The 72089-nt window shown below is 38.3% G+C and overlaps 2 protein-coding genes, 2 long non-coding RNA genes and 1 pseudogene across 4 annotated transcripts; 3 read left to right on the forward strand and 2 right to left on the reverse strand.

Moving 5' to 3' along the window:
- Positions 1-5955: 5955 nt before the first annotated feature.
- On the reverse strand, positions 5956-11870 carry LOC147475633 (protein CHAPERONE-LIKE PROTEIN OF POR1, chloroplastic-like; annotated as a pseudogene).
- Positions 11871-16437: 4567 nt separating this feature from the next.
- LOC147475634 (uncharacterized) lies at positions 16438-18044 on the reverse strand. The gene is made up of 2 exons (XR_015208096.1): positions 17966-18044; positions 16438-17044 (listed from the first exon to the last, which is right to left on the reverse strand). It is a non-coding gene; the product is annotated as an uncharacterized LOC147475634 (long non-coding RNA).
- A 661-nt stretch (positions 18045-18705) lies between these two features.
- Positions 18706-22370, forward strand: LOC147475635 (protein ACCELERATED CELL DEATH 6-like). Its single transcript, XM_086585475.1, has 3 exons — positions 18706-19023; positions 20909-21313; positions 21693-22370. The coding sequence occupies exons 1-3, from the start codon at positions 18706-18708 to the stop codon at positions 22368-22370; spliced, it is 1401 nt and encodes a 466-aa protein (XP_086441601.1).
- Positions 22371-29484: 7114 nt separating this feature from the next.
- On the forward strand, positions 29485-32163 carry LOC147475636 (uncharacterized). The gene is made up of 3 exons (XR_015208221.1): positions 29485-29499; positions 29592-29655; positions 31850-32163. It is a non-coding gene; the product is annotated as an uncharacterized LOC147475636 (long non-coding RNA).
- A 5437-nt stretch (positions 32164-37600) lies between these two features.
- LOC147475637 (uncharacterized) lies at positions 37601-38137 on the forward strand. Its single transcript, XM_086585476.1, has one exon. It carries the CDS (start codon positions 37601-37603, stop codon positions 38135-38137), a length of 537 nt encoding a protein of 178 aa, XP_086441602.1.
- Positions 38138-72089: the final 33952 nt, after the last annotated feature.

Below are 72089 nucleotides of genomic sequence, written 5' to 3' on the forward strand. Positions count from 1 at the left end.
CTTGTGCTACTAAACTTCTTTGTAACTATCTCCTTTGCTGCCATGTTATGTTTTAAGTTAAATTTTAATCTCAATTAAATTAGAAATTGGACCGTTTGAAGCTATATGATTCTAATTGGGCTCAATTGTTTATCTGAAGATCTTGTGGTTTTATAGCTCATATTATCTCTTAAGTTTTCTATTCGATGTTTTGATCTTTCAAGTCTTTGGGATTATTGAGTTGGCTTGCACATGATAATCTTGTAGGTATATATCTAGATTTAGTGGTCATAGTTTTTCCAGTTTTGGCTCGTGATAGTTCTAGAGTCTAGATTCAAGGACAGTGTGGTGTGCACATGAACTAATTCGGATCAAGTATTGAATGGTACTAGGCATTAGCAAGCAATTAATGTCTAATCTATCTTTTGCTAAAGGAGGAGAGGAGAATGACACTTAGAAGTATGTTACGATGGTACACAAGAATCAGACATGGTAATGTTTCAATTGTGACTTCTCATTATTGTTTAGATTTTCTCAAGTTAGCTTTAAACTTTTGTTTTTACTGTCTTCTCTTAGGGATTATGTTTTAGGTTTTCTATTCTCATAGAAGCTCAGACCAAGGGATGTTATTAAAAGACTGAATATAAGCTTGTTTTGTGTGGCCCCTTGCTTTCCTGCCAAAGCAATTGCATCTTGAAGCCAGCCTAATGAAATAAGTCAACATTGTTGAGGCCATTTTTCAAGCTTTAAATAAGGTATCTGTCTAATTATCTATAATATGTTCTATATCCTTCCCTAATGGCCGGTCATTGCATGTTATACATCTCGCTTGTATCTTTGTATATAGTATGGACTAGCTCTAAATAAGTGTTGTCCCTAATTAGATGAACTTTAGTTTTTTTTAATCATGCTAGATGTGTGTTGTATAAGATGGGGTGTCCAATCGTAAGCCTTTATTGTTCTGGTGTTAACAACATTCAGTGTAAGTGAATTGGCAAAGTAGGGACTGCTCTTGCACTAGGTGATGGACTGATTTTTTATTCATGTTGGTGGGCATTCTGAGCATTTTCTAGTGGCATTTCTAGCAGTTGTGATTTTTCATTCTGAAAATAGCTCTGACCAACTAAAGATTATCCATCTTTTCTTTTCTTTAATAAGTTATCTTGGATTTTAGTTTAAGCAATAAAATTTTCTGATAAATGGTTCCAATCTTTGCACAGCTGGAACTACAGGGTTGAGCTTAAAGACAATTCGAGTTTATATCGATATATGCAGTCTCCATCACAATCTGTATTGTGGTAAGCTTTCTGGTAGTCTTATGATGGTTAATCAATTGCATCATTTGAGTTCTGTATAATCTAGAAAAAGATAAGCATACTAGATAGGAGCCTTTTTGGACTTTGATCTACTGACATGAAGTTGTTTGGTTATTCTTCTCTTCTCACCTTGATTTTCTTCTTGACATACAACTTGGTTTCATGTTGCTCGCTCTTTTGTGGAAGTTTAATTTTCCTCCGCAAAGAAAGAATTGTTATTGATGTTGTTTGGGACCCAACTCTTTCTAACAAATGAAAAGAAGAGATAGATTATGCATGGCTGGAAAGATAAAGACAATGTGACAAATGTATTGTAAGTGTAAGGCATAGTAACTTTGTGTTTATTTGTAGTTTTGTAAACGCATAGAAAACAGGTGTTAGATGTTGAATTGTCTATATTGTTGAAGTGGAAATGTAATACATTTGAATGGAATTTCTTGTTACTTATTTGCAATGTAATTCATCGAAGGATATGAATGGTGTGAAATGATTTTTTTTTTTTTAATTTTTTGAAAATTAGACATCACTTTTAGAGTGATTTGGAATGACATTTAACATCACAATTTCGTATCACTTACAAAAGTGATGTTGAACCAATTAATATTCATCACCTAAAAACTGACGTCTATTCAAATAGCATCACTTTTAGGCATCACTTTATTAAGTGATGTGATTTCTTCGCCCCTATGTCATCATTTCAAAAGTGACTTCGAACGACTTACAACAATACTTAACCAAATTATTTTTAAGAGTGATGTCAAAACTTTCGACTTTCAATTCTACGACACCGCTATTGTCATCACTTGCAAAAGTGGTATCGTAGTATTTTGACATATCTTTTCGAGTGATGTCAAATCTCATTTTTGTTGTAGATACTACTACAACAAAGATTTCTGAAATCTAAAAGTAAGTGCTTTTTTTGTTTATCTCTTTTTTCAACACTTGGGTATAAAACATCAAAAAGTTACATTGTTTCAACATTTATGTCAATCGCTTGTTTAGATGTGGCTTGGCCTTGACTTGACTTTGTTGTGTTTGTTTATCTTGTTGACTCCTTTTTATTTTTATTTTTTGCTTGAATGATTTAGGTACACCAGTAGCATCCTGAATGTCAATTTAGTTTGTTAATACGACATAATTTTTTATATTGGTATATATCATAAAGTTTTTATACCAGTCATAGTGGTTGAAATTTGGTGCAGGTCCACTTGAAACCAAGTTAGCAATGGTTGCATATCTTGGTGAGCTGGTTCTTAGCAATGATGTAAAGGTTGTTGTTGCTAGAATGGTAGGTTCTTCATTGGTGAACATCATGAGAAGTGGCAACATGCAGTCAAGAGAAGCTGCACTGAAGGCTTTGAATCAGATATCGTCTTTTGATGCCAGTGCAAAGGTGTTAATAGAAGCAGGGATTCTGCCCCCACTTGTCAAGGACTTTTTCATTGTTGGTGCAAATCAGCTTCCCACGCAGCTGAAAGAGGTCTCTGCAACAATCCTTGCTAATCTTCTCTTGTAGAAGTCGTTATATGATTATATTTTTAGTTTACTTATTAAACAAACTAACACATTCTTCTGTATATTATTTTTTAGGTTATAAGTGAGATAACATGGTAGCTCAATTAAGTTTGTATGAGATGGATCAGTTGATTAGCAATTTGTTGGATGGGTTATGTAAATTGCATTGTTGTTGGATTATGATACTTGATTTTGAATCAAGTGCTTGAGTTATTTAATTTTTTGTATCCGTGAATAAATCATGTAATATGAACAAGTTCTTGGAATGATTTATGTTGGTAATAAAAGTATTATTCTTGTTTTCGTAATAGACTTCAGTTGCCAGGTGTCTGAATGTATTGGTTTAGAGGAATTTCAAATTTACAGGAATTTATTTTCAGATTTATAGGGGGGGGGGGAAGAAGTTATGACTGCTTCCAAAGAATTGTCATGCTACATACCAATTCTTGACAGTTTTTAGTGTTAATTTTTTGACGCTTTTGTTTCTCAAGGTGACGCTTAAATAAAAACAATCATAAACGAAGGTTTAGTTCTTGACGCTTTTTCTAATAAACTATGATGGTTAAGTAAAACATGTCATGTAAAAGGATCCAGTTATGACGTTTATAAATGAATTTTTGTCATATTAAATTCGAGCTTTGATGTCAGCTTCTCTAGAACCGTCATCAAATTTATGACGCTTTTTGTTAACTTTTATGACGGGCTCTATAATGACGGTTGTTTTTAAAATGAAAAAATGTCATTAAACCTATTTCATGACTAAAAAGCCGTCATCACAAGTCTTTTTTTTAGTAGTGGCTTCACGTGCTGGAAGTTTGGGTCGCTGGTTCCGCCATTTGCAGCAAGCAAGAGAAACGAGAGAAGCACTGAACAAGAGTATTACGGGGGAAGAAGTAGAGGAGGATGAAATGCTAATTGCAGTGAGAATTGCTGGTGTGTGCCTCCTTCAAGAGATGAGGTTGTTCCCATGCTCCACCAGCTAAACAGCTTTTGAAAGGAATGCATGTAGTGACTAGTGACTGCAGTTCCTCTCCTGAAAAGTATGGATTTTCGGTTTCCTTTTTCTTAGTTGGACATTTCATGGTTTTGGTGATTATGCATAATCTGTGTGCCATGTCGTCATGCCCGTTTGCTAATTCGTTAAATGGATTTTAACGTTTTAAAATTTGATATGGGATCTTGTAATATTATGGTCTAGAAAAATAAGAATTGATGGAAGTTGGTTTATAAGAAAGACCTCTGATACTCAATTACTTGAGCGTCCAATTAATTAGGGGCGACTATGGGAAGGCCTCTCCATTAATATGAAATACTATGCACAGGAGTAACTTATTTGAGATTAAGGGTGGAATTTGAGCCTAGCCACTCGACCTCAACTTGGTTTGAGCTCGTTCATATATATGAGCTCGAGCTCAAATTAAAGCTCGTGTAACAAATGAGCTTGACGAAACTCGGTTCGTTTAGCTCAAATAACATATTTGTAGTGTAAAATCACTAAGCTATTTGGGCTCAGCTCTCGGCTCTTTTAAGCTTACCTCGAGCTCGCTCGTTTAACTATATGAGTCGAGCTCGAGCTCAATTTAAGACTTGTATAATAAACGAGCTGAGCTTGAGCATAGTAAAGCTCTCGTTTAGCTTGAATTCCACCCTTATTTGAGATTGTAAAAGTATCTATCACTTCTTCGCTTGCTTCCAAGCAATGATATAGGCATGGCGAATGAGATGAAGAAGAAGATCCAGCTCTCTGCATACTGCCAGCTAGTGCACGATATATCTATCTTTGCAGTTTTCTTTTTTTCACTAAATTGCATAAAGTTTGAAAACATCTATAATACAAAACCGCAGGCCTATTCGTAGACCGCTTATATAGTGGGGTTAACTAGTATTACACCCCACTAGATGAGTTAATTAGGATTTCCTCTAGAGCTAATTAGGGGGTCCCCTCCAAATGGTAAAATCCTAATTGGTTCATCTAGTGGGGGTGTGTAATACTAATTAGGGGACAAAACTAAATTGATAAAGACAAAATTTCGAAATAATAAATAATAAACCCAAAAGACCTTCCTCATTTCAAAAGCACTCTCAAGGACAATAGTTAACTCTTGTAAGAAAAAGACAATAATACTCCAGTATGCACAAGTGTTGATGCATACCACTTCAAGTATGCACAAACGTCTGTGCATACCAAACATCATAAGAAAATGATATGCACAAGTGCTGGTGCATATCACCTTTGGTATACACAAACATGTGTACATACAAAACATAGAAGGGTAAAATTAGAAAGAGTGAAAGATAAAAAAGTAAAGTCTGTCTTTATTAATAATTAAAACGTGAAATATGGTTTTTCTAGTAGTTATAAGTCAAAAATTGTTCTTATCAATAGTTTCAAAATCCGGTTGTCCTAGACTATGAATAAAATTGAAAATTGGGTCTTTTGGCTTATTTCTTATACTAATTAACTCTACTAGCAAGATGTACGTGCTTTGCACGTTGTTAACAAACAAATTTATTACATAGTATACAAAGGTTAGTAAACCATTACATATATAACACATCCTAAAGCACCCGTCCATTATGGAATTTATTGATGGTTGGATTTTTTTGAAGAAAGTGAATTGTATCATAAACTTTGACATGCCTTCTGAAATTGATAGGTAAGTTTTTTAGGCCTCATAAGGAAAAGGTAGAGGGAGAAGGGAGACTCCACTTATTGGTTTAGAGAGTAGAGTGACAAAAAGTGCCCAAAGATCATGCATGGTTTTGTTCATGTAGCAGAAATCTATCTTTGTTGGTTCAGTACTCATATATCCTTATATTAGTCTAAAGGGGAGATGTGTGTTATAAGCTCGATCGAGATAAGGGAGGGTTAAAGTGTTAAACTAAGAGTTGTAACCTAACTTACCATCCTGGATTTTATTTCTAGCGAGAACGTTTGCATCCGGGAATGAAAGGTTGAGTACTATCACACATATTGAACGCATTGACTGGCGGAGCATGTGCTCCGAGAAAGTCATAAAAATGATAAAGAAATAAACAAAACGTGAATGCTCGTTGCAATAATAAGAGAGATGCTAGAACATCCATAAACATTCGCTTCTGACCCACTTACGTCACAGAAAATATGATGCCAAGGGTACTGCAATCACTTCAGATAAGTAGAAGAAACCCAAAGAAGCAGATAAGTTAAGAGTGAAGTTGTGACTTCCAAACTCCTTGGACCGTACCTTAGGTGGAATAAATCCTAAGGGAGTAAAGCCTAGCGTTATCCAATAAAACAAAAACAAAGATACATAGAGCAGTATTATACGATCTTAGTATTAAAAGAACTATCAGTATGCATACCCATATAGTAGAGCTCGGAGTTTGCTCTTCAGACAATCATATATGAATATATGGTGTCAAAAAAGATATTAACACCTACAGAGTCGGTCTATCCTTTGTCAGAAAGAGTACGCTAAGCAGCAAGTATTATAAAGACGGCAGCCGTCTTTATGACAAAGTTGGTGGAAGGAGTTTGAAATATACTTGTGACAGCCAGCACAACCTGTGATTGAGTTGCATCCCTCATTTTTTCCTTGATGCTAACTTTTGGTCTTCTCCTTTCATGAAACTTTTGCATAATTATCTTGTCATGTGCTGATTCTATAGCATCGACACTGGACTTGTGTCCTGCATATTTGTTAATCAAAAAGTTTTTTGCTGCTTATATCTATACAAAGAAGAAGAGTCAGATGCAACAATCTAATACAAATTGGATATTTTATTGCATTGATGCACAATCTAAGTGTGAGTCTAATTGCAAGGACACAATAATTGTCAATTTGTCACCATAGTTTAATTTAGGTAAGTATTCCACTCCTTCATTTTCTTAATGTTAGCGTGTGCTTGATTGAACCGGCCGATAATTTAATATTAAAGTAAAGATGTTAATTTGTTGGGTTGCAATGCGCTTGCATTTATCGCCTGACATCTTTGGTGAATTTTCTGATGAATTATCAGTGTCCAAGAACAGATTGCATGCATATGCTTCCGACTATACAAAAAATTGAGATGTACTTGATAAGCACCCAAAACTGTAATATTAAACCCCAAGAGACATAGCATTTTGGTCGATTATGTGTTTAATAATCATATAATAATTATATTTTCGTACTTTTGTAGGATTCCGGCAATTAAAATAAATATAGTGATAAAACATGCATCGAAGTACGGGAATACGGGAAAAATTGAAGTTTCCCACTCGACCCCCGTGAAGCCCAACAAAGCCTGACTAAAGCCGAAGTTTCCAAAATAACAAAACCAGTGCAGAACGGGTCCACATATAAAGAAGCAGCAAACTTCCGAAGCTCAAATCGGATAAATCTAGATGCCGACATTGGCTAGTGAAGCTGCCAAGTACAGGAATACGGGAATATTTGGAGTTTCCCACTCAATCCCCGTGAAGCCCAACAAAGCCTGACTAGAGCCGAAGTTTCCAAAAGAACAAAACCGGTCTTGAGCGAGGGTCCACATATAAAGAAGCGACAAACTTCCGAGCTCAAATCGATAAATCTAGATGCCGACGTTGGCTAGTGAAGCTGCCATAGCTTAACACGGGCGCGGCGAACTCAATTAAGGACAAAAAGTCGTAAAAATGCCAAAATCGGCCCGCCACTGGACACACTAGGTGGATCCACTCTGCGGGCCCAGAAGGCATGATGAGTCAGCATAGGCAGGTGGCAAAGGATGGTTTCAATTTGATACCACCTGGCAAGAGAGAAGACACGTACCAATTCAAACCAGGTGGTTTGAATTGAAATGAGCTAACAAACAAAACCTTAAAAGCAAAAAGACAAAAATTAAAACAGTTAAAACAAAATTTTGTTTCGAACCATTCAATTAGCATAAAGCCAAAATCTAAAACATTCACGGATAGCCTTCCGTAGACGCCTATATATATATGAGGTGGTAAGCCTTCATTATGACCGCTTCAAAGATATTAATGCTTTAGCTTCGCTTTAGTTAGATTTTTCCTTCAAGACTTTTACATTCGCCATTTCCATTCCAAAGAAGGTTTAAATATCGTAAGTTATTTTACCCTTAATAACGGTCATTTCTTTTCTAGTTTAATTTCTGTCCCGCATTTATTTACTTAATGTATCTGAAGAAGTTTTATTATTCTTCTATGACCAAGAGCTAATCCCCCCCTCAGGGGGAGGGTTATGCTGCCGTGTGAAAATCTGGATTGACTCGTTAATATTCTAGAATCACTACTTAGGAATTAGGCATAGAATTGACATCCGGTCACAAAATGACTGAGACTATACAAAGTTGGATTGCTGATGCTCCAGACGGTCTACGTGGCGACCGAAAATGTTCTCTACTCTTCAGTGTGTCGATGACTCTCCAATTCATCCGGTGATGGGAAATCGAGCCAGGAGCTGAAATAATATACCAGAGATGAGGTATTATTGAAACTCCTTATGCTAGTGAAATGCGACCTAGAGATGTGGGCATGCACTAGGGATCAATATTTGACGGCGTCGTCTCGAAAACGAGGCTAATTAGAGATGTAGTGATGTGGTAATATAAACTGTTGAAAAACGATTTCGCATGAGTATGACTAACTCTCTCCCTGTTTCTCTATTTTGTTTACCTACATATAATCGCTTTAGTAATTTACATTATTTGCATTACCAATTAATTTAATTAAACCCAACTAAAAGAAACCTAAAAATCCTACTCACCAAAAGTTGTAATTCGGTTGTGAACCTATCCGAGCCCCAAGGTTTTGGACCATCCCTTACTCGACCTATCCTACCTAACCCACGTGAGTAAGGTAACTTGACTAAAACGCATTTAACTATACGAGGACGTTGGAATTTGACTTTTGACTTGGGTCTTTGGACTTTGGACTTTGGTTGTGGACCTCGGACTTAAGAAAATACGTGGATCAAAACCAATAAACATGTAAAGAGTGTTTTATCAAATTAGCCCACCGTGCCGGGAAGGACTCTGGACTTAACATAATAACTGGAATACATCCATAAAACCCCTCCCATACCTCCTCATCTTTTTAATTTTCATTTCATTTTACAATACTAACGAAGTTACTTTGAACAGTTTACCTTTAACTTTTTCTACTAACAAATATCCGCGGAACCAAGTTTGTTTATTTTCATTAGCACGATCTAAGTACTTCGTAGGAGAATTTGAAAATCTTGAAGCACAAAAGAGTCTCCGGAATGAGATTGAATTAGTAGCACTGTGAGACTAACCCGGAGTATCAACACTCCGGTTTTCAGTCTACGAGCCACTTTCCTTTTTCATTACTATTTTGAGCTCTTTGGTCCTATTTTTTTCTAGTAAGCATAAGCTCGGGAGTAGTCGATCGCTATCTTCAGAGGAATCGGGGACGCTAGGGTTTCAAACTCTTTAAACTCCTCAAACTTTGTCGAGGGATATTATTCGCTATAACCTGTTTTACCTCGTAGATATTTGTATGTTGGCATGAGAACTCCGTGCATGTAAAGGTGGTTCGTCATTACATATTCACGTAACACAATTAATATGATTCAATATATTTTGATATACGCGTGAAGCGTCAATCCACCTGCTTAGAATATTTTTGTATGTGTATGTTACATCAATTCCGCATACATGGTATTCAATTGCATGAGTTAGTTCTCGACATTCCCCTAGCTCACGATAACTTACATATAGTTGCACGATAGGTAATATAGATTTGCATGAGTAGACTTCCGTAAAACTAGTATATGTTAGTTAGTTTCATTTTGGCATCTATTGTTTTTAATTGCATATTTTGTAATCACGTCTCCATAATACACTAATTACGTAAATTAAAATAAAAAAATAAAAAAAATAAAAAATAAAAAAATCATAGTAATTAAATTTGTTTTATCTAAATCATCTTAATAACACCCCGCATAATACACCATCATAAATCATCATCCTATTCCATCAGTGCCTAGGAAACTTGAAAAAAATTGAGGTTGCCTAATTAAGGAACGCCGGGCACGAACAACCTCCCTCAATTCTCGAGGGTGACCTGGCTGCTGGAATATTCACCGCTATCCTAGCTTCCCTTTCGAAGTTAGCGGAAATTTCAGGAAGGCGGCTTCAACTCCCTCCTTCCTAAATTCTAAAACCTCCGGTCATTATTCATTCCTTATGAGCCTTAAATTAAAATTTATATTTGTATGAGACTACGGTCCGTAAACATAAGGAATTAGAACTTACATATCATCATCGAAAATACAAGAAACAATTTGCTTATGTTATCTCCTAGACATAGTCCCTCCTCCGTGAAATCAACCTCGTCAAACATCTCCGTTTACCATTATCTCCTTTAATTATGGTTGAGGAAAATCTCACGATCGAGAAACCCTTTCGATTTCTATACTGCCTTACGGGGAAGGACTCGCTTCCTGCATTAAACTCGGATGATCAGAGGTGATTTTTCAGATTCCGGCCAAACATTTTCGGTTTGTTACCTATTTACCATCGGTTAGACCATGAAAAACCATACAATCATCTTCGGCCGGATGCAACAAGTAGTCACCACTTTCCGCCATCCGACCGTTACCAACGAACAAGTCTTGCTTAGGTTGTTTCCCTTCACCTTAGTCGATAAAGCTTCCGGTTTGGCTCGTCCCGGACAAGCACCAAATCCATTGACATGGGCCAAACTTGTTCAAGCATTCATGATAAAGTTTTATACTCAGAAGAAAACTACATAAATGCTTCAAAAGATTCAATTCTTTCGCCAAAGACCTGGGAATCCTTTTCGAAGCATGGAGCAAGATTTATCGATTTATTTCTCGAATGTCCCCATCATCAACCCGACACTCACAGATTAGTCCGTTTCACTCTTTAATGGTCTCCGACCATCAAAAGAAACATTAGATATCATGAACGGAGGTTGTTTCATGGACAAGGGCGCTTTTCGGCTCAGAACTTTTCTTGAGAAACAGCCTCACGGGCACCCATTGGGAAACACCGGGATTCTTTTAGATCTTCTAAAGACACTCCTACCAAAGTTACAAATTTATGTTCGAGGTCAAACCCGATCCAGAATTAAAAACTCTAATCGAAGTCATCACTAAAAAAAGGTCGATGCTCTTTCGGGTAATAAGTAAAATGAACAAAACCCAAACGGTCATGGTACGCCAACGCTTTCCCATGCCCTCTTTGGAAAGCACGCCGATTCTTATTATCCTTTGGTATACGAAAGGTCCTCCCAACCTTCTGAAGAGGTTTGTGCTTTCAACATCCCTAATGCACCTTAAAACATCCTAATTTAGCTTTGGCACCCTCATTCAACAACAAGCTCCTTCACGTGGCAACAACGTTCTGTCACGACCACCACCTGAACTACAATTCCTATCGTCAAGGAAATCCTCCATTACCCCAGCAAAGGGCAAAGTAATTTTCCCAACAACGCGAAATATGGGGTACCAAAACAACCCTTGACTTTGTTCCCGCTTAATCAAGGATATGGCTACCAAAATCAACCCGTGAATAATAACGTGGAACTAGTTCCTCGCTAATCCTTGGTACAATCCAATGACCGATAAAATGGTCAAACTTTCCCGACATACATGAATCAATATAATCAAATCCCAGTGTGTGGTTGTTCCATATTGATCCCACCTTCCCAACTTGTTTGGGGTGGTTTTATCAATTCAAGCTTTATTTTTATATAACCCTACTGTTAGAATTTATTGCGGAGTAAGGTGAAAATATGGCCGTTTAGGCATATCTATGAGTGAGAATCATTGTAGGATGAAATCTAGATTAAATAGGTACATTCAATCATAAAATCAACCTAAAAGATACTGGGTTTGAATTAGAATCAATAAAATGAGTTGTTTCCGTTTTCGGGTTTGGAAATTTTAGGATCTCCGGAAACTGCCGTAATTAGTTTTGGCAACTTTTCGACCCATTTTAGCAACTTAAAACCTATATAAACTTGATACAATCTATCCTCACAACTCACACTACACCTAAACTCCATCACGCACCTTTCACACCCGCGATTCCTATCGCCGTCTCCATTTTTTGCAAATCTATAACTTTCGGCTGCGCCAGATTCTGAGGAGCTGGCCTTCTACACTTCTAACTAAAGAAAATTTTTTTCGAGCGCCACGCTTCAAGTCAAGCCACTCGCGCTAAAACACTGGAATTCAAAATACAAAAGCGGACTCGCCCTAGTTGAAGGCGCTTCGCCTGACTCGCGTGGACCGTAAATTTTCCAGTTTTTAGCGTAGCGTAGTACCGGTTGTTTTGGTAAATTGTTCCAGGCGTAGTTTTGAGATGACATCTCCTATAATAATACCGAACAGTCTTCGAAGATTTGTTCCAAAGCACTACCGGTGCTTGGTTTCATGAGGTGATCACATACGTTGGCCGGGAACCTCTTATGGTAAGACCGGTGAACTTTATTCTCCAAAGACTTGCATCTTATTTTTATAATAACCTGCATTTTCTTTGAGAGACGGATGGAGAACAAGTGTTCTCCATCAACATCGACGATGAACCAATGGAAATTACCGTGTTCTTGCTAGCATTTGTTCTTGGACTTGCTATGCCCGCCGAGATACAAGACCCATGGTGCTATTGGTCGATAATATGCATGTCTACACTTATGAGTTTTGCCGACGAGGCTTACGGGCGAGGCATTTTTCAGATTGAGGACCAAGGGGACTATAACGTTGCCCCTTGGTAGCCCTGGTCCATGAACATAGGAACTATTATGTTTTGGATTATGCTAAACATTTTAGGGAATGGCGTTTTTCTTACGTGAATGGCGCCATTTTTTGGCGTTTTTCTTTTGCTTTAGCCACGGGGGCCGGTTACATGACCTTCCTTAACTTTGATGTCTAGTTTAGCACGAGTCCATACCATGAGGCATAAGTACCTTCTTATGCCTATTCTAATTCCGCGTATTATGCAATGTTTCTTTTCCCGCTTTTTGTACACGCTTTCACGGATTGGATTACGGTAGACGCGGTCGCGACCCACCAATAGTATTATTTGATCTTTCCGGGTAACGATTTGGTAAGGGTGGCGGATACAACCTCACCAGTTGCACCCTACACCCCAGATCAAGTGGCACTTAATAGGTTAGCAAACATAGATGATAAATGGCGTGAAGCCCCGGCAAATTATCATAGCATGGGCAGATTGAAGGAGCCTCACTTCTTTATAGAAGTAGAGGATGGATAATATGACGAATAACAAATGGGAGTGGAGGTAAGTTTTAGTTTCGTAGTAGTTCCGCTTATGTCCTAAGTAATTTAATTGTTAACCCCATAATGGGTAGAACTCTTATAGAGTTGCGCCGCTTTTATTTCCTATATTAGATGCGCTTTAACCTTGTTTTGCGGATGTTTCGAATTTCACGACTTCAATGGTATTTTTCCTACCCTCTTTATTTAAATGCTTTGAGGGACAAAGCATGCTTCTTGTTTGGGGGCATAGAAACACGTGTAATTAAGACATCTGCTAGGATATAAATATGTATAATATGCATTTGTTTTCTAGTTAAAATTTCAAAAATTTAAAAATATAAATAAATAAGTTATGCTATACACTTAGGAATATTGGTATTGTTTCTTTCTCCATGCTCTTAACAATCTAGAAGTCTCAAGTCAAGCCAATTCGCGTCGGAATAATTGTTAGAAACTTAGGTTAATATATAGGTAATAATCTTTACATCTATCTATAAATATATTACATGAGTATCTATGATTGTTAGCGATAAGTTTCGAAATCTAGGTCGAGTACTTATTCTACAAATCTGAAAATATAGCCTAAAAAGCCTTATATGGGAAAAACATTTGAGAAATGACACAAGGGAGAAGTAAAATCCGGATAGAGAAATCACACGTCCACTTGCTTGATCACTAAACCATATCCTAAGCGAGAATTTAGGCCCTCTTTGGATCGATATAGCTAGAAATTCAAACCTATGAATTATTTTCCGCTAGTCGCCCCACTGAGCCTTTCATTAGCCCTTCCATAAACCACAAGTCCTTTACCCTGTTACAAAAACAAAACAAAATAAAAAAAAAAATAAAATAAAATAAATCAACCTACCCAATTTAGAATAAGTCTGAGAATAGAATGATGAAGAAAGAAGAAGAGAAAAACCGTGTAAACAAAAATTAGTTAGTGCTTTAAAATAAAAGAAAATAAGTTTCCATCCAAAGAAAAGAAAAATAAAAATAGAAATAAAATAAAAACTCCAAAAATAGAATAAAAGGGAGTCAAAAGCCAAAGAAAAGAAAAAGAAAAATATGGCTAAGGATGGAAACAAGGTGTAGAAGCAAAAGTAAATAACAAGGTTTTCTCTAGTTACATAATATGAAGACTCTATTATCTCAGACTTGTCCTTTAGAATATCCATTTCCTTCCTTCTTAAACCATCTCCTAATCCCCACAACACCTAATAAAGACCTTTTAGCTCAATTAGGAATAGGTTAGTGTGATAGTAAGTGGCGGATGTGTTTGATCGACTCGCTTCCTTCTGTGTGTCATTGAGATTGTAAGGTAAAAGTGCCCACCTGTTTTGTAATCGGAGTAAATGAAACTTGAGTGGAAAAATCAGAGTGTTGTTTCTTGACTATTATTGTGAGAACCTACTTAGGGACGCTTATTCGAAGTTCTCGAAACAAACCCGCTAAACATTTTATAGTACTACTCATCAGGTATATGTTTATTGTAGATGATAGATTATTATGCATATATTAACTTAGGTTTCTATTAACTTAGGTTTTGACTTGGTTATTCTTATTCAATTGCTAGAGAGATGTATAGATAGTTGAGCATGAATAAGGAAACAATAGTTTTATTTTTCTTAGTCGCCAGAAGTATAGATGAAGTTTGTGAGTACCTTCATCTGGAAAACTCTCACGAGGCTATAACTTTCGTCCACTAGGGAATTCCTAGTGGTTTAAGGCCTTGTGTTGCATATGGTCAATGCAATCGCGACTCAGTAAACGAGAGTAGTTAGAACTCCATTTTGGTCACTTATTCTAATTTCTCATCTTTGCTTGAGGACAAGCAAAATGTCTTTTTAAGGGGTGGTTTGATAAGAGCCCAAAACTGTAGTTTTAACCCCCTTAATAATCATACTTGTTAGACCAATTATGTGAATAATAAGTAAGAGTTAATACCGATTCGTGTTTTTATGCATTTCAGGCTTCAAAGTCCATTATGTGCGAGAAATGTGCCACTTTAGCGAGATAAAGGAGCAAAAGTCGCCAGAACTTCGAATGCCATATCTTTGGACTCGGACCTCTCGGATTGAGGCCTACCTTATGTCAAAACGACCGGCTCGGAAAGAGCTTTGTAATGGTCCAAGCCTTGACCCAATCAAAGGAGCAGAAGTGGAAGAAAAGTCTGTTGAAGGAACTGCAGTGAAGAGGCCTTTTGGATTGAAGAATTGGGTTTTGGGCGATTGCGGCGCCCAAAACATGGCTCCAAGCCCATGCACGATTTTTGGATCTGGATGTATAAAACAAAAGCTTGACTTGGTGTTAATGGAGGAGGCGGTTAGGTTAGGTAGATAGTTAGACCTAAATTAGTTAGCCTCCATTAATTAGTTTTAGAACTTAGTTTAATTAGTTTCAATTCATTGTAGTAGATTAAACCTTTGAATCTTGTTCTTCATTTGATTAGATCAATAAAGTAGTATTTTTATCAATTTCGATTTTGTCATTTCCATTTCTAGATCTAATTTCAATTCTTGTTCTTAATTCATTTTAGTCATTAATTTGGATTTCATTATTGTTTAATTAAGTAAATTTCAATGCTTTATATTATGTTTAGATTTAATTTAAATGGAAATGATTATGAATGATTCAAGGCTAAACCTCCATTTAGGGGTTGAGAAACCTTGATGAAAGCTTGATTCCAATTATCGGAGATTGTCGTAATTTCCTTTCCACTCTAGAAACGTTTAGTTCACCATGAGAATGGGTTTAATCGTTCACATGCTAATTATTAATTGGTAGAAATGCCATGTGTAATTAGGGATTAGGAAGAATGATTGTTCGCGTAGCAGATTCAATTCGATTATTCTGACGACTCGTCACTAGTGGATTAAGTTGAGTTAAGGTGGAATCAATCCCCCTCTAACTCCTTAACATCGAATCAACGTAGCATTTCCTTAGTTGTCCGATAGTCGATTAGGTGCATTTTCGCGGGTAGTTGCATCGAAGTCTAATTCCCCTTCAGAAAAGCTCTCTTTGACTTAAGACCGATTTCTTAGGCGTGAAAACAATCCACTGCTAGGGAACTAGGAGTGGAACGAACTTAACTTTACTCCACAGTGCAATTTCGCATTGAGGTAGAGGCTTTGATAAATATCTACTAAAAGTTTAGTTTTAGTTTACTTACGTTTGAATTCATCGTTCATTTCGTAGGTAGACTATACATTTTACTTTTATCAAATGCCGCAGAATGAAATACAATTGCAAGTTGTTTATCCAGAGGCTTTAAACGCAAATATCAAAATGTCAATTACTCCTATGTTAACACCTCTGCAGTTCGCTTTCATTGGTTTCATATAAACACAATTGTCACTATCTTGAAAGTTTTACAACAGATATCCTTGATATCACCATCAACATAAATACATAATCTCTAACTGTTTCAAAAATCAGCGTTATAGTGTTACACCAGCACTTATCACCAATTTGGATATATATAAGTTAAAAGATTTCAAAGACATACATACACCCAAAGTTGGACACAGACAGAGATCTATAAATTGATTGAACTGAACTGACTGCTACAAATAATGTCACTCAAAAAAACTTATGGACTCATATTTTTTAAGTTATTTTACAGACGTCAAATATCAAGGTTGATGAAACGAGTTTCCGTCATGCTCACGGTGGTCATCAACTGGCAGAGTTATCACAAGAATATCTAAGCTAGTACCTGTTGCCTCGGGCATGATTTCCCTTACAGCAGATATCCTTGAATCTGTTGCCTGGATATCACTCCACTCACCATCCCCTATGGATTGGGGATGAACCTGATCAACATCCAACTGAACTACACCATCCCTAGAAACTGATATTGATCTCGAATCGCTGAGACATGCTTTATCCACATTCTCATCTGACAAGTCCACGTGCTTTGTCAATGGAAGCAAGTCAATAGTATCTGAACAGGACTCCATCCTCTCTTCAAGAACCTGCTTTGTATCACTTTGTTGTCTGTCAAAATGATGACAACTGTTAAGTTTTCATAATTTGGAAGAAACGAAAATGGGTTTAAACCTTAATAAGAACTCTTAAACAACAATGAACCACTCCGACAAAGATTCATCTGATTGCACACGTTACACTACCTTTTTCTTAAGGATATGGATTAAATTTTGGAAACATGAATGTGTGCTGCTTTACACTACTGATTCTTGTAGGGGATTTACAAGAAATGCTTGCTGCTTGAAAAATGACAAGAGATTTGAAGTCATTATGTATAGTGTGACCTTTGACACTAACAGAAACCAGCCTGTCAAGCCTTTGGATGTGTTAATTAAAATTGGGTGGACTTAGAATAGCTATCATTTATAAACAAAACTTGCACTTTCAGCCATGCTTTTACGTTGAGATTCATAAAACCATTCTTCCTATGAAATGCAGAATCGTGCTTAAGGTACAGTTATTCTGACATGGCCTAATGCTGAAAATCAAGGCAACCATAGATCAACATGACAACAACATATTATATTGAAAATGAAACGTACTTATTCATCAAATTGAACAAAATATTGACTAATAAAACAAATAAGATAAGTGAACTAATAAAAGATGGTATGGTGCAATATGGAAAATCAGAAACGTAATGCAAAACTAGGTTTGGAAGCAAGCGATTGATCATAGCTAGGAAACCATCAAAAACAGAAAACATAACAAATTTTATGCAAATTGTCTGACAACAAGAGATCAGAATATAGAGCCTTTCAACTTGTGCTTGCAATGCATTAACATATGCCAGAAGCTCTTCCCTGTTTGTGAAATTGAAAAAGAGAAAAACTCTGGGGTGGTGGTGGTGTGTGTGCGGGGGGGTGAGTTCCAGTAAAGTTGCGGTAGGAGGATGGAAGTTGTGTGTGCGGTAGGAGGAAGGAAAAGTACCATTTTGGGTTATTCCAATTTTCGATTTCCAGTAGTAGTGGAGGAGAGAGAGAGCGCGCGAGAAGGTAATAAGGGTTTTGATCGCAGAAACAGAAACGAAAAGAAAAATGGTCTCTTGACTTTGCTTACGTGGACATGACACGTTACCAGCCACCTCAGTGTGTTGGTTCACTGTGTCGATATCTTGTGTCAGTGTAGTATTAGGGGATGCCCAATACTTTTCACTCGTGCTAACTCAGCCTGCGTACCACACTACATGTAGCTGCAAGAGCTAGTCATTTCGAGATAGTAAATTATCTAATTGATTGTGCTAAAACTTATTTCAGTTCACATTTAAGGGCATCACCAATGGGTCCTTCATATAGCCCTCTATCTTCAAATTTGAGGGAGCAAAGGAAAAACTCTCTTCCAATGCAACCCCTATACGGGACTCTAATATTACCATCCTTTATAACTGTCTCTAATTTTATCGGTGATTTTCCACTTTCCACGTGCTTACTTGTTGTGATTTGTTTTTCTGTTCAATTACAAAAAACAAAAAAGAAACAATGTTCAAGCTGAGAATCGAACATGCGACCTACCACTTGAGAGGCCACATAGAATATTACCGTACCCACAACATATGAGCTATGATAGATTTCCAAACATTTAATCTTGATTTTGAAGGTGTGCACTATAGAACCCAATTTTGAAGATCCTCTATACCAATTTGCTCCTTCATACACACCTTGAAAAAGCTGATGTGGCCCTCTATTTTAAGGGCCTGCATTGGTGATGCCCTAAGAGACCTAGAAATAGGGCAAGGTGAAGCAACTGAAAGCAGTCTTATAAGGAAGGGCAATGGAAAGAACGACACCGTGATGCATGAAGCAGTGAGAAACTGTAACCTTGAGATGGTAAAATTGCTCATCAAAGAAGACCCTGAACTGCTATGTTTGAATAGCTATGCTGGTGAGTCTCCATTGTATCTTGCGGTGGAAAAGGGGGAGCTAGATATCATTAAGCAAATCTTGAAAGCTGAACATGTTTCTTACAACAGTTCGAGATCTCTACAACCGGTACGTAGATCATCTCTGTAACCGTGTTATCTCGCCGTTGATCCGAATCCGAGATGTGTGTGTGTGCCTCGATATCTGTGTGTGTGCTCCGAAATGTGTGTGTGCGCGCTGAGATACGAGATGTATGTGTGTGTGGTACAGAGATTGAATCTCTATACCAGTTATAGAGGAACCGGACTCTTCTTACAAAGGACCCAATGGTCGAACAGCTTTACACGCGGCCATTATTAATAAAAAGCCAGGTAATATTATTTTATTCTTTCATAGAAAATTAGAAATAATTAACAGTAAATGGATCGGCTCATCCACAAACTAGAATGATTGCATACAACCTTGACGAAAAAAGAAAAGATTTAAAAAGGATTATTCACGTACACGTCCAGTGCCCATTTCAAAACTGTGTCATCTCTTTGTACGGGAGCTAGATTAAAAGCACAATCAGAACATTTGAGTGTTTTACTTGTTTTGTAGCCCACTGCTTGAACCAAATCTATGGTATAAACCATAGTACAAAATATCTCGATATATCACGATATTTGAAGATATTTATCCATATTTCAAAAAAAAATATTTAAATATCAGGATATGTTTAGAGATATATATTTTAATCGCAAATATCGGTTATATTTCGATAATATTTGCGATATTTGTGATATTTATGGGTATTTTGTGATATTTGGCGATATTTTGTATATATAACAATTGTATTTAATATTTACCATTATATTTCAAATAAATATAAATAATATATCGTGATATATCAATAAATATCCACAATATCTACGATATTTATCGATATTTTGGATATATCCACGATATTTGCATGTGAAACAATGTCAAATATCCCCAAAGAGAGGGATATATCCACGATACATATCCAGAAATTGAATATCGATAAATATCCATATCCTGATATTTTGTACTATGGTATAAACTATAGATTATTATCTATCCAGTGTAGTTATTTGTCATGACCAGAGCTGTGAGTGTATGATATCGGTCTGATTATATTCTTTATCCAGTGTAGTTAGGTAATAGTCAAGGAAACAAATTTCGGATTTGATGAATTTGAAAAGCGAAACTTTCATGAAATGTTCTTGAAATTTTTGGAAAATATTGAAAAATCAAACAAAACCATTAATGAAATGTTCACTCATACAGAAACTTTGGATTCACTGAAAGTATGGATTGCCACGGAGAACAAAACTTTCCCGAAAATTTCATGAAACTTTCGGTAATTTAGTTTTTTTAGGTAATACATAGGTTGACATCTAGAGATTAACTTTGTAGATCATAAGTCATACTATTATTTTGTGTACTATTGATGTTAGATTCAACTTCCCGCTTTGGTAAGGGTTGTCAGGTTGCATACCATGTTCTCTGTAACTGATCCTCCCTATAACAAGCACTTATATATCAGGGAGAACTGTGAGTTTCATCATACTTTGGTTTAATGAAACAGGGAAGGGTATGCCTCAACCCTACAACTTAATCCAAAATAGATCGAAAGAAAAAAACGAGAAGAAGAAGAAGCTTTAGAATCGATTTGATGTTAATAATTATAACAGATGTAGGTGACTACTAGCAAAGTCGGTAAAATCTTTGGGTGATGATACCAGAGGTCTGCTCAAACCCCACCAGCATCAAAGAGTTACTGATCTAATTTAAAATAGGCTTGCCAATTAAAAAAAAAATTATAACATATTAACTTGCTTTTTATAACGACATTATTAATCCTGCTCGGTACTTCGAACAGTTATAGCCAAGTTGTTGCTAAAAACAAAGCCAGAACTCGTGAAACAGGCAGACAACAATAGAAGAACTCCTCTTCATTTCGCATCAACACTTGGGTTCCACGAGTTGGTGGCGATGCTATTGGAGTTAGATTATTCGCCAGCCTATTCTTTTTGACATAGATGGATCTGCTCCAATTCACATGTCAGTTCATTTTGGCCGGATCAGAGTAATAAAAGAATTGTTACGGTATTGCCCAGATCTAAAAGACTTGGTCGATAGAAAAGGCCAAAATATACTTCATATGGCCGTTGAATGTCAGCAAGTAGGCGTGATTAGATACATATTACAAGAAAAGAAGCTTGAGAGCCTTATAAATGGCATTGATAAAGATGGCAATACTCCTCTGCATTGTGCTTCTATCAAAAGTTATCCTTACATGGTAAATCTTCTGGTTAGAGATAAGAGAGTAGATGTCTCGGCTTTAAACAGAAAACGGTGGACAGCATTAGCTATCGCAAGAATGCAAAGTTATGAAAGTAAGGAAGATCATCAGGTATGTAGTACCGTTTCATTAATCTAGCTATTTATTTATCTAAATTGTTCATTTGTGTTCATTCTTCTTTCTTTCCCATTACTATGAGAAAGACTATTAACAACTAGGAATCCAATGTACTGATGATGTAGGAGGGGCTGGTTGCCTCGGTTCGATAGAGATAACAAATAGGTGTCCATGTAGTAGACAATGTACTTACGGTTCGAGACTAGATCCAAGGGAGTACGTGTTCAAACATCACTTTTCTAGTTTTCTTGCTTCAAATAAGCTGGAAATTCCATCTATCTATATGTATAAGTATATAAGCAATAATATATATTATTTAATAGGTCATTTTCCTGTCTTTAATTAGTTGAATATTCTAGTTGTACATGTGTAGCAATTAGTCTTTGCAACCTTGCTGCATTTTGCAAGTTCACCGTGTTGCAGTTGGAGAAGAGTCCGGATGGAAATGTTACACTGCGGGATATATCAAAGAATAATGTCAATTGACTGGTACAAGAACAAAGCCAATACTCTCCTGGTGGTCGCAACCCTAGTAACCACAGTCACATTTGCCGCAGGATTCACAATGCCAGGGGGATGCCAAAGTGATGATTCGCTCCAAGGAATGCAGCCAACTCTAGTGAAACATAAAAAGTTCGAAGAATTTGTCTGGTGGGATGCAATGGCCATGTTTCTCTCCATGGTGGCCATGATTTCCCTTGTCTGTGTACATTTTGTTCGCCGTTTGCCACCTACATTCCTTTTGTTACATTGCTCACAAGTTTTTACCGTCTTGGCACTTGAATGCATGGCACAAGCATTTGTTTCAGGACTAAACTTGACGCTGGTAGAAAATAGAAATCTGAGCGAAAACATCTCTAGATTTGGATGCACAGCTTACTTAATTGGTTTAGTGACTGCCTGTCAATACCTTATACCAGTTATGTATATTTTTCCAGGATACATCTGCTTCTGGTCATGGATCAACCAAATCTCTGGGGAGGTTTTTAGATTATTCGATAAAAATAAGCTAGGACACAGGCGAGATGACATGTCTTTCTTATTTTCTTAGTTATTGAGCTTCAAAATGTGTATCATTTAAAAATTCCCACTTTGAAGTGTATATATAACTATCTAATGCCCTTGCCAAAATGTTTTAGAATTTCTTGATTTTTTTAATATTATTTTTCATTGATTTTTTTTGTTGGGCGTTATCCCTCACATGAGGAAGATTGGCAAAACAAGAAGCTAGGTTGTATTGGGAGAGTGGATGACATTGTGAAGTATGGTCGGCTTGGTCCTGCCAACTTTTCCACTCATGGACGGCCCATCAGAACTGTCTCACTTCTAAATTTCCTACTTCGATACTGTTTCAAAGTTGGTCTGGTCTGACCAACTTTAAGAAGTGTGGACGACCTAGTTGAACCGACCGAGATTCGTTTTCGTTGAAATATTTTGAAATTTCATAATACTATAAAACCAAAGTTAGGCTTTGAATAACACAAATCTTTGAGAGAAACCAATTTTGAGAGCAACCAAAATTGAGAGGAAACCTTTGCAAAGAGAAAAAGTTTGTAAGGAGAGAAAAGAGATCTAGTAAGTTTGGAGAGACTTGAGAGGAGTGATTGTAATCTTCCTTCTCATACTTATAAAAGGATTTGCTCTTGTGGAAGTAGGCATCATTGGCCGAACTACGTTCCATCTTTGTGTTGTGGTATGTTTTACTTTCTCTAATATTTCTATTGCTTGTTTGTGAGTTATATATATAGTTTAGGTTTGTGGTTGTTGGTTGTAGTGAAAGATTAGATTTTTGGATTGGAGTAGTAGATTGTCCAAAGTGCAAGCTATCTTAGTGGAGATCAATTGGTATCGTTTTCCCCAATAAGTGGTATCAAAGCCAGGTTAGATTAATCACAGAAGATAGTTATCTAAATCTTGCCTAGAAGGTGTTTGATAAAATTCCTGAGAGGAGGTTTAAGTTGAAATAGCTTGTTGAGATGGACCATTCTATAAATACTCGCATGACTAGTCTAAATAAAGGTAACTACACTATTTGGAAAGCCAAGATGGAAGACTTGCCCTATTACAAGGACTTGGCACAACCCACTGAGAATGGAGGAATAAAACCAGAAACAACTGTCGTGGCTGAGTGGAGCAAGCTTGATAGGAAAGCAATTGGGTATATTCGACAGTGGATTGACGACAGTGTCTTCCACCATGTATCCTAAGAGACTACCGCTTTTGGCTTGTGGAAGAAACTCGAAGACCACTATGAGAGGAAGTCGGACAGAAACAAAGTGCTACTCATTAAGAAGTTTGCTAACACGATGCACAAAGAAGGTTATTCAATATATGAGCATCTTAATGACGTACATAATACCATCAATCAACTGCATTTGATGAAGATTCATATGGGTGACGAAGTTGAGGCTTTGTTACTATTAAACTCTCTACCCGACAGTTGGGAGACTTTGGTAGTTTCTTTTGGCGGAGCTGCCACGGATGGAATTGTTACGATGGAAATGGCTACCGGGGCATTGTTAAATGAGGAGACAAGAAGGGGTTCACAAAGCTGCTCCTCTCACTCAGAGATCTTTGTCATAGAGAAGCGGGGGAGAGGTAAGAGCAGAAAACCATCTCATTCTAGAGGTGATGATAGAAGCAAATCTAGGGGTGATACTAATACTCCTAAGGCAAAGAGACAATGTTACTATTGTGCCACCAAGGGTCACTTCAGGTATGAGTGTAGAACACTGAAAAGGGATGAGAAGAATAACCGTATACATGAAGACATGGTAAAGAGGAGCGGAAGCTATGGTCGAGATACTACCGCACTAGTAGGCGATGGTCTAGTGGGAATTGTGTCAAATGTGGTGAGTCTTCTTTGTGTTAGTACCTCATGCTAGGATATAGAGTGGGTGATAGATCTGAGAGCGCCCTATCACGTCCGCGACCGCGACAAGAGCTTCTTCACTACCTACGGTTGTGGTGAATTTGGTGAGGTAAAGGGGTAACAAGCATGCTCTAAGATTATAGGCGTTGGGGATGTTCATGTAGAAAACCAATGTCGGCTACACCTTGACACTCAAGGATGTAAGACATGTCCCCGACATTTGGAAAGCCTAATTTCGCTAGGAAGTTAGATGATGCTGGCTTTCTAAACTCGTTTGGTAACGGGGTATGAAAACTGAGCAGAGGTTCCATTATAGTAGCCAAAGGGAAGAAAACTTGCATGTTTTACAAGACACAGGCTAGTTTGTGTAAAATAGAGTTAAATGCGACACAAGAAGAAGCTTCCTCTGAACTATGACATAAGAGACTATGTCATATGGGAGAAAAAGGCATGGGAGTTCTTGCCAAGCAAAAGGCCTTGCCAAACATCAAAGGTACGCATTTAAATAGATGTACTCATTGTTTGGTTGGAAAACAACACAGGGTATCTTTCCAAAGATTCCCCTCTCACCGCAATGAGAATGTCCTTGAGCTAGTACACACAGATTTATGTGGTCTTATGAAAGTGAAGTCCCACGGGGGAGCTTTGTACTTCTTGACTTTCATTGATGATGCATCAAGAAAGATATAGGCATATAGTCTAAATACCAAGGATAAAGTACTTGGCGTGTTCAAGACTTTCCATAACATGGTGGAAAGAGAGACGGGGAAGCCTTTGAAGTGTATTTAGATTCGGATAATAGGGGAGAATACATTGGGTCATTTGAAGAGTAATCGCAAGAGTCATGGGATTCTGGCCAAGAGCGATCGCTTCCAAGACACCAAATGAGAATGGTATAGCGGAGAGGATGAACCGCACCATTGTAGAGGATGCGATGCATGTTGTCTCGCTCTCTAAGTTACCAAGAAGTTCTTGGGTAGAAGCAATGCGACATGGTCAGACATGTGATCAACCTATCACGCCCGAAACCTCTCGAATAGTGATTATCCGAGAGAGTATGGTAAAAGCAGATGTTGATTATGGATACTTGAGGGTATTTGGATGCGGGGGCATTTGTTCATATTCAAGGATGAGAGATCCAAGCTTGATGACAAAGCTAAGCAGTGTATTTTTCTGGGTTATGGGGATGAGAAGTTTGGCTACAAACTTTATGATCCGATCAACAAGAAAGTAATCCGAAGTCGAGATATTGTGTTATTGGAAGACCAAACAATAGCAGACTTTGAGAATGGTGAGAAGCTAGAAGTTTTCATTGATGATCTTGTTGAGTTAGAACCAGAAGTTTCTACTGTGGAATGTGCAGAAGGCATTGAGAATGCAGAGAACCATGGGTTTGAAGCTCATGATGATGATCCTATTGCTCATGATAGGATAGAACCTATTGATATAGAAGATGCAGATGAAGTGCATGAACCACCACCTGAGCAAGAAGAAGTGCATCCTCCTGAGCCACAAGAAGATGGGGTAAGGAGATTTGAGAGAGAGAAAGACAAGCTTGACCCGGGTATCCATCACATACACGATGTTTTACTATCGATGGTGGAGAACTTATGTAATATCAAGAGGCTCTTGAAGGTATAGACAAGGAGAAGTGGTTGAAGGCCATGCAAGATGAGATGAGTTCTTTGCATAAGAATCACACTTATGACTTTGTTAAGAAACCGAAAGGAAGAAAAGTTCTCAAGAATAAGTGGATTTTCAAAGTCAAGCATGAGGAGAATAATCCACATCCAAGGCACAAAGTTCGCCTTGTTGTGAAGGGATTCGGTCAAAGGAAAGGTATTGACTTTGATGAAATTTTCTCTCAGAAGTTAAGATGACTTCTATCAGGGTGGTATTGGGTTTGGATGCAAGAATGAATCTAGAGGTTGAGCAACTAGATGTCAAGACAACTTTTCTTCATGGCGATCTTGAGGAAGATGTCTACATGGACCAGCCAGAGGGGTTTGAGGTCAAAGGCAAGGAGCACCGGTATGCAAGCTGAAAAGAGTTTGTATGGGTTAAAGCAGAAAGCACCGAGATAGTGGTATATGAAGTTTGAGGCCTTTATAGTGAAGCATGGATATAAGAAGTTTGCTTCTGATCATTGTGTGTTTGTTCAGAAATTTTAGTCGGAGATTTCATAGTGCTCTTGTTATATGTGGATGATATGTTGATAGTTGGCCAAAACATCAACAAGATATCCAAGCTGAAGAAAGACTTGAGTAAGTCCTTTGGGATGAAGGATTTGGGTTAAACAAAGCAGATGCTTGGTATGCGGATCACTTGTGACAGAAAGAGTAGGAAGTTGTGGGTTTTCCAAGCAAGCTACATTGAGAAGGTGTTGAAGAGATTCAACATAGATCAAGCTAGGCCAGTCAGTTGTCCGCTTGGTGGCCAGTTCTGCATGACCAAAGATAAGTGTCCAAAAGGTGAGCATGAGCAAAATAAAATGCAAAAGATTCGTTATGCATCCACAGTGGATAGTTTGATGTATGTAATGGTGTGTACAAGACCAGATATTGCTTTCGCCGTTGGTGTTGTAAGCCGATTTCTCTCAAATCTGGGTAAAGAGCATTGGGAAGGTGTTAAGTGGATATTGAGATATCTCAAGGGCACTTCTAAAGCGTGTTTGTGTTATGGTGGGAGTAAGTCCTTACTTGAATGTTACACAGATGCATACATGGCAGGTGATGTTGACTCGATGAAGTCCACTTCCAGTTATCTGTTTACTTTTGCAGGGGGAGCAGTTTCTGGCAATCCAAGTTGCAAAAATGTGTTGCCCTCTCTACTATAGAAGCCGAGTATATTGTAGCCACTGAGTGTTGTAAAGAGATGCTATGGACGAAGAGGTTATTCGATGAACTAAGGCTAAAGCAAAAACAGTTTGTAGTTCTATGTGATAGTCAGAGCGCCATCCATTTGAGCAAGAATCTGAGCTTTCATTCTAGATCCAAACACATACATGTGCGTTATCATTGGATTAGAGAATTTCTTGTAGAGAAGCAATTGTGCATTGAGAAGATCCATACTGACAAGAACGGGTCGGATATGATGACCAAAGTCTTGCCGAAAGGTAAGTTTGATGTTTGTTGTGCTACCACCAGAATGGTAACACACTCCTCCTGTTGGTTTGGGAATGCGTGGAGGTATCCCCCCTCATGGCTCAGGCGGGAGAGATTGTTGGGTGTTATCCTTCACATGAGGAAGATTGGCAAAACAAGTAGCTAGGTTGTATTGGGAGAGTGGATGACATTGCGAAGTATGGTCGGCTTGGTCCCGCAAACTTTCCAGCGATGTATCGGCCCGTCGAACCGTCTCACTTCTAAAGTTCCTGCGCCGATCCTGTTTGAAGTCGGTCCGGTCTCGATCGACTTTAAGAAGTGTGGACGACCCGGTTGAACCGATCGAGATTTGTTTTTATCGAAATATTCTGAAATTTCAGAGTACTATAAAACCAAAGTTAGGTTTTGAATAACACAATTCTTTGAGAGAAACCAATTTTGAGAGCAACCAAAATTGAGAGGAAAGCTTTGCAAAGAGAAAAAGTTTGTAAGGAGGGAAGAGAGATCTAGTAAGTTTGGAGACACTTGAGAGGAGTGGTTGTAATCTTCATTCCCATACTTATAAAATGATTTGCTCTTGTGGAAGTAGGCATCATTGGCCAAACCACGTTCCATCTTTGTGTTGTGGTATGTTTTACTTTATCTAATATTTATATTGCTTATTTGTGGTAGTTATATCTATAGTTTAGGTTTGTGGTTGTTGGTTGTAGTGAAAGATTAGATTTTTGGATTGGAGTTGTAGATTGTCCAAAGTGCAAGCTATCTCAGTGGGGATCGATTGGTACGTTTTTCCCAATATTTTTTTGTTTTTTTTGTTTTTTGTTTTTTTGTTTTTTTGTATTTTATTTTGTATTTTATTTTTTTAATTGAGATTCACTGATTTTTTCTCCTAGCCACAATTTTAACAAACATCATCTCTCTGTTCGTCTCTTATCACTACTAGTAGCATATCCTATAATGATCGTGGCCTCTTAAATTCATCCGGGTCTTTTTCTTACGCATAATGCCCCTAGATGAATAATTAAATTAAAACACTCCAATACTATTTAGACGGACAACTTGGTCTTTTTCTCTTTTAGTGAATTTATCGTACCCATTTTCTCCTTAAATTGAAATATTGGTTAACACCTTTGAATGGGAGTAATCAGTCATTTCACGTGGTGGTAAATTAAAAAACCAAATCCACGCAATCAAATCAAATTGAATTGTACGCCCACCATAAATACAATTAATTGGCAATTTAATTAGGTAATTAAATAAGGAAATTAATTAGACGTTTAGAAAATGAAATGACTAGAGAGAGAGAGTACAAACGAAGTAAACCCATCTATTATTTTCTTCTCGCTAACCCAAAATACTTCCATTATATTATCGAAAAAAAAAATACTTCCATCATCGTCAGCAAATTCTTCTTCACCATCTGGCGGCTTGGAAGGCCTGCCATTAGCATCCCCATCTAATTCTTCTAATTGATTGGAATGTGAAGCATCAGGGCCGGGTGTAGTGAGCTGCTGAGATTCCCCTCTTCTTCAAGCTCCACCTCTTTGATCTCCTTCGCCGCCATAATAGAGGATATACTGGATCAAAGAGTGAAGGAATTCTACTAATTCAAGTAAGCGACCTAAGGTAACTCAGTATCTTTGTACACTTATCGCTGTAAATTTAAGTTGGAAACTTGTAGCATTGATATAGAACATTGTAGATTACGGTATTATATAAGTACTGTAAATTTAATTATTATTGAAGATTTATGTTTTTTTTTCAAGAAGCATAAAATGTCAAGTAAGCGAGGTACAACAAAAATTTGACTACTGAACACAAGAGTTTTGAACTGAATATTGCAATCTTTGTGAGGTACAACAAATTTTAAGTCACGGTACTTAGTTAAATTTCAAATTTCTATTCCCATCCATACCATTTTAATCCAAATATAACTATTATCAAGTATTGAAAACCATGACACAACTTAAAAAGTTCTCTTAGTTTTTTGTATTCATCCATTTGATTGATTCATACTATTTGTCTATTATGTATTTGTTGTTCTTGATTAAGGCCGAATGATTTTTTATTTTTCCGATGGCTATTGAAAAGTTACATATATGATATTGCTAATTGATATTAATGTCCAGGTGTTGGTGTTGAGTCAAGTGAACAAGATGACACTATTAATGAATGTTCACCAGTAGCAATTGTGTTGAGTTCGAGTTATGACTCCTTTCCTCTTTTTTAAATCATGGATTTTTTAGGTGAATCACGCATCTTCAGATTCCTCATGTTGATTCTCTATCTGATTCAGTGCACTATTGTTGCCGCTTTGCAGGTTGCCTTCCATTTGGAGAATAGATTTTACAAAATTTTAGGTACTCTTTTTTAAGCTTCACTATTATTTTCTTTTCCTATTATACAACGTTCTACTTTATGTAGCGTCATATCCCATATTGATCTATGTTTGCTATGTGTGATAGAAACTATTCTCTTAGAAACCTGTATAACCTAATATTTTATTTTTGATATACCTTTAATACAGTGAAAAAATATACTCTCAGACTTATCTAGATTTACATTACATTTTATTACGTTATTATTTTATTTATTTTTTGACCGTTGAATAGTAAAGTCTGCCTTGCCAAATTCACTGCCAATGTTTTGAAAACATCATTTTTTCATCCATCAAAATTTTGAGCGTAAAGATATCCTGTTCTATAGGCCAGACCAATCTAGAAAAGCCAACACAAGGGTGCACCTTAACCAATCTAATGATTTAAGTTTTAGAACAATAATAGTGACATGTCTAGACTGTCTTGGTCGTGGGGAATATGTTATTTTGTATTTAACTTCAAGGGGTAAACTCTATATTGAATCCTTTGGAAGTTTACTCCTAATCATATGAATGTTTTTAAGAAAAAATATCAGTGTGGCAGGTACATGCAGTAGGTGCTACATTTCATCATACACATGCCAATTTTCTCTTTCAAGTACCTATTAATCTACTTTTTGTTGCAAATTTTGTTTCCTCCTTTTAGCACTAGGAAGCTAGTACCATAATACCACACGTCTTGCTAACCCCAATGATACGAGATTCGAACTTGAGTCCTTCTTGAATATTTAGCACATAGTTGAATTTTTCTAATTTTTAAGCTTTGTATTCTTTCTGTTATTGTTTAAATTACTAATATTACAACACCCAACACACACACACACACACTCACACACAAAACTCCATTAAATATGATAAACATAAAGACTTTGACTTTGTTGGGTAAAAGCACATATAATTATGTAGGATTAATAGGGGAATTCAATTTAGTATTCCATGTCCAAGAGCCTTCATCAATTTTGTAACGTGCCTCCTCATTCAAGAATGAGTTTAGCAGTCATTCATGTTGTTTCACTGTTCACACATGACATGTTGGTTGTCTTTTGATGTATCCGGTATTCAAAAAGGATTTGTTCGTAATATGGTTAACAATTAAGTTTTTCGTTGTACTATGTCTTTAGTCGTAAGGGTGTTCATGGCAATTAGTGATAAGATGGTTGAGAGTGAATTTAGTTTTTTGTACTACATTAGATTCTCTCTGGCTAAAAAAATAAAAAAAGGAAAGAAAACACCCTTTATTAACTCAAGTTCCATTATGTAGACATTCGTTTTAGTTGCTTTGTGTGTTGTCCTTCAACTTGAAGTTGGTGTTCGAATGATGATATCATCATTTCTTGGCTTAAATTTTTTTTTTGTTTTCTTCTTCATTTAGTTCTTTGTTTTCATTTTGTTGTATTTCATGACATGGAATGCGGGTTTTGCAGCTTTTATGTTGTGCATTACGATAATCTAATACTAAGACCAGATAGTACCATATTTCTCCTCTATGTTTTTTTTTTTTTTTTTTTAAATCCGTTGCATTTGTTAGACTATAGTGTTTTTGTGGTGTCAGGGCTTTTAAATGCTGAGCAAGTAGAATGGTTGCAATATCATGATATATATTCAAACTTGGGGGTTGATAGTGAAAGTGAGTGATGTGATTAACCAAGATCTGGGTACATGGCAGATTATATACCTTGAAACTACAAGCATTTAAGAGATAGTATAGCTAAGAAGATTGGTTGGATTTGAGGTATCAATGGTTCAGTTTATGCGCAAGTCATTTGTTCTTTGTGATTGCGAGTGACGGAGTTTTTTTAATTCCTCTCCAACGAAGTTATGGTACTCCCCTTGCTTGCTTGTTGTTATGAGTGAAAAGACGTTATTTAAATTATTGTTGCTTTCATAGCTATTACAGTTAACCTATATATAATCTACATATCTCCTTGAGTTTTTTGTTTCATTTCTATCTAAGCTATAAGATATGAAGACGCTAGGGAAGCATGTGTATGTAATAGCTAATGCTGACATACATGTTTTCAGTTTGAGCGTGAGAACCGAAGCAAGGATACAACAACTATTGTTGTACACATCAAATATTAGCATAGAGCACGAACTCAACACACTCCATTGATGTAGACAATTGATTTTATTCATTGGGTTGACTGTTGTTTGCAACTTTCCCTGATTTTCTATAGCCAGGTGTTGGTGTTATTGATGAAACAGGTGGAGCCAATGCCAAACCGGCTTTATTGGAGGTGAGGTGAGGACTTGTAGGGACATTCGTCTGAAAATGAGTTTACGATTCATTGGAGGTAGGTCCTTTGGCTTTTAGATTGAGTTTCAATTGTGATTTTGTGTGATTAATCTAAATATCATAATCACCTAGCTAGATGAGACACAACTGGAGTTCAACTTTAGAGATCTTGATAAAGTCTTTATATGTAGCTAATACTCTTTTATGCCCATATTCAATTATACTGCTTTTTATCATTTTAATGTAGATATATGTCACGTAGATTGTTGCTACCGAATCTTTGCATTTAAATAATTACATACTACTCACTTCCATTAGACAATGCTCTAATCTTAACCGTTTCAATTAGTTTACTGACCAATCAACGCTTCAACATCGAAGGATCGACCTTCTCTACTCTCTCTAAATTGTAACATTTCAATGTCTTTTGAATTGCTCATTTCTTATGTTTTAGTGTACGCATTACAAAAACATTCCTGGATTGATCTCTTTAAATTTGGAATGCAGCACAGTGTTCAAATTTAATGGAACGTGTTGATCAATTTGTTTTGTGAATAATGGAATGACCTTCACTTTTTAATTTTTTTTTTCCATACTCAAGTTTGTACTTAAACACTCTTTCATTGTTTTTCTTCAAAGTGTATTTGTGTTTTTTCTAATCAATACTATTTGTTGGTGGAGTTTGTTCATTTGGGTCTGTCATAGCGCCATTTTCTTAAATATGAATTGGTTTAAGGTATTAAATGTGATGTCCCGTTCGTTTTTTTTTTTGAATTTTTCTTCAAGTACAAAGAGTTTTCCTATATAAACCCTGTTATTAGGTTTCCTTGTCCAAGGTTAATTCCATTTGATGATTTTATGGCTGAAATGTGTAACTAAACCTTTCGTTATTTTGATGAGTTTATGCCGTGCCTACTGTACTTAGTATGGTAAGATGATGTCGGAACTGAAACTTCAAACCATTTTTCTTTCAAACTACTTTTTAGATGAGTTGTTTGATCAATCAAATTTTGCATGTAGTTTTTTATTGAGTGTTGGTTATGACTTTTATGATATTATTGTTTGCTTGAATTAAGGTTGTTTCCAATGAAATTGACTTGGCATTGAACTAAGACCATGTAGCTGGCGAACTAAAAATTTGTTTATTATTTTAAGTTTGTGCTGGTTTTTTACTACTATATCCTATTTGTTACTATTGAAACTCATTATGTATTGAGTGATATTTTGTTAATCCAATCATTCAAAATTGTCTTGGGTAGCAGGCCCTCCTCCTAACCAGTGTAACATTGGTTTATACCTCATTTTGGTTACGTTTAGCAATTATTTTCATTTTCATGATACATATTTGATTAACCTCCAATTCTTATGAAAATGTTCTAATTCAACCTCTCCGTGTTTGGGGCCATCGAAGTTATGCACTTGCTGTCAACAAGCTTAGCTCCACTCCTTCTAGCTTGTGTACTCTTTAAAAAATTGTAGTTATTTCTCTTCACTCATGTAATGGATAGAGTAATTACTGTAACTTTCTTATTTAAACAAGAAAACAAGAAGAAATTGTACCACCATTGTAAATTTTGAGCTCAATTCAAGATGGACAAATGCATCTTTATCATTTTCTATTCTATTTGCTAAAATGCAGAACAATGAACATGCAAAGCCTTGAGTACTTGATAGTATTCACCTCTAGAACCATCTCAGGTGTACTGTCAAACTATGTTAAATTGGTTAAGAGACAACTGATCATATGTGCAAATTTTGTATGTTCCTATATTATTCTATGACATTGTGCGTTAATGGGTTCTCAACTCACCAGGTTTGAAGTTTTCCCACGTTGAAAACCATATTTTGAGCAATCCTTTGCACATGGGGTTTTTTGACTTAACCCCCCAAAATTTGTACCCTCTTTTGTGAACACCCTCCATTTTCAAAATCATTAGTGATTGCCCCCCACTATTTCAATTTTTAGTGTAACAGACGTTGATATTTTGTATATTGACAAATTTGCCACTAAGTCAAATTTGTAAAAACCCCCTATTTTTAACATTCAAATTTGTAAAAACAACCCATTCAAAATTTCCCCATTTTGCAATCTCCATTTCATTCACCGCCTCCAGTTCACTCACCTCCACCACTAGTATATTCCCATCCACCTCCAGTCCACTCACTGCCACCCACCCCTAGTATATTCACCTCCACTTCCAGTCCACTCACCACCACCACCAGTACATTGTCCCCCACCTCCAGTTCACTCACCCCCACCACCAGTAATTTCTCCACCTCCAATTCACTCACCCCCACCACCAGTACACCCCAGTACACTCTCCACCCCCACCAGTACATTCTCCTCCACCTCCAGTTCACTCACCTCCACCACCAGTACACTCTCCACCGTCAGTACACTCACTGCCACTTCCAGTTGTTAGCTCACCTCCACAACTAGTACACTCTTCAACACCACCAGTACACTCACCTCCACCACCAGTACATTCTCTGACACAGAGTGTACAATCGACAACATCTCAAATTCCCTCTATTCAACTGTACAAATTTCTCGGTATACATGTCGAGTAACCACCCAATAGCTAAATCACTCCATTCTTATCTATCTTTTCTTGAATCCACTTTATACTCAACCCCTCCTGCAGACTTTGATCTCTTGTAGTATGATGCACTTGGTGTTGTCCCATTTTCATTATCACTACTTAATAGTAATGACTTATTATTATTAATAATGTTATTAATATTGTTATTTGACCTGGTTTTTCGCTTTTGCTCGGGAAATGGGAATAAAAAAGATGGGCCTCCTCCGGGTTTTAAAGTCGGGTCGGGTTGGGATGAGTAGAAACCGTTGTCACTGTATTCGTCATCTTCATTTTCTTCTTATTCTTCGATGATTTCATTTATGTTTTGGATGACACGTATATGGTGGCACGTGATGGTGGTTTTGGAGGTGGAGGTGAATATATTGATAGTGGAGGTGAGTGAACTGGAGGCGGAGAATGAAATGGAGATTGCAAAATGGGGAAAATTTGAATGGGGGTTTTTTACAAATTTGACTTAGGGGAAAATTTGCTAATATACAAAATACCAACGTTTGTTACACAGAAAAATTGACGGAGTGGGGGGCAATCACTAATGATTTCGAAAATGGGGGGTTTTCACAAAAGAGGGTACAAACTTTGGGGGGTTAAGAAAAAAAAGCCCTTTGCACATTTGAAGTTTTAGTACTGGTTTGTATACTTCAAAATAGTTTAGATTAGAAGTTGAGGTTCATCCTAAATTGTTTAGAGTTTGAGTGAGGGAGATGTGAAGAAGAAAGGTAGAGTCTTGAAATGATTAGAATAGTTCTGAGCAATTGAAAACTTGAAAGCTAGATTGTTATATTGAAATGACTTGAAAACATGAAGGGGAAGATTGATTAAAACATTGAAATGAAAGCAAGCAAACAAGTTTGAAGATTGAAACAAAGACAAGTAAATAACAAGTTGATTGAAATAAAGAACAAGGAAATAACAAGTTGATTGAAAGGAATTAAAACAACAAGAAAAAGAAAAACATAAATTGAAAAACAAGACAAGAATTAAACAAACCAAATGGTTTGGATCCTAAGATAATGGATGGGTTTCTCTCTCCCTTGCTTTTAGCTTATATACCCTTATTTTTGCCTTTTATAGATTTGCCCTTCTCCATTACAAACTAGACACCTCACCCTTTCACTTTTGCTTTTTGGTTTCTTCATGACCAAGGTAGGTTTAGGGAGAAAGTCTTCATAATTTGATATAAGGGCCTCCATCTTTGGTCTTATGAATTGAGGACTTTGACTGGTTGACTTTGACTTTTTTAGCACTTTTCCGTAGCAGCTACTGGTCTTCATAATAAGTGTGATTAAGGGTCCTTTTGGTGCTAAGGCGCAGCTATATCAGCCCATTCAATGACCATTAAGGTGGCATGTTCACTGACCTGCGCTAGATTAAGAGGATGGAGGCGTGAGACACCGAATCAAGACCGTAGAATCTTAAAAGGATATAGACTGTAAAAAGACAGGCAACCCAGAGTGGTTAGAGTCAAAGAAGAGGCAACTTAAGGGAAAAGGAATGGGGGGTATAGGAGCAGGGTCGCGAAACCCTAAGAGGACAGGGGTGCGGAGATGGACCAGAGGATGAAAAAAAAGATCAAGGGATGAAAGAGAAGGAGGGGTGATATAAAAAGGAACAGTAGAGAGAGAGAAAAAAGGGAAAAAAAAAAAAAAAAAGAGCGATTGGAGAGTGAGAGACTAAGGAGATCAATAGGGAAATTTGTGGTGAACATATTTGGCGCCGTCTGTGTGGACAAAATTAATCCACGATTTGGGAAGAAGGGGAAGTTGTGGAACATGGCTCCAGCTAAGAGGGGAGGAGGTAGAGGAAGACCTAGGAGGGTGGAGGCCGTTCAGAATGAGATTGCGAGTGTGGAAAACGTAGAGATGGGGGAAAAGGAGGTTGAGGATTCGGTGGCGGAGGCAACTAGGTTGCTTCAAGAGGAGGTAAATAGACTTAGAGAAGAGAATGATGAGTTAAGGAGAGAAAGAGAAGACACTCAGGGGGGAGCGGAAACAATAGTACTTGCAGGTAGTGAAGTGGAAGTACAAAGCGAGGAACTTCATCAGTAACCCGGGGCGAACAATGCATGAGGCATTACCATGGAAATGGTGCAGGCGATGATCGAAAGAGACAGAGAGGCTAACCACGTGGTGGAAAAGGAGAAACAGGGCGCAACTAAGAAGGTGGTGGACAGCCTGAATTAGAATCCACTTGCTGACTCTGTCTGGAATTTTGAGGTACCTAAGAGATTCACATAGCCGTGGTTTGAGAGGTACGACGGAAAAGGAGATCCGGCGAACCATTTGCATCACTTTAGGCAGCAGATGCCGCTATGGCAGGAGGCGAAGTATGATGGCCTCCGTTGCATGATGTTTCCTGCCAGTCTGAAAGGGGGAGCATCCGACTGGTATTATCGGTTGGCATCGCGGAGTATACAAAGGTTCGAGGAGTTAGAGCAAGCCTTTGTAAATCACTTCATCCATCAGAAAAAGAGGGTAGTAGATGTAGCGGATCTCTTTAATTTCAAGCAGAAGTCCGTCGAGACACTCAAAGACTTCTTGTGCAGATTTAAGGAAGAGACGCTGAGGGTGGAAAATTTGGATGACCGCACCGCAGACATAGCGTTCCAGCATGGATTGAAGCAGGGAACCAGAGTGCATGAATCAGTATCTAAGATTGAAGTTACCACCTTGCATGCTTTGTACCTGAAGGTAGAGAGATACATCAGATACGAGGACATTTTGCAGAGGAATAGTAAGGAACACAAGAAACCCGACAAGTCAGTGCACGCCGTGGGAGAGGAGGACAGGAAAGACAGAGAAAGGGCTGTGACAAGAGATGGGGGAACCTACAGAGGGGAGACACAGAAAGCGGAAAGAGGCAGAGACCAAGCCAGAAGAGAATACAGAGAGAGAAAATCTTACCGCGAGATGGATTTAACTCCACTGAACAAGCCGTTGGAGGAGATCCTGCCGTTGATTAAGAGTTAGCAGTATTACGAAGCTCTGCGGAACTCACCTAAAGAGTTGGAAGGAAAGCCGTTTTGTGCCTATCATTAGGTTAGAAATCACGCTACCAACGAGTGCTTTGCTTTGCAATGGCTAGTGGAGAGAATGATTGGGAGAGGACTGTTGAAGGAGTTCATCAAGGAAGTACAACCGGTTGAAAGGGTTCCTGCCACGGCTAGAATCCTAGGCACGATAAATGTTATTTTTAGTGGAGAAATGCTGGGAAGGAATACCCACAGAGACAAGGTGAGAAGGACAGCCAGTCTGCAGCAGATAAATAAGGTTGTGAGCAATCCGCTGCTAGTTCTAGGAGCTAGCAAGGGAAATGATAGGATAGAGTTCACCCCAAAGGATCTGGAGTTAGTGGTTGCGTCTCATGAGGACGCGCTGGTGATCACAATAGTGATGGGTAACTACATGGTAAAAAGGGTTCTGATAGACTGCGGAAGCTCAATGGATCTGTTATTTCAAAGCACAATGGAAGAAATGGGTATTGAAAAGGAGCAGATGAGACCGCCTCAGACTAACCTATTTGGCTTCAACAACAGCATGACTGAGCCCTTAGGGGAACTCCTTTTGCTGGTGACAGCGGGACCAGTGACAGTCTTCACCCGTTTCATGGTAGTGGATACTAACTCCTAATATAATGCGATCCTAGGAAGAAAGTGGATCCATGAGATGAAGGCTATCCCGTCGACTTATTACCAAGTGGTCCGCTTCCTGACCAATAGAGGAACATACGAGATAAGGGGAGATCAGGTCGTGGCATAGAATATCCACTAGGTGACAGCAAAGGGTTTGGTCCGCAGTCCAGATAAAGATGCGCCAAAAAGGGGTGAGAAGCTAGCATAACAATTACAGACCGGGGCCAAGACCGGCAAGAAAGAGTTGACCATTGGGGCCAAGACCATGGATGAGATTGAGGTGGTGAACATAAGGGAGGCAGAGGAGGAGAAGTTTGTCAACATAGGGACGAGTCTGTCTGAGGATTTGAAAGTAAATCTGATTGAGTTGTTAACTAAGAATAGTGATGTGTTTGCCTGGACAATTGAGGATTTGGCTGGATTGGATCCGGAGTTCGTTTGTCACTGATTACATATGAGAGAAGGGGCCCATCCAATCCAGCAGAAGATGAAGGGCATGAAGCCGTAGTATGCACAAGGAATATGAGAGGAAGTAAAGAAGCTGAAGGATGCTGGCATCATCCGCGAATGCAAGTTTACTGATTGGCTGTCGAATGTAGTAGCGGTACCCAAAAAGAACGGGAAAGTAAGAATGTGCGTTGATTTTATGGACGTCAACAGGGAATGCCCGAAGGATTTCTATCCCATGCCACAGATAGACGAGTTGGTGGACAGAACCACAGAATTCAAGATTTTCTCCTTCATGGACGCATCGATGGGTTATAATCAGGTGATGATGTACGGTCCTGACCAAGAAAAGACTACATTCATAGTAGAGGGGGGAACATACTGTTATACCAGGATGCCATTTGAGCTAAAGAATGCTGGGGCAACGTTTCAAAGATTGGGGGAGAAGATGTTTGAAAGCAAAATCAGGAAGGGAATGGAAATCTATATAGATGACATGGTGGAGAAGAGTATGACCAAGGAGGAGCATTTGGCGGGGCTAAGTGAAATATTCTCTATACTGCGAAGACATAAGATAATGTTGAATCTAGAGAAGTGTATGTTCAGTGTGACCTCAGGGAAGTTCTTGGGGTATATTGTCACCTACCGCGGAATAGAAGCCAACCCGGATCAGATAAGGGCACTGTTGGAAATGCCATATCCGCGGAATGTAAAGGAGGCTCAGAGATTGGCAGGGAGGGTCGCAGCTCTCAATAGATTTATATATAAGTCCTCAGACAAGTGCCGACCTCTGTATCTACTCTTAAGGAGGATGACCGACTTTCAGTGGACCGCGGCATGTGAAAAGGCTTTCCAAGAGTTAAAAGAATATTTGGGGAAGGCCCCTATTCTGTCGCGCCCAGGGCAGGGGGAGAAGTTGTATTTATATCTAGGGGTGTCTGAGTGTGCAATCAGTTCAATGTTGATAAGGATAGTAGACATGGCAAAGAGGCCGGTGTACTTCCAAAGCAAGACGATGTTAGACGTCGAGACGAGATACAGTAGAATTGAAAAGTCTGCCTTGGCCTTGATCTTTTCAGTGCTAAAGTTGAAACCTTATTTTGATGCTCATTCGGTGGTAGTGGTGACCAACTTGCCACTCAAGCAGGCACTGAAGGCAGAGAAATCAGGGAGAATGTTGAAATGGGCAGTGCTGCTTAGTTCGTATGACATTGAGTACCAAACCAGGACTGCGGAGAAGGCCCAGGCAATGGCAGAATTTCTGGCCGAGTTTCCAGCCAAGGACCCCACCTGGGGGGAGGAGATGGTCATGGAACAGGAAGCGGACCAAAGCCACGACACTCTGGACCCTTGGGACATGCGGAATGGATGGAGAGTCTTTGCAGACGAGTCCGCTATAGATACGGGGAATGGAATTGGGGTGGTGCTGGTCACCCCCGAGAATACTCGCCTAGAGTTATCAATGAAGCTGGGCTTCACTACTTCGAATAATGAGTCTGAATATGAGACAATGATAGCAGGTTTGGACTTGGCCAGGGATCTGGGTGTGTGAGAGCTGATAGTATATTCTGATTTGAACTTGGTGGTATGTTAGGTCAATGGAGGGTTCGCGGCTCGATGTCCTAGGATGGCGAAGTATCTGGAGGTATTGCGGGGAAAGGCAGGCAACTTCGAGAAAATTAGTTTTGCCCATCTGGGCTGGGGAGAGAACAGACATGCTGACGCTTTAGCATTTGTGGCCGCGGTACTCCCTGGGACCGAAGGTAGATCTATTGAAGTCAGGGTGCTGAGCAAACCAAGTACCGCAGATCAAGAGGGGGTGTGGCTAACTGCTGGGCAAGAGCCTGGATGGATGGAACCCACCCATCAAGAGTTACCTGTCAGGGGTAGAAATAGAAGACATGCAACAAAGGAGGAGGATGGAACAGATATCACAAAGATACACTTTGTTGGATGGGGAGTTGTACCTGCGAAGTGTCAGCGGACCACTCCTAAAATGCCTGGGTCCGCAGAAGGTATAGGAGGTATTGGGTGAAGTTCACGAAGGGGATTGCGGAAGCCATTCAGCAGGGAGGACAACGACAAACCGACTGCTATCACAGGGGAACTTTTGGCCCCACATGGAGAGAGATACGACTGAGTATGTCAAGAGGTGTAGAAAATGCCAGAGCTTTGCACCGCTGATACAAGCACCTGCGGAACCACTGCACAAGGTCTTTAGCCCATAGCCGTTTGCTATGTGGGCGTTGCATGTCATTGGGCCCTTGGCAATGGCAAGCGGCAAAAGGAGGTTTATGCTGGCCGCGATAGATTATTTTACAAAATGGGTTGAGGCCATCGCTCTGCAGCAGGTAAAGGAGGAACAGGTGTGGAAGTTCTTGTGGGAGAATATTATATGCAGGTTTGGGCTACCCCACACCATCATCACTGACAACGGTACCTAGTTTATAGGAGGAAAGGTGAGAACATTCCTCCAAGCTTACAAGGTGAAGCAAGGTTTTTGGCCCCTTACAATCCAGAGGGGAATGGGCAGGTAGAGTTTTCGAACAAAATTATCATGGATAATCTGAAGAAGAAGCTGGAGGAATGCAAAGGGTTGTTGGGTAGATGAGTTACATCATGTACTATGGGCGTACCGCACGACGCCGCGAACATCTACCAGAGAATCACCGTTCGCAATGGCTTATGGAGTGGAGGCTGTGATCTCGATGGAAATGTTGTTATCAATAACTAGGACCAAAGCTGTGGAGGTAGGGATTAATGAGAAACTTTTGGCTGGGGAGTTAGACCTTATCGAGGAAAGGAGAGACACCACACGCATTAGACTGGAGGAGTACCACAGGAGGTTGCAGAGACAATATAACAAGTGGGTGAAGACGCGGAAATTCAGAATTGGCGACCGTGTTCTTCGGAGGGTAACTCTAGCCAGCAGGAGGAGAGAGATGGAAAGTTGGGCCCTAACTGGGAAGGACCATATACCATGGTGGAGGTTGGAACATCCGGGACCTACAGGTTGCAGACACCCTAGGGAGAGAACATCAAGCGGTCGTGGAACATCCAGATCTTCAAGGAATTCCATGAGTAATTTTGTTATTAGTTTGATTTCAGTTAAAAGAAAGTTTATTGGCTTCATTAGATCTGACCGTTGAGCCTTGTAATGATATTTTGAATAGCTGATATGTCAATGAAAGCAATAGCAAACTTCCTCCATCTGATATGTGTGTATTCGTTTGTATGTGTATTAGGCCAAATGCAGTGGACGATGGGGTCTAAATTCAATTTCAACTTGGGGGCAAGCTGCGTGGCCCGGGCATACTCAACGGCTCCCCAACATTACCATAATCAACTTGGGGGCAAGCTGAGTGGCCCGGGCATACTCAGTGGCTCCCAACATCTCCATAGTCAACTTGGGGGCAAGCTGAGTGGCCTGGGAATGCTTAACGGCTCCTAACATCTCCATAGTCAACTTGGGGGCAAACTGAGTGGCCCGAGTATACTCAGCGGCTCCCAACATCTCCATAGTCAACTTGGGGGTTGGTTGAGTGGCCCGGGCATGCTCAGCGGCTCCCAACCTCTCCATAGACAACTTGGGGGCAAGCTGAGTAGCCCGGGCATACTCAACGGCTCCCAACATCTCCATAGACAACTTGGGGGCAAGCTGAGTAGCCCTGGCATACTCAGTGACCCCCAACATCGCCATAGTCAACTTGGAGGCAAGTTGAGTGGTGCGGACATACTCAGCGGCCCCCAACACCTCCATGGTTAACTTGGGGGCAAGCTGAGTGGCCCGGGCATGCTCATCGGCTCCCAACATCTCCATAGCCAACTTGGGGGCAAACGGGGCCGCCCCCAATATCTCCGTGGCCGCGGAGGGGATGAGCCCTTCGCGAACGAGGATGAACATGTATGTCAGGCAAGTGTCAGAACGGTACGAAGAGATTAGGAAATAGGGGAAGATGGCAACACGCTAAACAAAAATGGGTACATCGACTACAAAGCACATCCACAGACAAAATGTTTGGCAGGAAATAAGTTTCACCACGGTCTGCTGGGATTACCCAGAAATCCAGACTCTAGAGTTATAACAAAAATTGGTACTTCAAAATTCGAATTCAAACTATGCAACAAGATGGGTTGATAGGCGAGGCCAAATCTAAGCAAGAATCATTTCGGATCGTCTGAGGTGTCCACTGGCAGTCCATCCTCCTCCACCACTTTGGTGGTTTTATCAACATCAATGGGGGACAGTGATAAACGTACAAATGATAGTTTTACTAATGAATAAAGCGATGCAACTATAGATAAATGACTAGTTTTACCTACGAAATGAACGATAAAACTCAAAACGTAAGTAAAACTAAACGAAATTACGTGCCTATTTTATCAAAGATTGTTCTACTCTCTATCTATTAAACAGATATAGTGGAGTAGGAAGTTCGTTCCACTCCTAGTTCTTTCACAAAGTAATGTTCTCTACGTATAAATAATCTTAACTAAAGTCTAATGAGAGATTTACGAATTATAAACTAGACTACGATGCAACTACCCACAAGATGCAACTAGTCAATTAAATAAACAGCTATGGAAATACTACGTCGATTCTATGATAAGGAATTAAGGGGGATTGATTCCACCTTAACTCAATTTAACTTTACTAACCAATTTAATCGTCAGAATCCGAATTAAATCAAGCACGCGATAACAATTGGTTCTTCCTAATCCCTAATTACACATGGCATTTCTACCAATTCATAACTAGCATGTGAACGATTAAACCCATTCTCATGGTGAATTAATCGTTTCTAGAGTGGAATAGAAATTACGACTATCCTACGCTAACACAAATCAAGCTTTCATCAAGGTTTCTCAACTTCTCTAATGGAGGTTAGCCGAGAATCATTCCGCAATCATTTCCATATGAATCTAGACTAAACATAATATCAAGATTCCAACTTTACTAATTTAACAAACAATAATTGAAATCTAATTAATAATTAAGAAATGATTTCAACAAGAATTTAAACTAGATCTATAAATGTAATGACAGAAAACAAATTGAATAATAATAAACTATTTTATTAATCTAATCAAATGAAGAACAATATTTTTAAAGGTTTAATCTAAAACAAGGAATGAAAATGAAACTAAACTTAATTAAAAACAATTAAAACTAGATCTAGAAGCTATTCTAATGGCTACTTTCTATCCTAAGCTACTAGATATCTTTAACCTAACTATCTATATCTTCAGAGTTAAGTCTTCTTTGTTGATATGGAGGAAATCAGATCCAAAATCGTGCATGGGCTTGGAGCCATATTTTAGGCCAGAGAATCAGGCCCAAAACCCAATTCCTTCAGTCCACAGACCCCTTTTTAGCTGGATTCGGCTTCAACAGACTTTTCATCCACTTCTGCTCCTCCGATTGGGACAAGGCTTGGACCATTGAAAATCTCTTTTTGAGCCGGTCGTTTTGACATAAGGTAGGCCCAAATCAGAGGTCTGAGTCCAAATATACGGTCTTCAGAAGTTCTGCTGACTTTGTGCACTGTTTCTGCCCTCGTGGACTTTGACTTTTCACTTTTTGACCGGGCTTTACAGAGGCTTTGTGATAAGAGCCCAAAACTGTAGTTTTAACCCCTTAATAATCATACTTTTAGACCAATTATGTGAATAATAAGTAAGATTTAATAATCGACACGTGTTTTATGCATTCCGGGCTTCAAAGTCCATTATGCGTAAATGTGCCACTTTAGCGAGATAAAGGAGCAATGGTTGGTTGCTAAGGAGTTCTGTGATTAAAGGCCAAGATTCAAGAAGACAAAGCCTTTTTAAAGCCCGGTCAAAGCTGAAAAGTCAAAGTCAACGCGGGCAGAAACAGCACACAAAGTCAGCAGAACTTCCGAAGACCATATCTTTGGACTTAGACCAGGGAATTGGGCCTACCTTAAGTCAAAACGACCGGCTCAAAAAGAGCTTTCCAATGGTCTAAGCCTTGACCCAATCAGAGGAGCAAAAGTGGACAAAACATCTATTGAAGCCAACTGCAGCTGAAAAGCCCATTTTGGACTAAAGAAATTGGGTTTTGGGCCTGATTCTCTGGCCCAAAACATGGCTCCAAGCCCATGCACGATTTTTGGATCTGAAAGTATAAAAACAAAAGCTTAGCTCTTTGTTAATGGTAGCTAGTTAGACCTAAAACTATAGATAATTCTAGATCTAGATTTAATTGTTTTTAATTTAGTTTAGCTTCAATTCAATTCTTGTTTTAGATTAAACTCTTAGAATCATTGTTCTTAATTAGTTTGATAAATAAAATAGCTATTTGTCAATTTCGATTTTGTCATTTCAAATTATAGATCTAGTTTTAATTCTTGTTGATTATCATTTCTGAGTTGTTAAATTAGATTGAAGTATTGTTAGTTAAATTAGTCAAGTTAGAATTTGGTATGATGTTTAGTTATAATAATAGGGGAAATGATTGCGGAATGATTCAGGCTAAGCCTCCATTAGAGGGGGTTGAGAAGCCTTGATGAAAGCTTGATTCCGATTATCGTAAAGTCGTCGTAATTTCTATTCCACTCTAAAATCGATTAATTCGCCATGAGAATGGGTTTAATCGTTCACATGCTAGTTATGAATTGGTAGAAATGTCATGTGTAATTAGGGATTAGGAAGAACCAATTGTTCTCGTGAAGCAGTTCATTCGATTACTTAACGATTGGCCGTTAGTAAGTTAAGTTGAGTTAAGGTGGAATCAATCCCCCTAATTCCTTATTATAGAATCAACGAGTATTTTCAGTAGTTGAATCAATTATAGTTTGTATCTTATGGGTAGTTGCATCGTAGTATAATTCCCCCTCGTAAAACTCTCATTAGACTTAAGACCGATTAGTTAACTAGAAAACATCACATGCTAAAGAACTAGGAGTGGAACGAACTTCCTACTCCACTATATCTGTTCAATATAAAGAGAGTAGAAAATTTGATAAATATAGACTCGTAATAAGTTTTAGTTTACTTACGTTTTGAGTTTCATCGTTCACTTCGTAGGTAAATGAACTTTTATCATTTATCCAATGGCGCCGCTGCCATCTTAGTTGCCTTTAGCATTGTTTTCGTAGTATAATTAGTCATTTTTAAGTCCCATTTCACCCACCCACCCTTGTTTGATTCATACCGTGGTTGTCCGTTTCAGCATTGAAAAGTTCCGCGAAAAATTACACGAAGCGCGACCGCGCCCAAAGCGAGCGGACCTGCGCCCAAACGCCTGGAACCTTGAGCGCGACCTGCCCCCATATCGAGCGCGACCCGCCCTAAAACACTGTAACTTGAAGTTACACGGAGCGACCTGCCTGCCTTGGCATCGAACTTCGAGCGCACTGCGACGACCATACCGAAGCGACTCTAAGCTGAAATTTGCCGGATTTCCACAGGTTTGTTTCGAACTTCGATTTTTCAAGTTTTTCAGTGTTTTAACTTGTTATAGGGTTTAGCGTAAACAAGACGCTATTCATAAGCGAAGCAAGGACGCAATCAGGTATTCCTTTCTTCCACACCTCGCATCTCCAGTTAGTGGTTTCTACTAGTATATCAGAATTGTTTGGAGTGTTGCATGTTTAGTTAAGTTCGACTTAGTCTTGCATGAGATTAAGGTCCGGTCGAAGAAAACAACTAACGAATTACACGGCAACGCCAACAAACAAGTCTATCTAGTTTCCCACCCACTACACCTCTAGCTACTATTTCACACACACCACCCCGATATTATGGTGAAGAAAGAGAGACTCCTCTCCGACTTTTATAAAGCCTTGAGCGATAGCCCTAAATCTTGCATCGCTCTAGCAGACCTAGTGGGGATTTCCCGATCCCCCAAATATATTTAATTTGTTACCCGCTTTTCATGGTTTAGACCATGAAAACCTTATCAAACATTACGCGTAGGATTGAACAAGTCCTTATAACATTCCACCATCCTACGGTTGGTGCGGAACAAATTAAATTAAGGGTATTCCCTTTCACCATAGTTGATAAGGCGCCTTGGTTAACCCGCTTGCCTAATTCTGGACTCGGGGCCAAACTTGTTCATTTGTTTATAGAACATTTTTACCCACCCCTAAAGACGGATGAAATGCTTTCCAAGATTCACTTCTTTCGACGGAATCCTCATCAATCATTTTCAGAGGCTTGGAATCGTTTCACCGATCTCCTTATAGAGTGTCCACACCATCACCTAGCAAAAGACACGTTAGTTCGTGCCTTTTTCAAAGGACTTCTACACCACCATAAAGAAGTCCTAGACATAATGAATGGGGGTAGTTTCCTAAGTAAAGGAGCCTCAGAGGCATATAATTTTTTGGAAGATCAGACTAAGCGTAATAATAATTGGGGGGGTAGTGACGATTACTCCCACTCGCTAGTTCTTCTTCAACAGTTAAGGCTACCAGTATGTTTGAGGTTAAATCAGATCCTGAGCTTAAAACTCTAATTGAATCCCTCACAAAAAAGGTAGAGGCCATTTCTGTACAACAAAAGCCTATCCCCGTCATGAATGTAAATTCAAATCCATGTAGTTTCGTTAGAGTCCCGAAAGCATCCCGACTCCCATCGGCCCTATAGCCTATGAACATTCTTGTTCCATTAATAGTGAACCTAATGCCCCTTGGAGACAAAATCCCAACTTCGGGTTGGAGAAATAACCAACAAGTCACACCTACGTGGTACAATAATCAATATGTTAGGCCAATGCACGCTTATAACCAAGCTCCACCACAACAAGGACAAGATCAAGGTAATTATAATAATTATAACAACCAAGCAACCTCGACAAGGTCAAGCACAAGGTCAATGTAGTTATAATAATTATAATGCCAATAGAGGTATCGCTCCAAATAATAACTATCACAATCCGCCCATAAATAATCAACGAGATAGTTCCAAATCCACACCACCCGTGACTACTACACCCACACAACAGATCGCCTTGACACCTTCATACAAGTGAGCCAACAACTTTTCCAAACCATGGCTCAATCTAACCAACACATTCTACAATCCGTTAATAATTTAAACCAACAGTTAGCCCAAGAGAAAGCCCAACCAAAAGGTGTTTCCGTGCCAAGCGATACCCAACCCTAGAGCAAAGAAACACAGCCTTTGAGGTAAACGGTAATACTAGTACGAAACTACAACCGAAGGTGAGCTAAATGCCATCACCACTCTCCTCGCTCGAAGAGTGGTTGATAACAAAGTAACTATGCCTATAGTTACCCTATCGAGACTCCTACACCGGATATCTAACTAGATATCTTTGAAATAGAAACCTGAAGAACCTACCACCGTAGAGGTACCCGGTTAAACCACAACCTAAGAAACGTAAAGCCAAGGTTACATATCAAGTCGAAGCCATACGCTAAATATAGAGCGAAACCACCGTTCCCTCAGAAATTAGCCATGCTAACCTGGGATACTAACTTTGAGGAGATTAGGAACGTTTTCAAAAATCTAACGATAAACCTTTGATAATACATAAAATTATATAGTTTACCTACGTAATGAACGATGAACTCAAAACGTAAGTAAACTAAACTATCTTATGATCCTATATGCTTATCAAAGATTTCTCTACTCTCAATCCTATCAGATATAGTGGAGTAGGAAGTTCGTTCCACTCCTAGTTCTCTAGCATGGAATGTTTTCTAATCTAATTAATCGGTCTTAAGTCTAATGAGAGTTTTATGAGGGGGAATTATACTACGATGCAATATGAAATTGATTATTTGAATTTAAACTACTTAATGTATGGAAATATGATTGTTTTTGAATCTAGATAAAGGATTAGAGGAGAATTGAATCCACCTCGAATCCAACTTGATAACCTAGCATAGGTTCTTGTATCTCGATTCTTACGTTCTTACGGCAAGAATTTCGAGTTCTAATCCCTAGTGTTCATGGCATTTCTACCAAATACTAACTAGCATGTGAGGTCGTCCACCCATTCTCATGGCAAATCACGACCTTCTAGAGTGGAATAGATTCTACAATGCTTCTACACTATACCACTAAGTTTTCATCAAAGCTTCATCAACCCCTCTAATGGAGGTTTTAGCCTCGAATCATCAACCCATCATTTCCCATTGAATTATAACTACACATCATATCAAAATTCTAACTTTACTAATATAAATTAAACAATAATTGAAATCTAATTAATTAACTAAGAATGAAATAAGAACAAGAATTTAAACTAGATCTATAAATGCAAATGACAAAAATCGAAGTTGATAAAAATACTACTTTATTGATCTAATCAAAATGAAGAACAAGATTCAAAGGTTTAATCTAATACACTAATTCAAAGATTCAAAGATTCAAAGGCTTTATCTTCTTGAATCTTGGTCTTTAATCACGGAACTCCTTAGTAACCGACCCTTGCTCCTTTATCTCGCTAAAGTGGCACATTTCTGCACATAATGGACTTTGAAGCCTGAAATGCATAAAAACACGTAATCAGTGTTAACTCTTAATTATTACTCACATAATTGGTCTAAAAGTATGATTATTAAGGGGTTAAAACTACAGTTTTGGGCTCTTATCAAACCACCCCTAAACAAAGATTTTTGCTTGTCCTCAAGCAAAGATGAGAAATTAAAATAAGTGACCAAAAATGGAGTTCTATCTACTTCGTTTACGAAAAGGACATTGACCATATGCAACATATATCTTAAACCACTAGGAATTCCCTAGTGGACGAAGTTATAGCCTCGTGGAGAGTTTTCCATGAAGGTACTCACAAACTTCATCTATACTACAACGACTAAGAAATAAAACTATTTTTTCCTTATTCATGCTCCAAATTATCTATACATCTCACTAGCTATGAACAAGAATAACCAAGTCAAAACCTAAGCTAATATATGCATAATAATCAATCATCTATAATAAACATATATACAATGAGTAATACTATGAAATGTCTAGCGTGTCCATTTCTCAAACTTCGAATAGCCCCTTAAGTAGGTTCTCACAATAATAGTCAAGATACAACACTCTGATTTTTCCACTCAAGTTTTCATTACTCAGTGCAGTGAGTGAGCACACTTTACCTTTTACAATCTCAAAGACAACAAGTGTTTTGAGTCGATCAAACACATCCGCCACTTACTATCACACTAACCTATTCCTAATTGAGCTAGAGGTCTTTATTAGGTGTTGGGGGATTAGGAGATGGTTTAAGAAGGAAGGAAATGGATATTCAAATTAAAGGACAAGTCTGAGATAATAGAGTCTTCATATTATCTAACTTAGAGAAAACCTTGTTATTTTCTTTTGCTTCTATACTTTGTTTCCATCCTTAGCCATATTTTTTTTTTCTTTGGCTTTTGACTCTTTTTTATTCTATTTTTCGAGTTTTATTTTATTTTTATTTTTATTTTTTCTTTTCTTTGGATGGAAACTTCTTTTCTTATTTTCCTCAAGCAACTAACTAATTTTTGTTTACATGTGTTTTTCTTCTTCTTTCTTCCTCATTCTATTCTCGGACTTATTCTAAATTGGGTAGGTTTTTTTTTTTTTTTTTTTTTTTTAAATTTTGTTTTGTTTTTGTACAGGGGTAAAGGATTTGTGGTTTATGAAAAGCTAAAGAAAGGCTCAGAGGGGCTTATTAGCTTGAAAATAATTCATAGGTTTGAATTTCTCGCTATATCGATCCAAAAGGGCCTAAATTCTCGCTTTAGGATATGGCATAGTGATCAAGCAAGTGGACGTGTGATTTCTCTATCCAGATATTACTTCTCCCTTGTGTCATTTCTCAAATGTTCCACTCATATAAGACTTTAGGCTATATTCTCACAGGATTTGTGTAGAATAAGTACTCTAGCCTAGCTTTTAAACTTTATCGCTAACAATCATAGATACTCATGTAATATATTTATAGATAGATGCAAAGATTATTACCTACATATTAACCTAAGTTTCTAACAATTATTCTCGATGCAAAAGCTACGGAGACTTCTAGATTGTTAAGAGCATGGAGAAAGGAAACAATACCAATATTCCTAAGTGTATAAAGATAACTTATTTATTTATATTTTGACTTTTTTTTTTTTTTTAATTTTAACTAGAAAACAAATGCATATTATATCTATCTATATCCTAACAGATGCCTTAATTACACGTGTTTCTATGCCCCCCAAACAAAAGCATGCTTTGTCCTCAAAGCATTTAAATAAAGAGGGTAGGAAAAATACCATTGAAGCGCGTGAAATTTAGGAACATCTGTAAAACAAGGTTAGAACATACTAATATAGGAAATAAAAACTTACACAACTCTATACGAGTTCTACCCATTATGGGGTTAACAAGAATGAAATTGCTTGGGACATAAGCAGACGCTAACTAGAATGAAAACTTACCTTATCCCCCCGCATTACTCATCATCTTCCTCATCCTCTTCTTCTATAAAGAAGTGAGGTTCCTTCGCGTCCTGCCATGCCATGATAATTTGTCAGGCTTCCCGCCATTTATCATCTATTATTGCTAACCTATTAAGAGCCACTTGAGTTCGACGGGGGTGTGGTACAACCCGATGAGGTTGTACCTCCACCCTTGCCAAGTCATTGCACGGAAAGATCGAATAATACTATTGGTGGGTCGCATGTTGTAATAATCCGAATCCAATCCGCGGAAACGCGGTACAAAAATAGGAAAGAAACATAGCATAATCACGGAAACTAGAACAGGGCATAAGAAGGAACTTATGCCTTATGCTACGGGCTCGAAGCTAAACTAGAAATCAAGGTTCGGGAAGGTCATGACACATACGTCCCTTGGCTAAAGCAAGGAAAACGCCGCAAGTGGCATCATTCACGTAAAGAAAACGCCATTCCCTAAAATGTTTAGCATGATCCAAAACATAACAGTTCCTATGTTCATGGACACGCCTACCAAAAGCGGCGATTATAGTCCCTTGGTCCTCGATCACGGAAAATGCCCGCCCCATACGACTCATGCAAAAACTCATAAGTGTAGACATACATATTATCTACCCAATAGCACCATGGGTCTTGTATTTCAGCAGGCATAGCAAATCCAAGAACAAATGCTAGCAAGAACTTGGTAATTTCCATTGGTTCATTATCAATGTTGATGGAGAACACTTGTTCTCCATCTGGTCTTTCAAAGAAAATGCAGTTATCGTAAAAATAAGATGCTAGAGTTGGAGAATAAATTGCATTGGGTCTTACCATAAGCGGCTCCCAGCCAACGTATGTGATCGCTTTGAGAAACCAAGCACCATAAGTAGTGCTTTGGAACAAATCTTCGAAAGACTGTTCCGGTATCAATGTTGGAGATGTCATCTCAAAATTACGCTTTGGAATAGCTGCGAATGATCCGGAAAGTACCCACGGAAAACTGGAAATTTTCTGGTCCACGGAAGTCAGGGCGCGAGTGCGCTCTGAAGAAATTGAAATTTCCAGTGTTTGAGCTGGTCGCGCTTCGGCTTGAAGCCTTGGCTCGACAAAGCGCTGAAAGTCGCTCCTATAAGGCGAAATGCTTTCGGAGTTGCTGAAACTCGGAAAATGAGCCGAAACGTGGGAATCGTGGGAGTGAAAGGTGAGTGATGGAGTTTAGGTGTAGTGTGAGTTGTGAGTGTAGATTGCATGAAGTTTATATAGGTTTTAAGTTGCTAAAATGGACCGGGAAGTTGCCAAAACTAATTACAGCAGTTTCCGGAAATCCTAAAATTTCCAAACCCGCAAACGGAAACAACTCATTTCCTTTATTCTAATTCAAACCCAATATCTTTTAGGTTGATTTTATGATAGAATGTACCTATTTAATCTAGATTTCATCCTACCATGATACTTATTCATATATATGCCTAAACAACCATATTTTCACCTTGACTCATAATAAATTCTAACGAGGGTTATATAAAACTCATGCTGGAATAGATAAAACCACCCCCAAACAAGTTGGGAAGGTGGGGTCAATATTAAACAACCACGCATAATGAAAATAACCCATTATATTAAAAATAATTCATTCGGAGTACATTTCACTACAAAATTCAAATTACGGAAATAAACTTACATAAAAATAAATGACAGTAATGAAACTACAAATAAAACATAAAACATCAAACTATACTATCCCTAGCTACTCCGGAACTGGTAGCGGAGGGCACACGGTCCGGAGACTGCTCCTGAGCTCCTGATGGACCAGCACCATTCGTCTTTCGGCGACGGCGCTCGTGTCTCGAGGGTGTATCCTCAGAAGGAGAATCCCCGTGAGGTGGGAATCGTGTCAGCATCTCTTCCCGGAACTGGCGCTGAGCTTCTAGCTCGGCCCTAATCTGTTCCCACCTCTCGTCCTCTCTCTGGGTACGGACCTCGAAGTTATGATGAATCGTTGCCTGTCGAGTCCGGAGGTCTTCACAGATAGTGTTGAGCGAACGCATGCCACGATGGATCACAGCCATGCGTTCTGCATCTGACCAGCACCTCTCCAAGGCATCCGCGTCAAAACACGTCAAGTCCTCCTCATCCTCCGAGGCATCCTGATTTCCCCCAGCCTCCTCTTCATTCTCAGCTCCCCATCCTCTTCTTCTTCTTCTCTATCCTCAGCCAACCTCCAAACCCGTTGGACACACTCCTTATAGATGCGAGGGTTACGGTGGAGGGTGATGTATGTCCGATCAGTCGCCTGAGCTGCTCTCAACTTCAGCATGATCTTTGTTATCAACACAGGGAGAGGTGCAACAGACTTCCCTACTCCCCTAATCATGCTCAGTAAAAACTCTAAGATGCAGAACTCATACTTCCGCTCTTGGAGTATCCATAAGATGTGGAGGCAGTTCAGGCCGATGTCGCTGACCTTCTCCTTCCGGGGATCGTTCCGACCAATCCATCGAGCTCGCAGCCTACCGGTGGTTGGTCCTAAGGGAAGCTTGTAGAACACAATCGCGATCTCGCATTGTAGTCCCCTCCAATAAGCTGTCGTTCATCAATGGCTCTACCCCATTATGTTGGGACTCCTGCGAGGTGGTGACATCAGATGGATTCTAGGCGGAATGCCTAGAATCTCAGCCAACAACCCAGTCGTCACTTCCTTCCGCCTCTTCGCCACAACAACAAAAATCCTAGTCCCTTCCAACTCCCTCGTATCGTAGAACCGTCGGACTAAGTCCTCGTGGTAATAGGCTTCAGTCGAGTACCACAAGCTATTCCAGTCTCGACTGATCATCTCGTCACCGTAAAACGGCGCGAAGTGGTCGCCGGTAAAAGCTTGCTCCGGTAAAATTCGGCGTTGTTGAGCCATTGGAAGTTTGAATATGATTTGGTGTTTGTAGAAGGTGTAGGAGTAATGAGGAACGAACTCACTCGATAAAAACGATGGTGGTGGTGGTGGTGGTGGTGGTGGCAGCTTTGAATTTTTAATTTTTCGGTGGTTTTTGGTGGTTTGAATTGGTGGAGGTGGTTTGGGTATGGTTTTAGAGAAGATTTGGAGTTAGAGTTGGATTGTGGGCGTGGGTTAATTGTTTTTCTTTTTAATTTTTATTTTTGTTTAGGGTTTGAAGCTTTTTAATGGCGGTGTGGAAGTGAAAATGATGGTGATGATGAAGGAAAAAGGGCGCTGGGTGCCGCTTGCGCGCGGGTTGGTATGTGAAGTTGGGCCCAAGCCCAAAATCGAAATTTGTGATTTTTTTTTTCGATTTTTCGCCAAACTTCAAATCAAAATTGCTGCTTCGTTACCGGTCCGATTTTTGCGAATGAGATATGGAAATGATCCGGAGAGAATTTCCAATCCAATGATCCATAAAACACTCTATTCCGACCGTAGATGACATATAAGATAGTGGAAAACGCCTCGAAGTGCGTGCATGACGTACGTTATGTGAACAATTGAACTCTAAATTCTTGGATTATGTCAACCTGAATCGTAATACAATAAAACGGCCTAAGCAACTCTAATGGGACATAAACATTTAGTACGGAAACATTTAACACCCCCAAACAAATTTTTACAACGGAGCTTAGAAAATTTGTTTTAGCAGATGGGTCTTTTAAAGTCGATTCGAGATTTCCTATATTACTATGTTTATTCTTTTATATATATATATATATATATATATATATATATATATATATATATATATATATATATATATTTAATTTTAAAAGAAAACAATAAACAAGAAAGACATAATTCAGCCCATAGAGAAACATGACTAAAAAATCCGAGAAAACATGCAAGAGTGGAAAATGTGAATTATGTTTAAACGTGGACTTAGGTTCCGGTACTTACAGTCACACACTCCATAGAGAGGGCCCGGTTACCTTAATGGTGCACTCACCAATATATGGAAATGAAAGGAAATGCACCAAACACAAAAGTTGAGTCATTTATAGTCAGATACTCGAGACTTTATCTAAACGTATGTATGAACATGCAATTTACCATATATCAACAACCGAAATAGTTGTGGATCATTCTATAAATAAATATCACAGAAAACATATCCAAACACAATCAAACACCAATATTTCCTATGACGCAACCTAGTGAAATGAAAGCGAAGGCGGATAACCCTATTACGTAACCTATCATGCACCTTCTTTTTCATTTTTGAATGAGTGGGTGTTCTAGTAAATAAGTGTGGGAAAGTAAATGGTTGTGGAGAATATGGTGGATATGGATAAATTGTAGAAAGACAGTCTGTAAACAATGAGGATGTGGTTTTAGCACAACACTCATTCATTATGTGTGTAGGGACTGTCTCAAGTCTGAAAATGAAGGTGTCAAATGAGTTGTCCTTCTGAAGTATTTGTTTACTAGGTGGATTTAAAAAATTATGAAGCACAAGAGAAACAAAAGGATCGAGTGCAAACTCGAGATTTCTTTCAAAGGGTGGAAGGAGGGGAATCGAGGTGGTTGTTGTGCAAAGTAGTTCTTGATAGGGTGAATCATCACCTGCTCTAAGAAACTCATCGAATTGCTCATCTAGATTGGTCATATCCACATTACTATGATAATCCTCTATATCTCTGAGAAAGTCATCTATCTCCTCCTCATCCGTAATATGTGTATCGACTAGTGTAGGGATGGAAATGTTGGAGTCTGATCTTCCAAAGGAAAGAAATTTGGGCATACGATTATCAGGGAACGTGTTGTTGAAATAATCTCGAGCAAAGCTCTCGATCATGCTAACCTCTCCATCCATAGACGAATCGGGTAACTGTGTCTTTGTTTTAAAAACATTGACTTCAACAACAAGATGGCCAAAAGACATGGACATTGAACCATCACGGCAATTAATGAGTGCATTGGCGTTGCCGAAAAGGGCGCCCTAAGATGATGGACAGAGTCGTTAATCGACTTTCGCGGTCGAGGATGACAAAATCAGCCGGATAGTAAAAATCCTGAATTTTACGAGAACATTTTCGACGACACCCTTAGGATACTTAATAGACCGATCAGCTAATTGTAACGTCATTCTAGTGGGTTGCATCTCGTCTAGACCTATTTGTCTATACAAATGAAACGGAGTAAGTTGACACTAGCCCCCAAGTCTAATACGCCGGGTGGTCGTCAGATAGGAATCTGCTAAGGTGCATTATGCGATGGGATCGACCCGTGGTCCTTTGTACTTAACAATTCCATTATGTTCAGATAGAGTTGGGAATTGTTCCGCTAAAAAGCGCCTTTTGGTATATTGGTCTTACGCCTAGTAGTACACAATTCCTTAAGAAACTTAGCATGGTGTGGTAGCTTTTTTATAGCTTCGAGGAAGGGAAGGTTTATAGTTAGATTTTTGAAAACATCCCCTAATCTCCTCGTAATTTGTATCCCTAGTTAACATGGCTAATTTTTGTGGAAAGCGGTGGTTTCGCCTGTCTATATTTAGCAATGGTATTACCCGGGTGTTTAACCGTGGCTTCCTGTTTCTTAGGTTGTGTTGTAACCGGGTACCTCTACGATTGGTAGGCTCTTGGGTTTCTATTTCGTATCTAGTAATATAGCAGGTGTAGGGGGCTATGGTGGGGTAACTATAGGCATAGTTACTTTGTTATCAACCACTCTAACGAGCGGAGTGGTGATGGCCTTTAGCTCACCTACGTTTTATATCCATTACTAGTATTATCGGTTACCTCAAAGGCTGTATTTGTTGTTTTAGTATTAGGTATTGCGTGACCTGGAAACACACCTTTGGGTTGGGCTTTATCTTGAGCCAACTGTTGGGTTAAATTATTAACGGATTGTAGAAGCTATTGGTTAGATTGAGCCATGGTTTGGAAAAGTTTTTGGCTCACTTGTATGAAGGTGTCAAGACGATCCGGTTGTGTGGGTGTAGTAGTCATGGGTGGTGTGACTGGAACTATTTCACGTGAATTATTTATGGGTGGAATTTGATAGTTATTATTTACCGGAACGATACCTCTATTAGCATTATAATTATTATAATTACCTTGACTTTGTGCTTGACCTTGTCGAGGTTGCACTTGGTTGTTATAATTATTAAAATTCCCCTGACCCTGTCCTTATCGTAGTGGGGCTTGGTTAAAGCTGTGCGTAGGCCTAACATATTGATTATTGTACCCTTGAGGTGTGAAGTTGGGATTTTGTCTCCAAGGGGCGTTAGGTTCACTATTAATGGAACAAGCCTGTTCATAGGCTATAGGACAGTGGGAGTCGGGATGCTCAGGGCTCCAACAGAAACTACATGGATTTGAATTTACATTCATGACGGGGATATGATTTTGTTGAACCGAAATGGCCTCTACCTTTTTAGTGAGTGATTCGATTAAAGTTTTTAGCTCAGGATCGTGTTTAATTTCAAACATACCGGTGGCCTTAACTGTATTAGAAGAACTAGCGGGAATGGGTGGATATCGCCACTACCCCCAAGTTGTTATTTTCGCTTTTAGTTTGGTCCTCTAAAATTTATAAGCCTCAGAAGCTCCTTTGCTTAAGAAACTACCCCATTCATTATGTCTAGGACTTCTTTATGGTGGTGTAGAAGTCCTTTGAAAAAGGCACGAACCAACGTGTCTTCGCTAAGTTATGATGTGGACACTCTATAAGGAGATCGGTGAAACGATTCCAAGCCTCTAAAAAAATGATTCATGAGGATTTTGTCGAAAGAAGTGAATCTTGGAAAGCATCTCGTCCGTCTTTAGGGGTGGGTAAAAATGTTCCATAAACAGCTGAACAAGTTTAGCCCATGAGTCCACAGAATTAGGCGTTTGGGCAGGTTAACCAAGCCCGCCTTATCGGCTAAGGTGAAAGGGAATACCACGAGTTTAATTTGTTCACGCACCAACCGTAGGATGGTGGAATGTTGTTAGGACTTGTTCAATCCTACGATAAATGATAAGGTTTTTCATGGTCTAATCCATGAAAACGGGTAACAAATTAAAATATTTGGGGATTCGAAAATCCCCCCATCGGTCCGCTAGAGCGATGCAAGATTTGGGGCTATCGCTCAAGGCTTTGTAGAAGTCGAGAGAGGAGTCTTCTTCTTCGGGCATTGTGGTCGTGATGTGTGTGAAATAGTAGCTAGAGGTGTAGTGGGTGGTATACTAGATAGACTTGTTTGTTGGCGTTGTTGTGTAATTACGTTACGTGTTTTGTTCGCCGGACCTTAATCTCATACAAGGCTAAAACGAAATTTAGCTCAACACATCAACACTCCAAACAATTTCGATATACTAGTATAAACCTCTAACGGGGAGATGCGAGGTGTGGAAGAAAGGAATACCTGATTGCGTCCTTGCTTGGCTTATGAATAGCGTCTTGTTTACGCGTGTTGTTGTATATAGCAGGTAAGAACACTAAAAATTTGAAAAATCAAAGTTCGAGTCGAACTGTAGAATTCGAAAATTAACAAAAGATGGTGGGCTGCATAGAAGCCGTGAAGGCTCGGGGTAATTTTCAACTTACAGTGTTTTTTAGGGAGGTCACGTTCGTTCAAAGCTATAGAGGTAGAGTGGCTCCTTCCGGCTCGGGCCTTCGATTGTAATTTCGCTGAAATTTTTCAACGATGAAGCGGAAAGCCACGAAGATCAATCAAAACGGGTGGGTGGGTGAAATGGGACTTTTAAGAAAAGTACTTACACTCACGAAAACAATGCGAAAGTGCAACTAAGATGGCGGCCATTTGATAATTTTCCTAATTTCCTACGGTTTTGACTCGAACTTTAATTTTTCAAATTTTTCAGTGTTCTAACCTGTTATATACACTGAACACGCGTAAACAAGATGCTATTCATAAGCGAAGGAGGACGAATCAGGTATTCCTTTCTTCCACACCGCGATCCCCTGTTAGAGGTTTATACTAGTATATCGAATTGCTTGGAGTGTTGATGTGTTGAGCTAAATTTGGTTTTAGCCTTGTATGAGATTAAGGTCTGGCCGAACAAAAACACAGAACGTAATTACACAACAACATCAACAAACAAGTCTATCTAGTATACCACCCACTACACCTCTAGCTACTATTTCACACACATCACCGACCAATGCCCGACGAAGAAGAGACTCCTCTCTCTCGACTTCTACAAAGCCTTGGAGCGATAGCCCCAAATCTTGCATCGTTCTAGCGGACTCCAGTGGGGATTTCAAATCCCCAAATATTTTAATTTGTTACCCGTTTTTCATGGATTAGACCATGAAAAACCTTATCGACACACGCGTAGTAAGATGAACAAGTCCTAACAACATTCCACCATCCTATTTGAAAGGAACAAATTAAACTCGTGGTATTCCCTTTCACCTTAACCGATAAAGGCGTTGGTTAACTGGTCAAACACCTAATTCGTGGACTCATGGGCTAAACTTGTTCAGCTGTTTATGGAACATTTTTACCCACCCCTAAAGACGGACGAGATGCTTTCCAAGATTCATTTGTTTCGACAAAATCCTCATGAATCATTTTCAGAGGCTTGGAATCGTTTCACCGATCTCTTTATAGAGTGTCCACATCATAACTTAGCGAAAGACACGTTGGTTCGTGCCTTTTTCAAAGGACTTCTACACCACCATAAAGAAGTCCTAGACATAATGAATGGGGGTAGTTTCTTAAGCAAAGGAGCTTCGGAGGCTTATAAATTTTTAGAGGACCAAACTAAGCGAAATAACAACTGGGGGGGTAGTGACGATGAAGTTTTATTTCTTAGTCGTTGTAGTATAGATGAAGTTTGTGAGTACCTTCACTGGAAAACTCTCACGAGGCTATAACTCGTCCACTAGGGAATTCCTAGTGGTTTAAGCGCCTTGTTGTGATATGGTCAATGCAATCGCGCTCTCGTGAAAGCGAAGTAGATAAACTCCATTTTTGGTCACTTATTTTAATTTCTCATCTTTGGCGAGGACAAGCAAAATGCTGTTTGGGGTGGTTTGATAAGAGCCCAAAGAGCTGTAGTTTTAACCCCTTAATAATCATACTTTTAGACCAATTATGTGAGTAATAATTAAGAGTTAACAGCGATTCGTGTTTTATGCATTTTCGGGCTTCAAAGTCCATTATAATGCAGAAATGTGCCACTTTAGCTTAGATAAAGGAGCAAGGGTCGGTTACTAAGGAGTTCCGTGATTAAAGGCCAAGATTCAAGAAGATAAAGCCTTTCTAAAGCCCGGTCAAAAGCTGAAAAGTCGACATTAGGCGTAAAGAAACACACAAGTCGTGAGAACTTCCGGGAAGGCCGTATCTTTGGACTCAGACCTCGGAATGGGGCCTACCTTATGTCAAAACGACCGGCTCGGAAAGAGCTTTCCAATTTTCCAAGCCTTGACTCAAGAAGAGGAGAAAAAGTGGACGAAAAGTCTATTGAATACAACTGCAGTTGAAGAGGCCTTTTTGGATTGAAAGAATTAGGTTTTGGGCCTGATTCTCTGGCCCAAAACATGGCTCCAAGCCCATGCACGATTTTTGGATCTTAAAGTATAAAAACAAAAGGTTAACTCTTTGTTAATGGTAGATAGTTAGACCTAGAAATAGATTAGATTAGTAGCCTCCATTAATGGATTCTAGATCTAGTTTTTCATATAGATTAATTAAGTTTAGTTCCATTTCAATTAGTGTATTAGATTAAACCTTTGAATCTTGTTCTTCATTTTGATTAGATCAATAAAGTAGTATTTTTATCAACTTCGATTTTTGTCATTTCCATTTCTAGATCTAATTTCAATTCCTGTCCTTGTTTCACTTAGTCATTAAATTAGATTTCATTATTGTTTAATTAAGTAAATTTCAATTCTTTATATCATGTTTAGTTTAAATTTAATCGAAAATGATTGCGTAATGATTCTCGGCTAAACCTCCATTTGAGGGGGTTGAGAAGCCTTGATGAAGGCTTGATTCCAACTATTGTAGAGTCGTCATAATTTCCTTTCCACTCAAGAAACAATTAGTTCACCATGAGAATGGGTTTAATCATTCACATGCTAGTTATGAATTGGTAGAAATGCCATGTGTAATTAGGGATTAGGAAGAACCAATTGTTCTAATGGCGAGTTCAATTCGAATCTGACGATTAAATGCGTTAATAGGATTAAGTCGAAGTTAAAGGTGGAATCAATCCCCTCTAATGACTCCTTATCATCGAATCAACGTAGCATTCCCTTAGTTATTCCCATAGTCGACTAGTTGCATTTTGTGGGTAGTTGCATCGTAGTCTAGTTGCCTTTTTCGTAAATCTCTCATTAGACTTTAGAGTTAGAGTACTTACACGTGAGAGCACAGCATGCGGAAGGACTAAGAGTGTAACGAATCACTCTACTCCACTATATCTCATAGGATTGAGAGTAGAATCTTTGATAATATAGGCATAATAAATTAGTTTTAGTTTTACTTACGTTTTGAGTTCGTCGTTCATTTTGTAGGTAAACTATTTCATTTTATCTTTTATCAAATGGCGCCGCTGCCATCTTAGTTGCACTTTCGCATTGTTTTCGTAGTGTAAGTACTTTTCTTAAAAGTCCCATTTCACCCACCAACCCGTGTTTGATTCTTTATCCCCGGCAGCGGCGCCATTTGATAATACATATAATTGAATAGTCTACCTACGAAACGAACGATAAAACTCAAAACGTAAGTAAACTAAAACTATCTTGTACTCATATATGTTATCAAAGATTTCTACTCTCAATCCCCGGCAGCGGCGCCATTTGATAAAAGTAAAATTGAATAGTTTACCTACGTAATGAAGCGATAAAACTCAAAACGTAAGTAAACTAAAACTAATTTATGTGTCTATATTTTATCAAAGATTCTACTCTCAATCCTATGAGATATAGTGGAGTAGAGTGATTCGTTCCACTCCTAGTTTTCTAGCATGGAATGTTTTCTAATCTAATTAGTCGGTCTTTAAGTCAATGAGAGTTTTACGAGGGGCAATTATATTACGATGCAATATGAAATTGATTATTTGAATTTAAACTACGAATGCTATGGAAATATGATTGTTTTTGAATCTAGATAAAAGATTAGAGGGGAATTGAATCCACCTCGAATCCAACTTGATAACCTAGCATAGGTTCTTGTATCTCGATTCTTACGTTCTTACGGCAAGAATTTCGAGTTCTAATCCCTAGTGTTCATGACATTTTTACCAAATACTAACTAGCATGTGAGGTCGTCCACCCATTCTCATGGCGAATCATGACCTTCTAGAGTGGAATAGATTCTACAATGCTTCTACACTATACCACTAAGTTTTCATCAAAGCTTCATCAACCCCTCTAATGGAGGTTTTAGCCTCGAATCATCAACCCATCATTTCCCATTGAATTATAACTACACATCATATCAAAATTCTAACTTTACTAATATAAATTAAACAATAATTGAAATCTAATTAATTAACTAAGAATGAAATAAGAACAGGAATTTAAACTAGATCTATAAATGCAAATGACAAAAATCAAAATTGAATAATAATACTTATTTTATTTATCTAATTAAATGACGAACAATCATTCAAGGAATTAAATAAAAACAAGATATGAAACTAATTAAATTAAACTAATTAAATCTAAGGAAAACTAGATCTAGAGTTAATTAATGGAGGCTACTAATCTAATCTTTAATCTAGGTCTAACTATCTACCATTAACAAAGAGCTAAGCTTTTGTTTTTATACTTTCAGATCCAAAAATCGTGCATGGGCTTGGAGCCATGTTTTGGGCCAGAGAATCAGGCCCAAAACCCAATTTCTTTAGTCCAAAATGGGCTCTTCAGCTGCAGTTGGCTTCGATAGATGTTTCATCCACTTCTCCTCCTCTGATTGGGTCAAGGCTTGAACCATTGGAAAGCTCTTTCCGAGTCGGTCGTTTTGACATAAGGTAGGCCCAGTTCTGAGGTCTGAGTCCAAAGATATGGTCTTCGGAAGTTCTATTGACTTTGTGTGCTGTTTCTGCCCGCGTTGACTTTAACTTTTCAGCTTTGACCGGGCTTTAGAAAGGTTTTGTCTTCTTGAATCTTGGCCTTTAATCACAGAACTCCTTAGCAACCAACCATTGCTCCTTTATCTAGCTAAAGTGGCACATTTCTGCACATAATGGACTTTGAAGCCTGAAATGCATAAAAACACGTAATCAGTGTTAACTCTTAATTATTACTCACATAATTGGTCTAAAAGTATGATTATTAAGGGGTTAAAACTACAATTTTGGGCTTTTATCAACCTTCCTTTTCTCAAAGCTATAAAAAAGCTACCTAACCACGCTAAGTTTCTTAAGGAGTTGTGCACTACTAGGCGTAAGACCAACACACCTAAAGACGCCTTTCTAACTGAACAGTTCCCAACTTTATCCGAAAATAATGGAATTGTTAAGTACAAGGACCCTCGTCGTCCTACTGTACAATGCACCTTAGGAGATTCTCACCACGACGGCCAGCTTACTAGACACGGGGGCTAGTGTTAACTTACTCCGTTTTATTTGTATAAACAAATGGAGTGCAGAGGAGATGCAACCTACTAAAATGACATTGCAATTAGTCGATCGGTCTATTAAGTATCCTAAAGGGTGTGGTTGAAAGCGTCTTTGGTTAAAGTCCAAAATTTTTACTACCGGTCGACCGTTATCCTCGACCACGAAGTCACTAACGACTCTGTACCTATCATTTTAGGCGTCCCTTCTTAGCTCACGCCAACGGCTCATAAACCTGCCGCGATGGTTTGATGTCCTTGTCCTTTGGCCATCTTTCTGTTGAGGTAAATGTTTTCAAAATGAGGACCACGGTATCCCGATTCATCTACAAATGGAGAGGTTAACATGATCGAGAGCTTAGCTCAAGATTACTTCAAAACATGTTTCGGGAGAAACAGATTAACAAATTCCTTTCCCGGAAATTCGACTTTAACAATGACTCCACGGTAGTAAACTAAATCGAAGAAGAATTCCTGCAAACTCTTTGCACGCTTCTTTACCAACGGCGAGCCCCCCTTGCCAACAACCATTCATCCCTTGATGCTATGCCGGAAGATGAATTTTTCAATCTCTATCCCAGTGATCCTTTTGGCCCTTTATTGAGGAATGTCTTGCATATATCAAGATTTCGATGATATGGACTTGAGAGCTCTAGCTGAGAATCATTCACCTTCCATCACCAATATTCCCTACCCTCCACCTTTTCAAAGGAGCCTCGAGTTTGCACTCGATCCTTTAGTTTCTCCCGTGCTTCATGATTTTTAAATCCACCTAGTAAACAAATACTTCCCAAGGATAAACCACTTGACACCTTCATTTTCGGACTTGAGGCGGTCCCTAACTACACCATGAATGAGTTTTGTTTCTAAACCCACATCCTCATTTTTCCATGCTTTCCCTCTAAAACTTATCCCAATCCACCATATCTTCCACAACTATTCACTTTTCCACACTTATTCACTAGGACACCCTCCGTTCAAAGATGAAACATAAGGTGCATGCATCGGTTATGTTATAGGTCTATCGACCGGCTTTCATTCCACTAGGCTGCATCATAGAAAATCTTGGTGCTTGATTGTGTTTGGATATGTTTTCTGTGATATTTATTTATGGAACGATCCACAACTATTTCGGTTGTTGATATATGATAAACTGCATATTCATACATATGTTTAGATAAAGTCTCGAGTATTTGACTATAAACGACTCAATTTTTGTGTTTGGTGCATTTCCTTTCATTTCCATATATTGGTGAATGCACCATTCAGGTAATCGGGCCCTCCCTATGGAGTGTGTGGCTGTAAGTACCGGATCCTAAGTCCACGTTTCACATAATTCACATTTTCCACTCTTGCATATTTTCTTGGTTTTTGAGTCATGTTTCTCTATGGTGTGAATTATGTCTTTACTGCTTATTGTTTTCCTTTATATTAAACCTAATTCATAAAAAGTAAAAAAGTTTAAAGCTATAAAAATAGTAATCTAGCAAGTCTCGGGAATCTGACTTTAAAAGACCCACGTTTTAAAACAAATTTTTACAAACCTGTTTTCAAAAATTTGTTTGGGGGTGGGGTGTTGGTTTTTCCATTCTTGATCACTCAAATTCCTATTCTTACCCCCACCTCGCTCCCTTGAAGAGTAGCTAGATTTCTTCTTGTTTGTAGTTTTGATGTTGTTTTTTTTATTATATTGAGTAGATAGGATGTTACGTTGTTAAATTCCGTAGTTAATTTTGACTTTTGTAGTGAAATGTTGTTTGAATGACAATATTAATATAATGTGATTATTTTCATTGTGCGTGGTTGTTTAATGTTGATCCCACTTTCCCAAATTGTTTAGGGGTGGTATTATGTAGTCCCGCATGATTTTTATACGACCTCCTTTTTTTTAGAAGTTATTTCGGAGTCAAGGTGATAATATTGTCGAATATGCATATCTATGAATAAATATCATGGTAGGATGAAATCTCTACAAAATAGGTAGGTTCTAGCGAAAATTCAACCTAAAAGATATTAGGGTTGTTTTAGAATCAAGAATATGAGTTGTTTCCGTTTTCGGGTTCGGAAATTTTAGTATTTCAGGAAATTACCGGAAAAGCTTTTTGGCAACTTCCCGATTCGTTTTAGAAACTTAAAACCTATATAAACTTCATTCATCCTACACTCACAACCCACACTACACCTAATTTCCATCACTCACCTTTCACTCCCACGTTTCCCGTTGTTCGTCTCAATTTTCAACCATCAGCACCTCGGAGCGCACCGGCGCCCCAAGTAGAGCGCACCTGCGCCCTACACATTTTTCTGAAATTTAGCATCGAGCGCACTCGCTTGAAGTGGAGCCCTCATACGACTTTAGTAGACTAGAAAATTTCTAGTTTTCTGCGGGTTGTTCGAGGTCATTTGCAAATTTTGTTCCAGCGTAGTTTTGAAATGACATCTCCTACAATAATACCAGAACATTCTTTCGAAGATTTGTTCCAAAGCACTACTTATGGTGTTTGGTCTCGCGAGGCGATCACACACGTAGGCTGGGAACCGCTTATGGTTCTTGCTAGCATTTGTTCTTGGAATTGCCATGCCCGCTGAAATACAAGACCCATGGTGCTATTGGGTAGATAATATGCATGTCCGGGAGATAAGGTAAGTTTTTAATTCCATTTAGTGTCTGCTTATGTCCTAAGCAATTTAATTCTGTTAACCCCATAATGGGTGGAATTCTTATAGAGTTGCGTCAGTTTTTATATTAGTATGTTTTAACCTTGTTTTGCAGATGTTCCAAAATTTCACGCGTTTCCATGGTATTTTTCTACCCTCTTTATTTAAATGCTTTGAGGACAAAGCATGCTTCTTGTTTGGTGGTGGGCATAGAAACACGTGTACTTAAATAAGTTATGATATAGATATGTATAATATGCACTTGTTTTCTAGTTAAAATTTCAAAAATTCAAAAATATAAATAAATAAGTTATGCTATACACTTAGAAATATTGGTACTGTTTCCTTTCTCTATGCTCTTAACAATCTAGAAGTCTCACGTACCTTTTGCATTAGAATAATTTTTAGAAACTTAGGTTAATATGTAGGTAATAATCTTTGCATCTATCTATAAATATATTACATGAGTATTTATGATTGTTAGCAGTAAGTTTCTAAAATCTAGGCTAGAGTACTTATTTTACAAATCCCGTGAGAATATAGCCTAAATTATAAGAGTGAAACATTTGAGAAATGACACAAGGGAGAAGTAAAATCCTGATAGAGAAATCACATGTCTACTTGCTTGATCACTAAACCATATCCTAAGCGAGAATTTAGGCCCTCTTTGGATCGATATAGCTAGAAATTTAAACCTATGAATTATTTTCCGCTAGTCACCCCTCTGAACCTTTCTTTAGCCTTTCATAAACCACAAATCCTTTACCCTGTTACAAAAAGAAAACAAAATAAAAAAAAAACAACCTACCCAATTTAGAATAAATCTGAGAATAGAATGAGGAAGAAAGAAGAAGAGAAAAACCTGTGTAAACAAAAATTAGTTAGTTGCTTCAGAAAATAAAGAAAAGAAGTTTCCATCCAAAGAAAAGAAAAATAAAAATAGAAATAAAATAAAAACTCCAAAAAATAGAATAAAAGGAGTCAAAAGCCAAAGAAAAAGAAAAAAAATATGGCTAAGGATGGAAACAAAGTGTAGAAGCAAAAGTAAATAACAAGGTTTTCTCTAGTTACATAATATGAAGACTCTATTATCTCAGACTTGTCATTTTTGAATATCCATTTCCTTCCTTCTTAAACCACCTCCTAATCCCCGAAACACCTAATAAAGACCTCTAGCTCAATTAGGAATAGGTTAGTGTGATAGTAAGTGGCAGATGTGTTTGATCGACTCCGCTTCCTTGTGTGTCATTGAGATTGTAAGGTAAAGTGTGCCCATCACTGCGACACTAGAAAACTAAACTCGAAGTGGAAAAATCGAGTGTCAGATCTTGACTATTATTGTGAGAACCTACTTAAGGACGCTTATTTCGAAGTTTAAAACGGACTGCTATTTCATTTCATAGTATTACTCATTGTATATATGTTTATTGTAGATGATTGATTATTATGCATATATTAGCTTAGGTTTTTGACTTGGTTATTCTTGTTCATAGCTAGTGAGATGTATAGATAATTTGGAGCATGAATAAGGAAACAATAGTTTTCTTTCTTAGTCGTTGTAGTATAGATGAAGTTTGTGAGTACCTTCACTGGAAAACTCTCACGAGGCTATAACTCGTCCACTAGGGAATTCCTAGTGGTTTAAAGCCTTGTTGCATATGGTCAATGCAATCGCACTCAGTGAAATGAGAGTAGATAGAACTCCATTTTTGGTCACTTATGCTAATTTCTCATATTTGCTTGAGGACAAGCAAAATGCTATTTGGGGGTGGTTAATAAGAGCCCAAAACTGTAGTTTTAACCCCTTAATAATCATACTTTTAGACCAATTATGTGAATAATAAGTAAGAGTTAATACTGATTACATGTTTTTATGCATTTCAGGCAAAGTCCATTATGTGCAGAAATGTGGCACTTTAGCGAGATAAAGGAGCAATGGTTGGTTACTAAGGAGTTCTGTGATTAAAGGCCAAGATTCAAGAAGATAAAGCCTTTCTAAAGCCCGGTCAAAGCTGAAAAGTCAAAGTCAATGCGGGCAGAAACAGCACACAAAGTCAGCAGAACTTCCGAAGACCATATCTTTGGACTCAGACCTTGGACTTGGGCCTACCTTATGTCAAAACGACCGGCTCGGAAAGAGCTTTCCAATGGTCCAAGCCTTGACCCAATCAGAGGAGCAAAAGTGGACGAAAGATCTGTCAAAACCAACTACAGCTGAAAAGCTCATTTTGGACTAAAGAAATTGGGTTTTGGGCCTGATTGTCTGGCCCAAAACATGGCTCCAAGCCCATGCACGATTTTTGGATCTAAAAGTATAAAAACAAAAGCTTAGCTCTTTGTTAATGGTAGCTAGTTAGACCTAAAACTATAGATAATTCTATATCTAGATTTAATTGTTTTTTAATTTAGTTTAGCTTCAATTCAATTCTTGTTTTAGATTAAACTCTTAGAATCATTGTTCTTAATTAGTTTGATAAATAAAATAGCTATTTCTCAATTTCGATTTTGTCATTTCAAATTATAGATCTAGTTTTAATTCTTGTTGATTATCATTTCTGAGTTGTTAAATTAGATTGAAGTATTGTTAGTTAAATTAGTCAAGTTAGAATTTGATATGATGTTTGGTTATAATAATAGGGGAAATGATTGCGGAATGATTCTTGGTTAAGCCTCCATTAGAGGGGGTTGAGAAGCCTTGATGAAAGCTTGATTCCGATTATCGTAGAGTCGTCGTAATTTCTATTCCACTCTAGAAACGATTAATTCGCCATGAGAATGGGTTTAATCGTTCACATGCTAATTATGAATTGGTAGAAATGTCATGTGTAATTAGGGATTAGGAAGAACCAATTGTTACGTGTAGCAGTTCAATTCGGATTCTGACGATTCGTGGATTAGTGAAGTTAAGTTGAGTTAAGGTGGAATCAATCCCCCCTAATTCCTTATTATAGAATCAACGTAGTATTTCCGTAGTTGAATCAATTATAGTTTGTATCTTGTGGGTAGTTGCATCGTAGTATAATTCCCCCTCGTAAAACTTTCATTAGACTTAAGACCGATTAGTTAACTAGAAAACATCACATGCTAAAGAACTAGGAGTGGAACGAACTTCCTACTCCACTATATCTGTTCAATAAAAAGAGAGTAGAAACTTTGATAAATATAGACTCGTAATAAGTTTTAGTTTACTTACGTTTTGAGTTTCATCGTTCATTTCGTAGGTAAACCATCACTTTTATCTTTTATCACTTTGTCCTCTTGAAAATTGGCCTTTAATCAAAGAACTCCTTAGCAACCGACCTTTGCTCCTTTATCTCGCTAAAGTGACACATTTCTGCACATAATGGACTTTGAAACCTGAAATGCATAAAAACACGTAATCAGTATTAACTCTTACTTATTATTCACATAATTGGTCTAAAAGTACGATTTTTATGGGGTTAAAACTACAGTTTTGGGCTCTTATCAAACCACCCCCAAACAGTATTTTGCTTGTCCTGAAGCAAATATGAGAAATTAGAATAAGTGACCAAAAATGGAGTTCTAACTAATCTCGTTTCGCTGAGTGCGATTGCATTGACCATATGCAACAAGGCCTTAAACCACTAGGAATTCTCTAGTGGACGAGTTGTAACTTTGGTGAGAGTTTTCAAATTGAAGGTACTCACAAACTTCATCTATACTACAACGACTAAGAAATAAAACTATTGTTTCCTTATTCATGCTCTAAATTAACTATACATCTCACTAGCAATGAATATAGAATAATCAAGTCGAAACCTAAGTTAATATATGCATAATAATCAATCATCTATGAATAAACATATATACAATGAGTAATACTATGAAATGCATTAACAGGTCCGTTTCTGAAACTCGGAATAGCGTCCCTAAGTAGGTTCTCACAATAATAGTCAAGATACAACACTCTGATTTTTCCACTCAAGTTTCGCTACTCCAGTGCGCAGTGGGCACACTTTACCTTACAATCTCAATGACAAACAAGGAAGTCGGAGTCGATCAAGCACATCTGCCACTTACTATCACACTAACCTATTCCTAATTGAGCTAGAGGTCTTTATTAGGTGTTGCGGGGATTAGGAGATGGTTTAAGAAGGAAGGAAATGAATATTCAAAAGGACAAGTCTGAGATACTAGAGTCTTCATATTATGTAACTTAGAGAAAACCTTGTTATTTCCTTTTGCTTCTATACTTTGTTTCCATCCTTAGCCATATTTTTATTTTTCTTTTCTTTGGCTTTTGACTCCCTTTTTGGAGTTTTTATTTATTTCTATTTTTCTTTTTCTTTTCCTTGGATGGAAACTTCTTTTCTTTTTCTGAAGCAACTCACTAATTTTTGTTTACACAGGTTTTTCTTTTCTTCTTTTTTCACTCATTCTATTCTCAGACTTATTCTAGATTAGGTAAGTTGAATTTTTTATTTTGTTTTGTTTTTGTAATAGGGTAAAGGAATTGTGGTTTATGGAAGGCTAAAGAAAGGCTCAGAGGGGCGACTAGCGGAAAATAATTCATAGGTTTGAATTTCTGGCTATATCGATCCAAAGAGGGCCTAAATTCTCTATTAGGATATGACATAGTGATCAAGCAAGTGGACGTGTGATTTCTCTATCCAGATTTTACTTCTCCCTTGTGTCATTTCTCAAATGTTTAGCTTCATATAAGGCTTTAGGCTATATTCTCCACAGATTTGTAGAATAAGTACTCTAGCCTAGATTTGAAACTTCTTTGCTAACAATCATAGATACTCATGTAATACATTTATAGATAGATACAAAGATTATTACCTACATATTAACCTAAGTTTCTAAAAATTATTCTAATGCAAAAGCTACGTGAGACTTCTAGATTATTAAGAGCATAAAGAAAGAAAACAATACCAATATTCCTAAGTGTATAACATAAACTTATGTATTTATATTTTTGAAATTTTTAACTTTAAAACAAATGCATATTATACATATCTATATCCTAACAATGCCTTAATTACACGTGTTTCTATGCACCCCCTAGACAAGAAGCATGCTTTGTCCTCAAAGCATTTAAATAAATAGGGTAGGAAAAATACCATGGAAACGCGTGAAATTCTGGAACATCTGCAAAACAAGGCTAGAACATACTAATATAGGAAATAAAAAACTGACGCAACTCTATACAAAACTAACGCAACGTTATGGGGTAGTAAGAAATTACTTGCTTGGGACATAAACAAACACTAACTGGAAATAAAAAAACTTACCTGCACTCCCGCTTATTCGTCATTCTCTTCATCCTCTTCTTCTATAAAGAAGTGTGGTTCCTTCGCGTCCTGCCATGCCATGATAATTTGCCAGGCTTCCCGCCATTTATCATCTATTATTGCTAACCTATTAAGCGCCACTCGGTCTGACGGGGTGTAGGGTGCAACCTGATGAGGTTGTATCCTCCACCCTTGCCAAGTCATTGCACAGAAAGATCGAATAATACTATTGGTGGGTCGTACAGTGTCAACCGTAATCCAATCCGTGAAACGTGTACAAAAAACATGAAAGAAACATAGTATAATACGGGAAATTAGAACAGGCATAAGAAGGTACTTATGCCTCATGCTATAGGCTCGTGCTAAACTAGACATCAAGGTTCTGGGAAGGTCATGGCACATACGTCTCTGGGCTAAAGCAAGGAAGACGCTGCAAGTGGCATCATTCACAGAAGAAAAACGCCATTCCCCTAAAATGTTTAGCATGATCCAAAACATAACAGTTCCTATGTTCATGGACAAGATACCAAAGGCGACGTTATATTCCCTTTGGTCCTCGATACGGAAAATGCCTGCCCCATACGACTCATGCAAAAACTCATAAGTGTAGACATGCATATTATCTACCCAATAGCACCATGGGTCTTGTATTTCAGCGG

Source organism: Coptis chinensis, chromosome 9 (assembly GCF_015680905.1).
Source record: "Coptis chinensis isolate HL-2020 chromosome 9, ASM1568090v1, whole genome shotgun sequence".
NCBI lineage: Eukaryota > Viridiplantae > Streptophyta > Magnoliopsida > Ranunculales > Ranunculaceae > Coptis > Coptis chinensis.

Bases quoted from the DNA above. Each gene is read 5' to 3' on its own strand.
- LOC147475635 (XM_086585475.1), top strand. From the start codon at position 18,706: ATGTGGCCCTCTATTTTAAGGGCCTGCATTGGTGATGCCCTAAGAGAC. The intron at 19,024-20,908 runs GTACGTAGATCA...TATTGGAGTTAG, and splicing joins GTTCGAGATCTCTACAACCG to ATTATTCGCCAGCCTATTCT. The intron at 21,314-21,692 runs GTATGTAGTACC...GTACATGTGTAG, and splicing joins AAAGTAAGGAAGATCATCAG to CAATTAGTCTTTGCAACCTT.
- LOC147475637 (XM_086585476.1), top strand. From the start codon at position 37,601: ATGATTGGGAGAGGACTGTTGAAGGAGTTCATCAAGGAAGTACAACCG.